Source organism: Pinus tabuliformis, chromosome 6 (genome assembly GCF_031772625.1).
Source record: "Pinus tabuliformis cultivar Carrire ecotype Pingquan chromosome 6, CPIR1, whole genome shotgun sequence".
Lineage (NCBI taxonomy): Eukaryota > Viridiplantae > Streptophyta > Pinopsida > Pinales > Pinaceae > Pinus > Pinus tabuliformis.
Window position 1 is genome coordinate 973,030,390 of NC_142292.1, and position 72,089 is coordinate 973,102,478.

The window sequence follows — 72,089 nt, forward strand, 5'->3', positions numbered from 1 at the left end:
TTATGGTGTATTTATTTCTATGCAGCTGCTCTAATGTGTACTGTATATGAGGAGCACAAGGATGAAGATGGGTTTCTCCACTTTACATATAGTGATGAAAAGACTTTTGGCCATAACATTGAGGCTTATTTATAGCCTTAAGAAACTCTTATTTCTCTCCATTTAAATATAATGCAAATGAAATTTAAAGGGAACTTTTGTATGTATATGGATACCAGAATTAACATTCTAGTTACTATGTATAAAATGCTTTAAAAACATTTATTGTGTGCATATTGCCAAAATATGTAATCTACTTTACCATTTTACATATTTTGAGACTGTTATGAAACCAGCTCACAAAAAGATAGAAAAGAGAGATCCACGCCTTAGAATTCAGCCTCTTCGAGGGGGCAACCTCCTTTACATTACATAAATGAACAATTCTTGGATGATACAAATGAAAATACCTCCTTTCTATATATAGGAGTCTAAGTGGTCCCAATACAATCAAAGCCTACATAACAACAATATTGTAGGGCACAACAGTAACAATGGTGGGCTTCTATGTGGCATAATAGTAACAATATGGGCACTACATGGGTACATCAATATAATAAGTGGGTTATACTAATAACAATAAGGGGTTACACTAGTAGTATAGGGGCCTAACATGCCCCTCTCCTTCAAAAAGCGTTGTCCTCAACGCTTGAGTAGTTCTTGATGCTTCTATATAAAATTCTTGTCCTCCCATGTGGAATATTCAGCGGGTAAGTTCTTCCACTTGATGAGATACTCTGAAATTGATCGATTTCGTAGCTGTCGGGTTCTTGTTTCTGTGACTGCTCCAGGTTCCAATATGATTTTTCCTTCCTCTTCAATTTCTGGCAATATTGCTTGAATTGGGATCTTTTGCAACTTTTGAATAAGTGGCCATACTTCTTCGTTCTTCTTCCATTCATCCGTTGCTTCGTTTATCCAATTTGGTTGGATAATATAAATAGCACAAAACAATGCTTCCACATCCTCATCCTTGAAGCGTCTTCCCATTCGGTAAGGTCGCCATTTTTTAAGTGCATGTAGTATTGCCAACATTTCCTTCTCATAAATAGCTTGCTTGAGATGTAGCAGTAAAAATACCCAATCACTCACATCAAAACATTTTTCACTACGATGTTGATCTACCTGTTGTTTCATTTGATTTTGCACCGAAGTGGCATTATCCTTTAAAAGTTGGAGAACTTGCTGTTGATGCTCGATATGATCTTTCTCTACCTGAACCTTTTTCTTCTTGATATGTCCTTCTATCTTTTGCGGAGTGGTAATTTCTTCCAGTCCTTTACAAGATATGGTCGGATTCATTTCTTGATGCTCGATGTGATCTTTCACTTCTTGAACATTTTTCTTCTTGATGTGTCCTTCTATCTTGATAGTTTGAGGAGTGGTAATTTCATCCATTGAATTACAAGATATGGTTGGATTCATTTCTTCTTTCTCGATGTGATCTTTCACATCTTGCACCTTTTTCTTCTTGATATGTCCTTCTATCTTGAGAGTTTGAGGAGTGGTAATTCTTGCCAATGCTTTACAAGATATGGTCTGATTCATTTCTTCTTTCTCTGGGGTGGTGTCCTGACATATATCCTCTTCTTTTGATGTTTCTTGATCCTTTTCTTCCTCCTTTTCATATTCTATGTAAAATAATTTCTTCTCGGCACACCTATGACCTTTAGTGCATTTTCTATCACAAAAAGATAGAAAAGAAATCTACTTTACCATTTTACATATTTTGAGACTATTATGAAACCAGCTCACAAAAAGATAGAAAAGAGAGATCCACGCCTTAGAATTCAGCCTCTTCGAGGGGGCAACCTCCTCTACATTACATAAATGAACAATTCTTGGATGATACAAATGAAAATACCTCCTTTCTATATATAGGAGTCTAAGTGGTCCCAATACAATCAAAGCCTACATAACAATAATATTGTAGGGCACAACAATAACAATAGTGGGCTTCTATGTGGTACAATAGTAACAATATGGGCACTACATGGGTACATCAATATAATAAGTGGGTTATACTAATAACAATAAGGGGTTACACTAGTAGTATAGGGGCCTAACATGCCCCTCTCCTTCAAAAAGCGTTGTCCTCAACGCTTGAATAGTTCTTGATGCTTCTATATAAAATTCTTGTCCTCCCATGTGGAATATTCAGCGGGTAAGTTCTTCCACTTGATGAGATACTCTGAAATTGATCGATTTCGTAGCTGTCGGGTTCTTGTTTCTATGACTGCTCCAAGTTCCAATATGATTTTTCCTTCTTCTTCAATTTCTGGCAATATTGTTTGAATTGGGATCTTTTGCAACTTATGAATAAATGGCGATACTTCTTCGTCCTTCTTCCATTCATCCCTTTCTTTGTTTATCCAATCTGGTTGGATAATATAAATAGCACAAAACAATGCTTCCACATCCTCATCCTTGAAGCGTCTTCCCATTCGGTAAGGTCGCCATTTTTTAAGTGCATGTAGTATTGCCAACATTTCCTTCTCATAAATAGATTGCTTGAGATGTAGTAGTAAAAATACCCAATCACTTACATCAAAACATTTTTCACTACGATGTTGATCTACCTGTTGTTTCATTTGATTTTGCACCGAAGTGGCATTATCCTTTAAAAGTTGGAGAACTTGTTGTTGATGCTCGATATGATCTTTCTCTGCTTGAACCTTTTTCTTCTTGATATGTCCTTCTATCTTTTGAGGAGTGGTAATTTCTTCCAGTCCTTTACAAGATATGGTCGGATTCATTTCTTGATGCTCGATGTGATCTTTCACTTCTTGAACATTTTTCTTCTTGATGTGTCCTTCTATCTTGATAGTTTGAGGAGTGGTAATTTCATCCATTGAATTACAAGATATGGTTGGATTCATTTCTTCTTTCTCGATGTGATCTTTCACTTCTTGCACCTTTTTCTTCTTGATATGTCCTTCTATCTTGAGAGTTTGAGGAGTGGTAATTCTTGCCAATGCTTTACAAGATATGGTCTGATTCATTTCTTCTTTCTCTGGGGTGGTGTCCTGACATATATCCTCTTCTTTTGATGTTTCTTGATCCTTTTCTTCCTCCTTTTCATATTCTATGTAAAATAATTTCTTCTCGGCACACCTATGACCTTTAGTGCATTTGCTATCACAATTGTAACAAAGTCCTTTTTCTCTTTTTTCTTCCAATTGTTGTGGTGTAACCCTTGTAGGTTGTGGAAGGCTGGGAGAAACAACACTTCCATCTTTATAGTTGTGAGGGGTATGCTTCCTGGTTTCCATAATTTTTCTTTCCATTATGTCACAAAGCCCTTTTACTCTTTCCAATTGTTGTGGTGTTTCTCTAAAGAAGGTGTTGCTCTTTGTATCCTCATAGTGTGCTATCATTTCCTCCGTGAAAATTGACCACGTAACAAGTTTTTTACGAGAACAAAGCCCTTTGTACCATAAAAATTGATCTAGTTCTAAATATGAATATGCAATACATACCTTTTGTAACAGTTGAACACCATGTATATCAAAATATTGCTCCATCTGAAGTATCCAATTTACCGGATCCTTGCCATCAAACTTCCTCATCTTGCTTTTTTCTTGATTTTAGGAGCTCTACCTTGAAACGACTGTAATTCTATACTTTCGGATCTTTAAGTTCTGAAATTATGACCTGTATTAGCCGTCTGTGTCCTCTTTCCAATGCCACAAGTCTGATCCAAATTGGATTCTCCAAGAAAGAGTTATGCACAATCTCCCACAGTGACCTGATTATAGACTAGTTCAGTAGAGTGAACTTGTATGAAGTTCCACATGTCACTGTTTCAACCTTTGACTCTGAAAAATATATAAAAAGAAACTACAGTCCGTCCTCTTTCTGTAACTTCTTACGAAATTTCAATCCGATGCTCAGAAAGAAAGTTATGACGATTTTCCCCAGGTCACCTGTTTTGAGTGTAATTCAGGAGTCTGCAAAAAGACCAACTTCCTCAGATCATATGTCCGCAAATATCACGTAAAAATCTCTGAAATTTGGACCCAAGGTTCAGCGTCAATTCTTCTCAAATGGGTTTTTTTTGCGACTTTTGAAACGCCACAGAAAAAAAGTTATAGCGAAAATTCCACGATGACCTGTTTGGAGCAGCGAAACCCTAGAATCCAAAGCTCTGATACCAAATGTTATGAAACCAGCTCACAAAAAGATAGAAAAGAGAGATCCACGCCTTAGAATTCAGCCTCTTCGAGGGGGCAACCTCCTTTACATTACATAAATGAACAATTCTTGGATGATACAAATGAAAATACCTCCTTTCTATATATAGGAGTCTAAGTGGTCCCAATACAATCAAAGCCTACATAACAACAATATTGTAGGGCACAACAGTAACAATGGTGGGCTTCTATGTGGCATAATAGTAACAATATGGGCACTACATGGGTACATCAATATAATAAGTGGGTTATACTAATAACAATAAGGGGTTACACTAGTAGTATAGGGGCCTAACAGAGACTTTAAATTTGGATTATTGTTAACATTGTCATTTCTGATTTATATATTTATAAGAAATATCTAGTGGGTAATATCATCTCTTTATTTCTTTTCCTCAATTTTTGGTAGAGCTTTGTTTCCCTTACATTAAAGATGTGTATGTGCTTTAGATATTTTACCTAAGATAAAGTCGGTGGTGAAGTTTTTTATACAAGTTTAATAGATAAAGTTAGTGTGAAGCCTTACCATACTGTTTTAATAGATAATTTACAATGCATGGATGTAAAATAGTTTGGAAGTGGTATTCAGAGTGGCAATGAGATTGTATTAGGTGATATCAAGTATTCAATGTACTCGTGCTTTTTAATTAATACAAAAATATGGTTTTTTTCATCTTGTTACTTTGTCAATTTAAATGAATTGAAGCTACTAATATAAAATAAATATTTAAAGACCAATCCATTTTAACTCCAGAGGGATCAAATCTCTTTTTACTCTGAAAATGGTTTGCATCTCAACAGATTTGATCCCTCTCTCCCTTGGTAGATCTAGAGTTAATATGGATCTAGAATGATTTAGTTCCCCCATTTAAATAGGTTATATTCTATGAATACCATGGGTGAATATCACGAAGTTATTTTTATTTTAATGTAAATTTTTTTGACCAAGTTTTTTTTCACATTGTTTTTATTATTTTCACCAAGTTAAAATGTTTACATTACATTTAAGTAATGCAAACCTATTTCTGAGTGCAAAGCTTGAGAAGAGGAACATTAGACACTAGAAAATAGTCTCTCTCTATGTGTGTGTGTGTTATTAATATTTTTTATATATCAATCTATATGCCTGTATATGAGTATATTGAAATATTTTTATTATTAATATTTTTTAAAATGTTCAAAAATTACAAATCTTTATCATATCTTGAAATAGAAAGCACCTATTAATGAAATAAGAATTCTTATTGTGTCATCCATATGGTAGTTATTTTTTTGTGACTTTATTGTTTCCTTAGGCTTAAAGAATTATGTTGTATTTTCTTCGTAATTATAAAGTGGTTTTGCTTGTTCTTAATGTGTCGTCCATATGGTAATTATTTTACAAGAGATAAAAGTGTGGAATCCTCATAGGGTAAGGCCAAGAGATGACGAAAAATAGGAAATAAGGCTTGGATTCTAATGAAAAGGAGGAAATAGGCTTAGATTCTAAGTCATGGCAGGTCAAAATGAGGGATTCCAAGAGGGGAAATAACATTGCATGAACCCCAACACATAATAGAGGTGCTAACCTATGGTATCTATGTATATGAAAACACTCGTACCAAGTTATGACGTGAAAAAAGAGGTAGATTAATATTGCAACTTGATGGGGTTGGACCTAAGGCACAATGAATATGGAAATGAAAATCAATGATGCAAAAAATATGGCAGTAAGATGCCTACCCCTATATGCCAGGTTCAAGAAAAATGCACCTAAGATGAGGTGGATGTTGCAATTAAAACACCACCCTATCCTTCAAAAGCCATGCAGAAATACTAGACCCATGGTTAAATCACATAATGAAAGAAATAAAACATGGATTAGGTGAAAAAAAGGACCATATATTTTGATGTTTATTTTAATATTTTTTTTCCATATTTTATGGCAAATATGATGTTTTATAAAAATTCTCACAACACACACAAATCCAAAACTAAAATTCATATATACAAGGTGTAACACAATCTAGTAGGTCACACCAAGTTGTTCCCACTATTGGGAACATGTCACAGATTCTCATACATGAACTCATGGGTTTTTGTCGTTAACATTTGGTGCACCATGATGGGGCCATGCCATAGAGTGCACTATGATGCCAAGGAAAACCTAAAACCATATCATTATCAAGAACGACTCGAGGACATAAAATGTGAGTGGTCTCGTGAGCTAGTGTAACTCCTTGACAAGGACTATAAAGACATAAATGGGGTACAAGGCACTCATTAATTAGATACAATTTAAGGCCCTTCTGTCCATCCAACACATTAAACCTCTCTTTTTACATTGGATGACATCTTTTTAGCTTTAATATGTTCATTGGGAAGGTTTAGAGATAATTGCATATTGTGTGTAATATTATTTATATTTGTAGAATATTGTGAGAATATTGGGCAGATTATGAGGCTTTGGAGGATGAGATCATTTAACAACTTGCTCCCTGCTACGAGATGGAATAACATTAGATAATCAATGAATAGGATATTGTGAAATTATTGAACAGATTCTCGAGCTCGAAAGATTGAGAAAATTTAGGAATGTGCCCCCTGTCATTTAATGAAGATTCCTAGCGTTGGGGACCATATCCACCTTTTAAGGAGGTAAAGTTGCCTCCTTTCAAGGAGGATGATTCCTGATCTATTTGTATAGGTAAAAAATCAAAATTTCCTCTAAGGGCATGATTTTATTAGTCTTATTGTGGAGAAAATTTGTTATTTAGCAGCTCCACTTTCTTTTCTAGTAGGGATGTACTTGGATTGATTCAAATAATGAAGTTTGGTGTAATTTTTAGCATCTAAAGCTTAGTTTCATTCATATTACTATGATTATCCTTGGTCTTGGCCATCCCAGGAGCCTCAAAGCCCTATTGTATAATTTCTTTATTTTCTTTAGATGTCTTTTTCACTTGAATATCTTATTTCTGCATTTGGTGTTCATGCTTTGTTTGTTGTAAGATATATTGTTTATATGATTGAAGTGAATTTTTTTTGCAGGTTATTTACAGAGTCACAAGCATCATGAATCATTCGAACAACTTAGAAAAATCATATTCATCATTGAGCTACTTGGATTGGTTTACTAGTTCACAAATCTAGAATTTTTGGAAGTCTCTTGTAGAAAAATAGTAGTAATTTTCTACTAATTTTTAGAACGTGTTAATGAGATTATTTTGATTTGATTTCACTTGGATTGAGTAATAAAAACATTCAAGTTAATAGCAAAATTCACCCCATAGCATTTTTTTATGAAACCAGCTCAAGAAAAGATAGAAAAGATATATCAACGCCTTAGAATTCAACCTCTTCGAGGGGGCAACCTCCTTTACATTACATAAATGAAAAATTCTTGGATGATACAAATGAAAAGACCTCCTTTCTATATATAGGAGTCTAAGGGGTCATAACATAATCAAAGCCGACATAACAATAATAATGTAAGGGCACAATAATAACAATAGTGGGCTTCTATGGGGCACATTCATAACAATATGGGCACTACATGGGTACATCAATATAATAAGTGGGTTGTACTAATAACAATAAGGGGTTACACTAGTAGTATAGGGGCCTAACATGCCCCTCTCCTTCAAAAAGCGTTGTCCTCAACGCTTGAGTAGTTCTTGATGCTTTTGTATAAAATTCTTGTCCTCCCATGTGGAATCTTCAGCAGGTAAGTTCTTCCACTTGATGAGATACTCTGAAATTGATTGATTTCGTAGCTGTCGGGTTCTTGTTTCTGTGACTACTCCAAGTTCCAATATGATTTTTCCTTCCTTTTCAATATCTAGCAATATTGTTTGAATTGGGATCTTTTGCAACTTTTGAATAAGTGGCCATACTTCTTTGTCCTTCTTCCATTCATCCCTTGCTTCGTTTATCCAATCTGGTTGGATAATAGAAATAGCACAAAACAATGCTTCCACATCCTCATCCTTGAAGAGTCTTCCCATTCGGTAAGGTTGCCATTTTTTAAGTGCATGTAGTATTTCCAACATGTCCTTCTCATAAATAGCTTGCTTTAGATGTAGCAGTAAAAATACCCAGTCGCCTACATTAAAACATTTTTCGCTATGATGTTGATCTACCTGTTGTTTCATTTGATTTTTCACCGAAGTGGCGTTATCCTTTAAAAGTTGGAGAACTTGTTGTTGATGCTCGATGTGATCTTTCACTGCTTTAACCTTTTTCTTCTTGATATGTACTTCTATCTTTAGAGTTTGAGGAGTGGTAATTTCTTCCAATCCTTTACAAGATATGGTTGGATTCATTTGTTGATGCTCGATATGATCTTTCACTTCTTGAACATTTTTCTTCTTGATATGTCCTTCTATCTTGATAATTTGAGGAGTGGTAATTCCGACCAATGAATTACAAGATATGGCTAGATTCATTTCTTCTTTCTTGATGTGATCTTTCACTTCTTGCACCTTTTTCTTCTTGATATGTCCTTCTATCTTGAGAGTTTGAGGAGTGGTCATTCTTGCCAATAGTTTACAAGATATGTTCTGATTCATTTCTTCTTTCTCTGGGGTCGGGTCCTGGCATATATCCTCTTCTTTTGATGTTTATTGATCCTTTTCTTCCTCCTCTTCATACTCTATGTAAAAATTTCTTCTCAGCACACTTATGACATTTAGTGCATTTGCTATCACAATTGTAACAAAGCCCTTTTTCTCTTTCTTCTTCCAATTGTTGTGGTGTAACCCTTGTAGGTTGTGGAAGGCTAGGAGAAACAACACGTCCATCTTTAAAGTTGTGAGGGGTAGACTTCCTTGTTGCCATAATTTTACTTTCAAATATGTCACAAAGCCCTTTTACTCTTTCCAATTGTTGTGGTGTTGCTCTAAAGAAGGTGTTTCTCTTTGTATCCTCATAATGTGCTATCATTTCCTCTGTGAGAATTGACCATGTAACAAGTTGTTTACGAGAACAAAGCCCTTTATACCATAAAAATTGATCTAGTTCTAAATATGAAGATGCAATACATACCTTTTGTAACATTGGTACACCATGTAGATCAAAATATTTCTCCATCTGAAGTATCCAATTTACCAGATCCTTGCCATCAAACTTCCTCATCTTGCTTTTCTTGATTTTAGGACCTCGATCTTGAAACGACTGTAACTCTTTACTTGTGGATATTTAAGTTCTAAAATTGCTACCTGTAGTAGCCCTTTGTTTCCTCTTTTTCCACCAGCCTGATCCAAATTGGATTCTCCAAAAAATAGTTATGCACAATCTCCCAAGATGACCTGATTATAGACCTTTCCAGAAGAGCTAACTTGTATGAAGTGCCACGTGTCACTGTTTTGACCTTTGACTCTGAAAAATATATACAAGAAAACTACAGTCCATCCTATTTCTGTACCTTCTTGTGAAATTTCAATCCGATGCTCAGAAAGAAAGTTATGACGATTTTCCCCAGGTCACCTGTTTGGAATGTAATTCAGGAGTCTGCAAAAAAACCAACTTCCTCAGGTCATATCTCCGCAAATATAGCGCGAAAAGCTCAGAAATTTGGACCTGAGGTTCAGCGTGATTTCTTCTCAAATGGGTTTGTTTTTCAACTTCTGAAACATCACATAAAAAAAGTTATAGCGAAAATTCCACGATGACCTGTTTGGAGCAACGAAACCCTAGAATCCAAAGCTCTGATACCAAATGTTATGAAACTAGCTCAAGAAAAGATAGAAAAGATAGATCAACGCCTTAGAATTCAGCCTCTTCGAGGGGGAAACCTCCTTTACATTACATAAATGAACAATTCTTGGATGATACAAATGAAAATACCTCATTTCTATATATATAGGAGTCTAAGGGGTCATAACATAATCAGAGCCGACATAACAATAATAATATAAGGGCACAATAATAACAATAGTGGGCTTCTATGGGGCACATTCATAACAATATGGGCACTACATGGGTACATCAATATAATAAGTGGGTTGTACTAATAACAATAAGGGGTTACACTAGTAGTATAGGGGCCTAACACATTTTCACTTGATCAAGTTAAACATTTGATAGGTTAACTAGTTCACTAATTCTTAATTTCTGATTTTTTGAGTAGTAATTTTTTGCTATTTTTTAGCACATGTTAATAGAGGTATTTTTGGATGATTCCACTGGAATGGAGTCCTAATACATCCAAATTGATTAAAAAAAAAAAAATCCTGACTCATTTTCATTTGATTTTCTTATTCGTAAAGTTACCTTAAGAACTAACAATCTTGTAGCAATCCTGTAGCATCTTGTAGCAATTTTTTTTCAAGATCTTCCTTGCCCAAATTCATTCCAAATTCATGGTAGAAGTAGATTTATAGCCTATGAATGATCTGTGGCCACTTTGGTTGAGCTTAGGCTTGGTTAGGCTTCCATTTAGCTCTTACATTGCTTGCTTCTTGAACATTGAGTTTTGTAATGAGTTTAGATTTCCTTTCCGCAATTTACTTTATGCAAATATGATTTCATTGCAAGAGTAATGTATGACTTTCCTTTCCTCTAAAATAGAATATATTTCATTTAATTCCATTTAATTTCCAACAAGATAGATTATATTTTCTTAGTTCTCATTATGATTTACATTTTTGCAAATAGAATAGATTTCCTTTCTATCATTTACTTTCTAACAAAAGTAGAATAGGTTTTCTTATTATTATTTACCTATTGCAACTTAGGATTGGCAGCTTACCTAGATCATTGCTCATTTGAATTTGTTACATTGTATTCTTTCAATTTCATCAAAGGGAATCAGATTAGGAAGAGGAAGGTGATTGATGTGCATACATTGTCAACCCCTCTTAATATGAGCCCCGAGTTGATAATTTAAGCTGATAGCCTAAGGAGTTGCAACATTCTTGTTGCAATATAGGGGTTCATCACTTTCTGGTGTTGTTTTCAGGGAGGGCTTCAAAGAATGCACTCTCTTGTTCTTGGGATGATTCATTCTTTCTTTTCTGCATTCATATTTTTTGCAAAATAAAATAAAAAAATACATTAGGCATCTTTCATTGTATTGCATTAGCATTTTCATTAAAAAAAAGTTGTAAAAAGAAAAAAATCGTTCAACACCACAAACCCCCCCACTTGTGCATGTGTAGGTAGAAGAAGAAGATGTGGCAATGAAGATGGAAGGAGGCATGGAGAAACTCTATTTTTTCAGCCCATATCAACAAGAGTCTTATCCTCCTGAACCTTTTCAACCACATCAGGGGTCTTATTGGTGGGTGTAGTTTTTGAGCATATCTTAGACACCACATTCCTTATTTTTGATCATTTTCTCTTTAAACCTATGAAATTTATGTCACAAATACCACTTTCCCTAGTTATAAGAGCAATCCTCTCTCCAACATATTACTTTTCTATTTTCCATTAAATATCGGATGAAGTGATGTCTTTTTGGGATGACTAACTAGGGTAACTGTGGAAGAGGTATTTTGGTGATTTTGCTTTCAAGTGTTTCCCATATACTAAGGACTTAGGGATGAATATTTTTTGTTGTTACTTGTTGTTACACTTTGAATATTTGTTGTTACATTGCGAAGTTTTTTTTTTACACTTCGAGGGTGTTGTTACACTGCAACTGTCAAAGACCATGGTTGTTGTCTTAAAGGACAGTTGTTGACAATCATGAAATTATCTAGGGGCGATTAAAGGATCTGAGTTGTTATGATTGTCAAAGATGGTGTTATTTTGATAGGTATTTTATTTGGAAACTGTTTGTAACGATTTCTATTTTACTCTCAATATTGATCATCATGAGAATCATGAGATTCTCATGACTGATCTATTCCCTAATTTATGGGTCTTGTAAAACTTTATAAAAAAGGGTTTGGTTCCATGAAAAGGAACGAAAACACAGGAACAATATCGACATTTTTATCTTGTAACTTTCAGTCATTTTCTAATACATAGCACATCTAGTGATGTTTACATAGATCTCGTGTTGAGTTTTCAACTAGTTTTCATTCTATCTCTGCACCCTACTAGGGAGGAAGGACCCTCCTCTTTAGCGGGGATCGCAACAATAGTAGATTAATTGTTTTTATTTCTTTAAGTTTGGATTTATTACTGTCGCTGTATAAATTGTAGCATAGATGCACTTCCATTTTCAAATTTGATTATATGTTGTTACACAGGATTGGCTAGAACTACAGTATTTAATCAGCTGATGCATTTCCATTAATAATGTGTGGTGCACCTATTCCTTGAGAAAAACATGAAGTGTGATGAGTGGATTTCACTCCTGTAGAATGTCTTTTTAATTTCTACATGAGTGCTTTAAGTTCTGCAATTGTGTTCAATGAAATTTCTTTCATTTCTTTCCTTGGCTATTATGTATTGACACAGATAGTGCATACACCTTTGAAATAAAAAGACTTACCCTGGTTGACAATTAAATGATTATGGTTCAGTCAAATTAAAAAGTGATTAAATTGTCTCAAAATTTTGGTGATGTTGCTGGGGAAGGAAGTTGATGATACAATCAACTAGTGTGTTTTTGTTAGTATAATGTTTCTAGTGCATAGGTGTTGGGTGGTAAGACGAGAGGTAAGAACCTGTGTATCACTCTAACACACATGAGAGGGCTCACCACTGTGATAATTAGAACACTTAGGGTGTGTAAAAACTTTTGAATTTTCCTTTTAGAAGTGTCCTTAGTTTTACAGACGTTGGGCAATAAGAAGAGAGGTAAGAACCTGTGCATCGCTTTAACATACCTGAAAGGGTTCACCACTATAAAAACTAAGGCACTTGGAGTGTGAAATAATTACACATAGGGTCCATGTGTAGGGTGTATGAATAAACGAGACATGAAACATACTAACTCTAATAAATCTGCAGGAAAAATAGGTCATAAAAGGAACAAGAAAAGAACATATTTAGGGAGGAAAACATTCATTCATGAATTAATATCAAAAGCAGGGAGAGAAAATTCAAATTCATAGAGGGATACAAGAAAAATTGGACCATAGAAAGTTTTTACTCCCATATTAAGGTCAAAAATATTTGATTTCTTTGTCTTAGGACCTCGTCACCCTCAAACTAGTATACATACTCCCAAAGCTATAGATTCAATTCGAGAACAACAGGGAGAAACTAGTGGCCAAGACTTTGGATTTGAAGGCCAAGGGGAAAATAGTGGGAAGCACCAAGAGCTAGAACTGGAAGAATATTCTTTTACTTATCAATACCAAGATTCAGGCGGTGCAATAAAACAACCAACTCCAGAGCAACCTGAACAATCATCACAAGAATCTTCATCCCTAGGACATGCACCTAAACAGTATTTGGGAGGAGACTCATCAAAATAGAGATTAGGAGAATCTATAATGGGATACAACAATAATAATAACAATGATAGAACAGATTCCACCGTTATCACCTTTAAATTTCCAATAGGTAATATAAGGGGTGAAGCTCCCATGAAAAACATTCCTTTATCAACCCTTCCATCTTTTCAAGGATTGATTATAGAAGATCCTGATACTTTTTTGTTTGAATTTGATGTTCTATGTGGGAGCTATGATTATACTTTGGATGCTCAGAAGCTGAAATTGTTCCCTACTACTCTAAAAGGAGTAGCATTGAGATGGTTCACGGGACTAGGCTCTGTTACTATTCAGACATGGGGAGACATGAAAACCACATTTCTGTGAAAATATCAAGACTATTGTTAGACAAGGGACTTGAGGGAAGAAATATTTAGGATGACACAGAAAGGAGAAGAAATCCTGGAGGATTATGTGGAACGATTCCGCTATAATCTACATAGATCTAAACATAGTGATCTGGATTTGAAAATCTTGAAAAATATATTCATACAGGGAATGAGAGATGACTTCCTTGATACGTTGAATTTACTGGGGAAACGAGATATATCTCAGGAATCATTTGAAGAGATAATAAAATTATGCTTAAGATGTTTGAGAGGATCATCACCAAGAAGAGGTATGGTAAGGGATGCCTCCGTTAGAATGCAAAAATTTGCAAATGGAGGTGTGACCAGAGCCGAGATCGGAAATCTGTTTGAAAATATTAAGACTGATCTCCTTAGTACCTTATCTGCCCAACTAACCACAGTGCAAGTGAAAAAGGCACAAGATGAAGCTGATAAATCTTTGGCTATGTTATGCCTGAAATTTGAAGAGAAACATGCCTTGAGGGAATGTAGAGTCAACAACATCAACTTCTGCAGTATTTGTGATGTGGAGCATTCTATAGGCTATTGTCCAGAGCTTCATAGACTAAAACTAGTGCTTAATGAATCAAATAACGAAGTTCAGTCCTCCTACTTCATTGGGGCTAGAAAGCCTTGGCAGCCACGACCACCAGGTATGTCTCAATATTTTTGTTTTAATCCATGGAATAATGTATATAATGCTCAACATTTTCCATGGCAGTACTCCTCTCCCCCTCTAGGTAAATTTCCTTCACCATGGAACCAATGTTCTCCCTCTCCACCTTTCCAATACCCTCCATCTCAGCCATATCCTTGGCCCCAAAATTGGAGAAGAAATTCCTTAGGTCCAACCCCTCCTGCATTATCAATGCAACAACAACTAAAACTGTCACCTCTCTCGACGCCTGCTACTACACCTCCCATAAAACCCCAATTACTTGTACAACCTAATACTAACCCAAATAACAAACATCTCAGGGTTTGGAAGCTCCCACTTCCTTCCAAACCTACTATATTACTCCCGTTGAATGCAACAAAATCCATCTACGATCAGGAAAAGTAGTAAAACCCTCTCCTGTTATTACTGAAGAAGAATGTGAATCTCCTAAGGATGGTGCTGTGGATTCTAATGGAACCACTACAATAGGTTAAGTGTAGGAATTTACAGGGTAAGTTCCTCAGAAAGAATACCAAAAGGACACCGCTCACAACCAGATCACAGATCAATACACCAGTATTTTTGACGTGGTTAAAACCCTCAAAGAGGGAAACAGTCCACGGCCTATCCCAACGTGGGTACTACAGGCAATTTATTAATCAAAGAATGAAAATTTACATAAGCTTCTCTCGTGCACGGATTACCTGAACAATGACCCTCCATGCGCTTTAAATAGAACTTATGGACCAATCGGGTGTCAAGCCACGGATCAAGTGTCGGTAATACCGAGGAGAGAATGAACCGTCAGATCACTACACATCGTGACCGTCGGATTGTAAGTTACAAAATGTACAACGGTAAAGAAACACACTTTACCTAACTCTATACTAGACCAAGTTGAACTTAACTATTTCCTATGTGTCGGAATATCCTAACATCCCCCCTTAAGAACAACTTGGGATAGGATTGAAGGATTTACAAATATGACACAATAGGAGAAGGAAGGAGGCACTAGAGCCTATCCCCCCTTAGTGACAACTTCCTGAACTCCAAGCATATATCGAAGTTTAGTGAACTTCGCCTCTGTGAGAGCCTTTGTGAAGATGTCTGCAACCTGATCATCTGTTGAACAATATTGCACTTCAAGAACATGGTCATGAATGAGCTTTCTGATGAAGTGCATGTGTAGTTCAATGTGTTTGCTGCGCTGATGCTGGACTGGATCTTTGCATAGCTGAATGGCACTTTGATTATCACACCAAAGTGTGGTTGGATGCTGCTGCTCAAAGCCAAACTCTGATAGGATCTGACGAAGCCACAAGGCTTCCTTACTAGATTCCACGGAACCACGATACTCTGCTTCTGCTGACGAAAGAGAAATGGCAGCCTGTTTCTTACAAGCCCATGTAATAGGTCCTGAACCAAGAGTGAAGACATAACCGGCAGTAGACTTCCGATCATCAGGGTCACCAGCCCAATCAGAATCAGTGAAACCAACTAACAGAGGAGCTGCTTTGGCACTGTAATGAATCCCAAACTGTACTGTACCTTGAACATAACGAAGTATTCTTTTAGCTGCTTTCCAATGACTTTCACGGGGGTTTTGCATAAAACGAGCAACAAGGCCAACAGCAAAGGAAAGATCAGGACGAGTATGGGTTAAATACAAGAGTTTTCCTACAAGTTGACGGTATAAGGTAGCATCAACTTCAGGAGAAGTACAAGAGACTGAAAGTTTGACTCCAGACTGAAAGGGAGAAGGGGCTGGCTTACAGTCTTCCATGTGAAAATGACGAAGAATATCACAAGCATACTTGGACTGGGAAAGGAAAATACCCTCCTTGGATTGCAAGACTTGAAGACCGAGAAAATAGTGTAAGTGTCCTAAGTCTGTCATTTCAAATTTCTTTTTAAGGCTGGACTTCACATGGTTTATAAGGTTGGGATCACTACCAGTAAGAATAAGATCATCAACATAAAGAACAAGGATGATAAGAGAGTTGCCCACTTTCTTGGTGTAGACAGTATTGTCAGAATGACACCTAGAAAAGCCAGATTCTAAAAGAAAGCTATCCATTTTGGCATACCAAGCCCGAGGAGCTTGCTTGAGGCCATAAAGGGATTTCTTAAGTCAATAAACAAGGCTGGAGTCTGTTTGTATGAAGCCAATGGGTTGTTCCATATAGATTTCTTCCTGCAAGTCCCCATGCAAGAAGGCAGATTTAACATCCATCTGATGGGCTTCCCATTTTAAAGAGGCAGCAAGGGAAAGAACAAGGCAGATAGAGTTCATTTTGGCAACAGGGGAGAAGGTTTCAGTGTATTCAATGCCTTCAACCTGGGAAAAGCCCTTAGCAATGAGACGAGCTTTATGTTTATCAACTTTCCCATCTGGTCCATACTTGGTTCTGTAAACCCATTTACATCTAACAAGTTTGCGTCCCTTTGGTAGAGGAACAAGATCCCATGTATCATTTGTCATCAATGAATGATATTCTTCATTCATAGCTGCTTCCCAATGTGGATGGCCTGAAGCTTCTGCAAAAGTGTCAGGATCATGATTTACTGGAGCTTGAGCCAGTAAAGAAGAGGCTCTTTCAAACTGAGAACGTGTACGTCGCTGATCTGTAGGATCACCGGCAAGATCACCTGCTGCATCCCGAGTAGCACGGACCCATCTTGGAAGTTGAGAGATCCTGAGAAGGTGGGGGAGGATTATCATCCTCGCTTTCATCATCTGAAGAAGAAATGTTTCAAAAGTAGAAGAGATAGGAAGAGGTGGCACATCCGCCTGACTAGGTTCGCAGGCCGATTTATTTTCATCAAATTTTACATATCTTCTAATGATAACATTTTTGGACTTAAATGGAATAAGTCTATAACCTTTTACATCTTCAGTATCCAACAAAAGTACATTTCTCACTCTTAGGTTCTAAAGCTTTATGCTTTTCATCTGGAATATGGGCCCATGCTTCACTTCCAAACACACGAAAGTGACTTACATCTGGTTTAATGGAACTCCAAGCTTCTTCTGGAGTGATATTCTCTAGAACCTTAGTAGGAGTGCGATTGATTATATAATTTGCACAATTAATTGCTTCGGCCCAAAAACTAAGACTGAGTCCTTTAGATTGCAGCATACAATTGGCCATTTCCTTTAAGGTGCGATTTTTCCTTTCAGCTACACCATTTTGTTGTGGAGTGTATGGAACAGTATGTTGCATTGAATTCCATTTTCGGTGCAAAAGTTGATGAATATGTTTTTAACATATTCTCCACCATTATCAATTCTTAGCTTAAGAATTTGATGTCCAGATTGTTTTTTCAACAAAGGCTTTGAAGGCCAAAAATGTGTTAAATACTTCGCTCTTGAGTTTTAAGAAGTATACCCAAGTGCATCTGGAGAAATCATCAATGAAAGTTAAGAAGTACTTGCAGCCAGAGAATGAAGCAACAGGAAGAGGACCACATAAATCACTGTGCACAAGCTGTAAAGGGGCTGAGGCGTGCCAAGAGGCACGTTTGTCAAAACTGTCCCGATGATGTTTTCCGAGTACACATCCGGAACAAACACCATCTCTGCAAGATACCATAGGAAGACCTGTCACCATATTTTCTTTACATAGATGCTGAAGGGAGCGATAGTTTAAGTGACCAAATCGCTCATGCCAAAGTTTGCTCACTTCATCATTATGAACAACAAATACTGAGGGAAGATTTGATGACCCAAAGTTGTGAAACTTATACAACCTTGTGGAATCATTAGCAAGACCAGTAGCTAGAATCTGTTTAGGATCTTTTAGATCCTTGATTACAACATCATGAGGTGAAAATTCAACAATTTTACCTTCACCTGAATGAGTTATCTGATAGACAGATAGAAGGTTGCAGGATAAGGTTGGAACACATAATACATCATTAAACTGACCATTGTCTAGATGAACAGTTCCAGTCCCTACAACATTAAGAGATCTATCATCACCAACATATATATTTTTGGTGTTACAATCATTTAAAGAAGAAAACATGGCTTGGTTTTGGCCATGTGATAAGAGGCTCCAGAATCAATGAGCCACTCATGAGAATGAGAAGAAGAAGAAGATACATTTAATGCATAACCAGACTGAGATGATTGACAACGACATGCAGAAAGTGCCATTCCAGAAGTTGAAGTTGAAGTAGGCTCCACATGGATGTTATGTTTCTTCATTGCGGCTTCCAAGGCTTCCATCTTCTTAAAGCATTTAGATTCTAAGTGGCCATCTCGATTACAAAAGTTACAATGTCTATCAGTTGTTGGTCTAGTATAGAGTTAGGTTAGAGTTAGGTAAAGTGTGTTTCTTTACCGTTGTACATTTTGTAACTTACAATCCGACGGTCACGATATGTAGTGATCCGACGGTTCACTCTCACCTCGGTATTACCGACACTTGATCCGTGGCTTGACACCCGATTGGTCCATGAGTTCTATTTAAAGCGCATGGAGGGTCATTGTTCGGGTAATCCGTGCATGAGAGAAGCTTATGTAAATTTTCATTCTTTGATTAATAAATTGTCTGTACCCACGTTGGGACAGGCCGTGGACTGTTTCCCTCCTTGCACTCTGAGGGTTTTAACCACGTCAAAAATACTGGTGTATTGATTTGAGATCTGGTTGTGAGCGGTGTCCTCTTGGTATTCTTTCTGAGGAACTTACCCTGTAAATTCCTACATGGTATCAGAGCTATTTGAGGGCCGCGTCCGTTGGTGATCCAAATCTGAAGCCGGTAGAACTGCATGCGGCTGTCGTTTCCTAGATCTGTTGTTTCTGACTGCTTTCGGGCCGAGAGGACTGCTCTGTTGCGTTCGGAGCATCTGTTTTAGTGAGGAACCCCTTTCGTTTCACGCGAAAAGGTTTCCGGTAGCCCTAGCTGCGTCATTTTTCAGATCGGGAGGTATACAGTGTTTTTTTTTGCAGTTTACTGTCATTTTCTCTCTGCTTATTTCGGTTTCGGTTTATTTAGCCTTTTTTTTCCAGATCTATACCTTTCATTTCTGCGTATGCTCTTTGCCCTGCGACTCTGTGCGATCTGGGCAAATCAGAAACAGAAAGAAAGGATTTTTCTCATGCGTATGCTCTTTTCCCTGCACCTTAGTGTGATCTCGGAAAATCAGAAACATTGAGAAAAATATTTAGTTTTTCGGCTAAAAGCTAACTTTGAGATTTTTTTTTAAAATTTCTAGTTTTTTGGCTAAAGCTAACTTCGAGCCGTAAGGTTCGTTTTTCTTTGATATTCGTGTTGGGTTTTGTGTTTTGTGTTTTGTAGGGGAAAAGAGTCTTCCCAAGGCAAGCACGCAAATCGAGGCCCCCCCCCCCCTCTCTCTCTCTCTCTCTCTCTCTCTCTCTCTCTCAAATTTTTGTATAGATCAATTGGTTCAAAGACCTTTTAAGAGAGTAGAGGTCTTGGGTTCAAGTCTCCATTTTGTGGGGGCGGATTTTTTTTATTCCCGCACATTCGCGCACTTTGCCGGCAACGTCAACAATTTTTTTTCAAAAAGCCATAACTTCTTCATCCGGAAGCCTTTTTCAGAGCCGTTTTTTTTAAAAACCGCCTATTTTTTCGAGATCTATCCATTGGACCACTTACTTTCAGCATCTTCAGCTTCAGTTGTTTTTCAAAAAATGGAAAGTCCATGCCAAGTCATTCTTGACAGCACTAACTACTTCCAATGGGTAGCCTACATGGAGATTTACTTAGAAGTAAAGGTCTCTTCAGAATAGCCACAGACCAAGAGAAGAAACCCAAAGATGAAGACAAGGCCGAAAAATGGGAAAATCGACAAGATCAAGCACGTGGTTTGATAGGAATGTCTGTTTCTCCTGATCTTAGATTCCACATTGCAGAAATTGAAACTCCTCATGAAGCATTAGAAAAACTTGCTAAAGTTTTTGGGATTAAAAATGAAATTAGAGCCCATCAACTTGAGAATGAGTTGCTTACTTTGGATCCTAATAATTTTTCTTGCATTGAAGATTTCTTGTCCAAATTCAAGACCCTTAGATATCTCTTGGAAGGTGTTAAAGTTAAGAAAGAAGATGGTAACCTTATTTATTCCATCCTTACTAGGTTGGGACCAGCCTACTCTGTATTTGTTTCCACTTTCCATTCTACCAGGGAAGCTTTCATTTGTCAAGGCAAAGACTACAAGCCCCCTTCCTTTGACTCCTTTTGTGATTCCTTAATAAGAGAACAAGAAAAACTCTTACACCTTGGTCTTCTTAATCTTGGAAACTCTTCCTCGAAAGCATTAGCCGCCCAGCAGCAACCAAATTCAAAGAATCCTAAGAAGTCTTATCCTCAAAGGAATGGTCCTAAACCAACTCAGCCTCAAGATGAAAGATCATTTCAGCAAAATGACAAGACCAATAAAAACAAATGGAAGAAGACTGACAGACATTGTAACTTTTGTAATCGAGATGGCCACTTAGAATCTAAATGCTTTAAGAAGATGGAAGCCTTGGAAGCCGCAATGAAGAAACATAACATCCATCTGGAGCCTACTTCAACTTCAACTTCCGGAACGGCATTTTCTGCATGTCATCGTCAATCATCTCAGTCTGGTTATGCATTAAATGTATCTTCTTCTTCTTCTCATTCTCATGAGTGGCTCATTGATTCTGGAGCCTCTTGTCACATGGCCAAAAACCAAGCCATGTTTTCTTCTTTAAATGATTGTAACACCAAAAATATATATGTTGGTGATGATAGATCTCTTAATGTTGTAGGGACTGGAACTGTTCATCTAGACAATGGTCAGTTCAATGATGTATTATGTGTTCCAAACTTATCCTGCAACCTTCTATCTGTCTATCAGATAACTCATTCAGGTGAAGGTAAAATTGTTGAATTTTCACCTCATGATGTTGTAATCAAGGATCTAAAAGATCCTAAACAGATTCTAGCTACTGGTCTTGCTGATGATTCCAAAAGGTTGTATAAGTTTCACAACTTTGGGTCATCCCATCTTCCCTCAGTATTTGTTGCTCATAATGATGAAGTGAGAAAACTTTGGCATGAGCGGTATGGTCACTTAAACTATCGCTCCCTTCAGCATCTATGTAAAGAAAACATGGTGACAGGTCTTCCTATGGTATCTTGCAAAGATGGTGTTTGTTCCGGATGTGTACTCGGAAAACATCATCGGGACAGTTTTGACAAACGTGCCTCTTGGCACGCCTCAGCCCCTTTACAGCTTGTGCACAGTGATTTATGTGGTCCTCTTCCTGTTGCTTCATTCTCTGGCTGCAAGTACTTCTTAACTTTCATTGATGATTTCTCCAGACGCACTTGGGTATACTTCTTAAAACTCAAGAGCGAAGTATTTACCACCTTTTTGGCCTTCAAAGCATTCGTTGAAAAACAATCTGGACATCAAATTCTTAAGCTAAGAACTGATAATGGTGGAGAATATGTTAAAAATGCATTCATCAACTTTTGCACCGAAAATGGAATTCAAATGCAACATACTGTTCCATACACTCCACAACAAAATGGTGTAGCTGAAAGGAAAAATCGCACCTTAAAGGAAATGGCTAATTGTATGCTGCAATCTAAAGGACTCAGTCTTAGTTTTTGGGCCGAAGCAATTAATTGTGCAAATTATATAATCAATCGCACTCCTACTAAGGTTCTAGAGAATATCACTCCAGAAGAAGCCTGGAGTTCCATTAAACCAGATGTAAGTCACTTTCGTGTGTTTGGAAGTGAAGCATGGGCCCATATTCCAGATGAAAAGCATAAAGCCTTAGAACCTAAGAGTGAGAAATGTACTTTTGTTGGATATTCTGAAGATGTAAAAGGCTATAGACTTATTCCATTTAAGTCCAAAAATGTTATCATTAGAAGAGATGTAAAATTTGATGAAAATAAATCGGCCTGCGAGCCTAGTCCGGCGGATGTGCCACCTCTTCCTATCTCTTCTATCTTTGAAAACATTTCTTCTTCTGATGATGAAAGCGAGGATGATAATCCTTCCCCACCTTCTCAGGATCCTCAACTTCCAAGATGGGTCCGTGCTACTCGGGATGCAGCAGGTGATCTTGCCGGTGATCCTACAGATCAGCGACGTACACGTTCTCAGTTTGAAAGAGCCTCTTCTTTACTGGCTCAAGCTCCAGTAAATCATGATCCTGACACTTTTGCAGAAGCTTCAGGCCATCCACATTGGGAAACAGCTATGAATGAAGAATATCATTCATTGATGACAAATGATACATGGGATCTTGTTCCTCTACCAAAGGGACGCAAACTTGTTAGATGCAAATGGGTTTACAGAACCAAGTATGGACCAGATGGGAAAGTTGATAAACATAAAGCTCGTCTAGTTGCTAAGGGCTTTTCACAGGTTGAAGGCATTGACTACACTGAAACCTTCTCTCCAGTTGCCAAAATGAACTCTATCCACCTTGTTCTTTCCCTTGCTGCCTCTTTAAAATGGGAAGTCCATCAAATGGATGTTAAATCTGCCTTCTTGCATGGTGACTTGCAGGAAGAAATCTATATGGAACAACCCATTGGCTTCATACAAACAGACTCCAGCCTCGTTTGTCGACTTAAGAAATCCCTTTATGGCCTCAAGCAAGCTCCTCGAGCTTGGTATGCCAAAATGGATAGCTTTCTTTTAGAATCTGGCTTTTCTAGGTGTCATTCTGACAATACTGTCTACACCAAGAAAGTGGGCAACTCTCTCATCATCCTTGTTCTTTATGTTGATGATCTTATTCTTACTGGTAGTGATCCCAACCTTATAAACCATGTGAAGTCCAGCCTTAAAAAGAAATTTGAAATGACAGACTTAGGACACTTACACTATTTTCTCGGTCTTCAAGTCTTGCAATCCCAAGAGGGTATTTTCCTTTCCCAGTCCAAGTATGCTTGTGATATTCTTCGTCATTTTCACATGGAAGACTGTAAGCCAGCCACTTCTCCCTTTCAGTCTGGAGTCAAACTTTCAGTCTCTTGTACTTCTCCTGAAGTTGATGCTACCTTATACCGTCAACTTGTCGGAAAACTCTTGTATTTAACCCATACTCGTCCTGATCTTTCCTTTGCTGTTGGCCTTGTTGCTCGTTTTATGCAAAACCCCCGTGAAAGTCATTGGAAAGCAGCTAAAAGAATACTTCGTTATGTTCGAGGTACAGTACAGTTTGGGATTCATTACAGTGCCAAAGCAGCTCCTCTGTTAGTTGGTTTCACTGATTCTGATTGGGCTGGTGACCTTGATGATCGGAAGTCTACTGCCGGTTATGTCTTCACTCTTGGTTCAGGACCTATTACATGGGCTTGTAAGAAACAGGCTGCCATTTCTCTTTCATCAGCAGAAGCAGAGTATCATGGTGCCGTGGAAGCTAGTAAGGAAGCCTTGTGGCTTCGTCAGATCCTATCAGAGTTTGGCTTTGAGTAGCAGCATCCAACCACACTTTGGTGTGATAATCAAAGTGCCATTCAGCTATGCAAAGATCCAGTCCAGCATCAGCGCAGCAAACACATTGAACTACACATGCACTTCATCAGAAAGCTCATTCATGACCATGTTCTTGAAGTGCAATATTGTCCAACAGATGATCAGGTTGCAGACATCTTCACAAAGGCTCTCACAGAGGCGAAGTTCACTAAACTTCGATATATGCTTGGAGTTCAGGAAGTTGTCACTAAGGGGGGATAGGCTCTAGTGCCTCCTTCCTTCTCCTATTGTGTCATATTTGTAAATCCTTCAATCCTATCCCAAGTTGTTCTTAAGGGGGGATGTTAGGATATTCCGACACATAGGATATAGTTAAGTTCAACTTGGTCTAGTATAGAGTTAGGTTAGAGTTAGGTAAAGTGTGTTTCTTTACCGTTGTACATTTTGTAACTTACAATCCGACGGTCACGATATGTAGTGATCCGACGGTTCACTCTCACCTCGGTATTACCGACACTTGATCCGTGGCTTGACACCCGATTGGTCCATGAGTTCTATTTAAAGCGCATGGAGGGTCATTGTTCGGGTAATCCGTGCATGAGAGAAGCTTATGTAAATTTTCATTCTTTGATTAATAAATTGTCTGTACCCACATTGGGACAGGCCGTGGACTGTTTCCCTCCTTGCACTCTGAGGGTTTTAACCACGTCAAAAATACTGGTGTATTGATTTGAGATCTGGTTGTGAGCGGTGTCCTCTTGGTATTCTTTCTGAGGAACTTACCCTGTAAATTCCTACATCAGTCTTCTTCCATTTGTTTTTATTGGTCTTATCATTTTGCTGAAATGATCTTTCATTTTGAGGCTGAGTTGGTTTAGGACCATTCTTTTGAGGATATGACTTCTTAGGATTCTTTGAATTTGGTTGCTGCTGGGCAGCTAACGCTTTCGTGGAAGAGTTTCCAAGATTAAGAAGACCAAGGTGTAAGAGTTTTTCTTGTTCTCTTATTAAGGAATCACAAAAGGAGTCAAAGGAAGGGGCCTTGTAGTCTTTTCCTTGACAAATGAAAGCTTCCCTTGTAGAATGGAAAGTGGAAACAAATACAGAGTAGGCTGGTCCCAACTTAGTAATGATGGAATAAATAAGGTTACCATCTTCTTTCTTAACTTTAACACCTTCTAAGAGATATCTAAGGGTCTTGAATTTGGACAAGAAATATTCAATACAAGAAAAATTATTAGGATCCAAAGTAAGCAACTCATTTTCAAGTTGATGGGCTCTAATTTCATTTTTAATCCTAAAAACTTTAGCGAGTTTTTCTAATGCTTCATGAGGAGTCTCAAGTTCTGCAATGTGGAATCTAAGATCAGGAGAAATAGACATCCCTATCAAACCACGTGCTTGATCTTGTCTATTTTCCCATTTTGCAACCTTGTCTTCATCTTTTGGTTTCTTCTCTTGGTCTGTGGCTATTCTGAAGATACCTTTACTTCTAAGTAAATCTTCCATGTAGGCTACCCATTGGAAGTAGTTAGTGCTGTCAAGAATGACTTGGCATGGAATTTCCATTTTTTTTTTTAAAACTGAAGCTGAAGATGCTGAAAGTAAGTGTTCCAATGGATAGATCTCGAAAAAATAGGCGGTTTTAAAAAAAACGGCTCTGAAAAAGGCTTCCGGATGAAGAAGTTATGGCTTTTTGAAAAACAAATTGTTGACGTTGCCAGCAAAGTGCGCGAATGTGCGGGAATGAAAAAATCCGCCCCCACAAAATGGAGACTTGAACCCAAGACCTCTATTCTCTTAAAATAGCTTTGAACCAATTGATCTATACAAAAAATTTGAGAGAGATAAAGAGAGAGAGAGAGAGAGAGAGAGAGGGGGGGCCTTGGTTTGCGTGCTTGCCTTGAGAAAGATCTTTTTCCCTACAAAACACAAAACACAAAACCCAACACGAATATGCAAAGAAAAACGAACCTTGCGGCTCGAAGTTAGCTTTAGCCAAAAAACTAGAAATTTTTAAAAAAATCTCAAAGTTAGCTTTAGCCGAAAAACTAAATATTTTTCTCAATGTTTCTGATTTTCCGAGATCACACTAAGGTGCAGGGAAAAGAGCATACGCATGAGAAAAATCCTTCCTTTCTGTTTCTGATTTGCCCAGATCGCATAGAGTCGCAGGGCAAAGAGCATACGCAGAAATGAAAGGTATAGATCCAGTTAAAAAAAAGGCTAAATAAACTGAAACCGAAATAAGCAGAGAGAAAATAACAGTAAACTGCAAAAAAACATTGTATACCTCCCGATCTGAAAAATGACGCAGCTAGGGCTACCGGAAACCTTTTCGCGTGAAACGAAAGGGGTTCCTCACTGGAACAGATGCTCCGAATGCAACAGAGCAGTCCTCTCGGCCCGAAAGCAGTTAGAAACAGCAGATCTAGGAAACGACAGCCGCATGAAGTTCTACCGGCTTCAGATTTGGATCACCAACGGACGCGGCCCTCAAATAGCTCCGATACCATGTAGGAATTTACAGGGTAAGTTCCTCAGAAAGAATACCAAAAGGACACCGCTCACAACCAGATCACAGATCAATACACCAGTATTTTTGACGTGGTTAAAACCCTCAAAGAGGGAAACAGTCCACGGCCTATCCCAACGTGGGTACTACAGGCAATTTATTAATCAAAGAATGAAAATTTACATAAGCTTCTCTCATGCACGGATTACTCGAACAATGACCCTCCATGCACTTTAAATAGAACTCATGGACCAATCGGGTGTCAAGCCACGGATCAAGTGTCGGTAATACCGAGGAGAGAATGAACCGTCGGATCACTACACATCATGACCGTCGGATTGTAAGTTACAAAATGTGCAACGGTAAAGAAACACACTTTACCTAACTCTATACCTAACTCTATACTAGACCAAGTTGAACTTAACTATTTCCTATGTGTCGGAATATCCTAACATTAAGGTGATGTTGCTACACCTGTAACAACTAACCCAAATAATGTTGGTAAATATGTATCACTTGATCTAGCTATTATAGTAATTAAGGACCCCATATCTACAAAGATGGTCAAAAAATAGAACAATTTCATAACCTAAATCTGATTTTCTCAGAGAGTTGAAAAATCTACACATAAGGATTCCCCTGCTACAAGCTATCAAGGATGTTCCCATTTATGCATGGACAGTAAGGGACTTGTGTGTTAGAAAACCTAGAAGAAAGCTTAAGGATGTTGTCACTATCCATGTGATGGGGAAATTATCAAATTTAATGATTGGTCAATCTCCGTTGACTAAATATAATGATCTAGGGAATCCTAGAGTTATTGTTTATATTGATGAGACACCCATCCCAAATAAATTAATTGATTTAGGGGCAACAATCAACATAATGACTAAAGAAGTCTTTACCACCCTATGATTGCATGGGCTAAGAAAAACACCTACAATACTAGAATTAGCAGACATGTCTCATGTTAAACCTGAAGGGGTGTTGGCAGACGTAGTTATTACGGTGGATTCTTGGAAGTGTCCAACATAATTTATTATTTTACAGACCAAATCAAACCTAGGGGGGCATCCCTTGATTTTAGGAAGGCCTTGGTTGGCTATTTCAAATGCATTTATATGTTGTAGGTTGGGCTTTTTGACAATTTCAGATGGCCAAGCTATGAAGAACCTCAACCTTTATCCCCCTGCAAAACCAAGTAATGATTTGGGAAATACCTCATGGGATGAATTCGAACCCAAATAAGAAAAATCCCAACCACTTCTTACCCTCGGTGAATCCTAATACTTTAAGGATGAGACAAAAGATGATATTATAAATGGTTTTATCAGTAATCCTCTTTCTGTTGCTTCTATTGAGGACTCGGGGGAGGAATATGTTGTGGAATAATTGAGATTTGAACATATGAAGACCACTCTAAACATCAAGAGAAACCTGGTCGAAATAGAACCAGGTAAAAAATTGAAAGTTAATCTAAACCTGACTTTCGAACAAAACAAAATTTTGTTACAGTTGTTACAGAAGTGTAAAAATGCATTTGCATGGGATTACACAAACATGAAAGGAATCCATCCTAGCTTGTGCACTCACCATATCTATTAAAATAGGGTTGCAATCTAGTTAGGAAACCACAATGACGTATGAACCCAACACTTAAGGAGGTAGTAAAAGAAGAATTGCAAAAACTCCTAAATGCTAATTTCATCTATCCAATTTTTTTTCATAGTTAGTGGGTATCACCACTTGTCATTGTTCCTAAAAAGAATGGAAAGTGGAGAGTTTATGTAGAATATAGAGAACTTAACAAGGCCACCCAAAAGGACCATTTCCCTTTTCCATTCATATATCGGGTCCTTGATAACTTGTCTAGAAAGAAATTCTTTTCATTTCTAGACAGGTTTAGTGGTTACAATCAGATTCAAGAGAAATGCACCTAAGATGAGGTGGATGTCACAATTAAAATGCCACCCTATCCTTCAAAAACCATGCATAAATACTAGACCCATGGTTAAATCACATAATGAAAGAAATAAAACATGGATTAGGTAAAAAAAGGACCATATATATATATATATATATATATATATATATATATATATATATATATATATATATATATATATATATATATATATATATATATATATATATATATATATATATATATTATTTATTTATTTATTTTATTTTTTTTCTAGATTTTATGGCATATATGATGTATTAGAAAAATTCTCACAACACACACAAATCCAAAACTAAAATGCATATATACAAGGTGTAACGCAATCTAGTAGGTCATGCCAAGTTGTTCCCACTATTGGGAACATGTCACGGATTCTTGTACATGAACTCATGGGTTTTTGTGGGTAACATTTTGTTGGGTAACACAAGCCTCGCGAAACGAGTATGGGGTTTGAAGCCTAGAATTTTGGGTAATAATAGGGTAAAAGACTCCACGGAAAGCACAGAGTGTGAACTATAGTAGGTTGAGTCAAAGGGTAGTCCACCCAAAAATAATGTAAAGAGATGGTAATATAGTTGGCCCGTGGAGGGATCACGAGCCAAGGGAAAATATAAATAGAGTAGGGCTCTATGAGGGAAAGTAGTTCTTTTAAAAAGATGGAATGTAATGGGTTCTGAAAGGAAATAGCTTGAAAGCATCTGTAAATCTGATTCGAGGGAGTAGGGTAGAAGGTAGAGGCTCTGCAGCTATGTGCACAAAGGCCTAGTAAGTCCGCAGCTATGTGCTCGGATCCCTGCAGCTGAGTGTGCAAGGTGGATCTGGATGTATTGTTGAAGATTGATAATAAAGATAAGTTTCTTCTGAATTCTGTGTTGGTTGCGACTTTACTCTTTTATGATAAATTGAACTATTATGATTTCTGCATTTGCTACGGTTGAATACATGTGAACTAGATTAACCTTGATGTGCGAAGTAACCAAAAGTAATAAATGTTTTCTTAAAGATCATTTTACTTAGATCAAACCAGTAATAAGTGATTCAATCTGTAATAAGCGCGATCAGGGTATTCTGATCTGCGCAGATCTAGCATAGCACGAGGTTGCAGAACAGTGCACGAACCCTAAACCACATCCAAGACATCCCGAGGGTGCAGAAACCTGGTTCCAGCACCCTCCCCTGCTACCTCGGGTGAGACCTCAGTCCGTGCTTCGCGAGATGTTGTCGAAAGGGCCAGTAGCTGTGGGATTTGTTTAGCTAAATAATTTTTCCGAACCTGGGTCAAGCCCATATAAGCCAACAAATGGTTCCATTGCTGGGACCGAGATCTACCTAAGGGGTGTTTGGTGTGAAAGGCGTGGATGGTAGAGGAAAGAGTGACGAAGGATCAGGACGGTAGTAATGGCAAGCATCATCCAATTACCAATATTCAAGGGAGTAGGAAGTCAAGATCTGGAAAAGTTTTGGTTTGTATTGAATTCAGTATGGAACGCGCAACAGATCATGAATGATGATATCAAGAAATTCGTCTTAGTCAGCACACTACAGGACTGAGTGCTAACATGGTATATGAAGTATTTAGGCATCAACCCAATGGCAGGGATAGCGGACATATACATGGAGTTAAAAAAGGAGTTCAACCGACCAAAATCAAAGTCACAGTCGGTCGTAGGATTCAAATAAATCATGATGATGCCGGGTGAGACCCCATGCGATTTGGATCAGAGGTTAAAAATCACTATTCGTGAAGCCAACATGACCTTAACGGATGCACAACACTGTGCTTGGTTCATCGCATCACTAATTCCATATCTAAAATTGGATTCTTCACAGCAAAAGATCTCAACCCAAGCAGAAGCGATGGAGGTAGCAATGCGGCTGCACGAAACCCTGGTATAGGACCCAAGGTTGGGAGTTCAGCAAATCCAAGTGCATGTCCAAAATTTGTGTTTGGAAATACAAAAGTTAAAACAAGACCAGGCACTAGAAGTTCGAGAAAAAGTCTGGTGCATCAAGTGTAGGGGCTAGGGACATGATAAAGACCATTGTCTAGTCGTGGTGCATTTTGCAGTAACAAGGGGACCAACGACCTTGTGACCAGAGGTACAGACAGGACCAAGTTTGATTTCCCCACTTTGGTGCGCGATTTTCTAGGTAAGGGGAAAGCATGCGACGGACAACTGCTACCTATTGCTGAACATACAACAACCTCCTCAACACTTATTTTGTAACTTTTGCAGAACAATGAGTCACGAGGAAAGAGATTGCCACATGTTGATGGATTGACCCCCTACGTATAGGATGTGAATAGAGACGCGTGGACAGGATCTGGTTGCACCATTCGTGCACGGGGGATTATCGATACGGTGACGAGGGTGTGGAGGATGGGGACCCGGATGGGGCCATGGACAGTTTATATGTTATAATTGTGGTGGACAGGGACATTATGCATGGGATTGTATGAATCCTACTAGAACCTATTTTCCGTTATGCTACCAATTTGATCATGATGTAGTTAATTGCCCCACGCTACTCACGTAATTAAGGGAGAAAGGAGTGCTCCCAGCTAGTCCCGCCTAGAACATCTAGATGATGAAGGATAAACCCCGCACTGAAGGCCCCAACATAAACATGATGCTCAGGAGCGGTGCAGCTACCAGGGAAGACAAGGGGAAGAAGTTGGAAGTGGATACGTGGGTTTGTAAGGCTCCTGCAAAACAACCAGAATTTGATTTGGCACAAGCAAAGGAAACCTTTTTGGAGGGTAAGAAAATTTTTGCAAAAGCGTCGACTTCGGGTAGTAAGGAGCAACCAGACCTACAATAGGATAATGCCTTGCTAACCGCCTTTTTAGAAACCTGTATGAAGCTCCTGCGGGATGCCAACATGGTGAAAGGGTTACAAGAATTAATAGATAGATGTGTGGGGGCAAACAAACCACTCGTAATATGGAAATTGGGCAAACATGACTTATGCACCGGACGGGAGATGTGGCTGACTTCTCAGATTGGCGATTATGAGATGGACCATGTCATCTTAGATCTGGGTTCCAATGGGAATGTCCTAACAAAACAGACCTGCGAATGCATGGGTAGACCTACACTGCAATGGTCCCCGATCCAATTGTGATTGGAAAACCAACAAAAGATCCTGTCGATGGGAAGATTGCAAGGGGTTGTCATAGATATCAACAGTGCCCACACGCACGTTGATTTTGAAGTCATAAAAATCATGGACGACGATAACCTCTATCTAGCACTACTAGGAATAGACTGGGAAATAGACATGAATGGAATCATCAACCTCAAAAAGCGGAAAATAATCTTCAAAAGGAATGCACTCCGAGTAGTCATTCCTTTGGATCCAGCTGAAGGTTCCTGCTATACTGAACCAGTGTGCGATGAAGATAGTGACAGGGAACTAGACAGCATCTACTAGCTCACTGTGCAAAATGGGGATCGATGAACCCAAATACGGATGGAGGACTCTCATGGGACTGCAATAGCTCTTGCACATCAGATTCAGATGAAGAGGTTGAAAGATGTCAAAATCAACTGCATGAAATAACCACATTGAATTGTAACAGAATGGTGGCAATAGGAGTTATAGCATTGTTCACAAAAGTTGCCAGAGAACCAGTGGTCTCGATGAAATCAAAACCCAGTGTACCGAAGGTATTCACATCCCGAAAAGCTAGGACATCAACAAAAGAGGTAGACGTGGCTAAGCATAAACTAAGTGTGGAGGTCGCGGACACACGGTAATACCGGTAGCTAGACAAACAAAGAAGAGCAACCTACAGTAACACGAATCACCAGAAGCTACCCATAGGATCCAAGAAAACCCAAGGGATGGCATACATTGCAGCACTACACTAACACAACTTGAATGCAAGACGCGAGTACTGCGACCTAGATGGCTCTACATTAGGCAATGGAAGAAAAACTGGAAGAAGCCAGGTAGCTACCGGCCCCGCACTGGCAACACCCTTAAGGTATGATACAAAGATCGAAGCCTGATAGAAAGGACTAAATTCAGGAGGATATCACGCCGCAATGCTTACAGAAGCTCAGCCCTGTTTCACCTAAGATTACTCTGACCCTCACAGAATATTGCTAGAACTAACCCAGAGGGGACCAGGCTATAAGGACAGCACACATATCCATGGCACAAAACCTTGGTTGACCAAGCACTTGAATGATGCTCGCAGCACAAGGAGGTAGGGATATGGATCTGTACCGACAGTGCGAACACCTAACTAGTCGTTAAGGTCACAGTCTCAGCATCCCAAGTAGCTAAAAGAGGGTGCGAGACTATAAACAATTCTGCAGCGAGTTGATTTGGTGTACCAAGTTCTGCCTACACTACCCTATCTCAACTGCAACCGCAAGTGATGCGCTGTGCTACCGCATAGCCCAGCCGAAAGATAACCATTAGCACTCCTTTCCATAACAGAGATGTTAGGGTACGACAGGAAGGAGCAAGCGACGAATCATTAAGACGAAAGTTCCGAGGTGGATTCATTAAGATCACTCGAGGGAACGTTGGTATGATACTGAAACGCAAAGGAACAATGCTGTTCAAAGTGACGGTCTTAATTTATGACTGTCGGAGTATATAGGCACATTGGACCTATATAACAGGATCAATTAGTATACATCTGGCCACAAATCAACCCATGTGTCCTATGGCCAGAACCCAAGTATGATTCGTTGAAGAAATTTAGTTGAATTAGGAAGAGTTAGTAGGCGTGAGTCGAGAATAGCAGGTTCCAAAATCTTCACAAACACCACGAAGGCAGAAGATGAAGTAGAAGACCCACACAGTCCAAGTCTCACCATAGCTCACCAAGTAAGCTACAGCTGATAAGGGCAAAGCTGCTTCGACAGACAATGAGGAAGAGGACGAGGCTCTTCAGGAGCTCCTTGACCAGATTGACGAGGACAAAGTAGATGCATTCTAAATTCCATCATTTCCCCCATATCTGTCTCCATGGATAGGGTCAACAAAGATACCGAAGGAATTTTACGGAGTAAAAGCCGAACTTCAGACCCCACTTCTTCCAGATGATATAAATATTGAAGGCTTGTCGTGGGGATGCATTCCAACCCTCAAATTTTAAGATTTGGATTTGACTGACAGTGAGAAGTTCCCTGAATTGGCTGCAGAGAAATTGTTGCCATAAGGTGTGGCTGCTAGGTATAGAGAGGGCCAGGATCCTCAACATCCGATGGCTACCTCACTACCACCAAGCGACTATTACGACCTTTGTGATACGACAACTTCTATGTCTTATACATGATGGATTCTTATGGTTGGAAGAGCCAATTCCAAACACAACTCACTTAATCCACTGCATAACACACCTACCACTGCAAGGAGATGACCCCAATAATGCCGTAGGAACTAGTAGTGAGGTTGGCCTCATCAAATCAATCAAGACGCGATACAAGCTGGTGAAAGGAAAGTGTGGATATGTCATAGCTAGCATCAACGACCGCGCCGTCTGAGTGGCTACATAGCTCCTCAGAGGAAAAATCATGCGGAAATCTCGTGCAGACGAGGTACCAACCTCTGACATTGTGCTAGTCAGGTAGTGCACCAAAGGGGTGCAGTTTAATTCAGCACAGTTCTTTGCACGGAGTTCTTGACCAACTGCCGAGAATCATAGGACAAAGGTAAGACATTTCATTATGCTTGGTTTCTTCTGTCAATATTTTTGGTAACAAGTGTGCTGCCAATGGATAACTAGTTCCCTAGCATTACAAATGACCTACTTGAGGCCATATGGTTTATGGCGCTATGCTCAACAAGGGACGTGACAATGGTTTCTACAATTCGAGCATTTTGGATTTCCATGGCAGAACAAATACAGCTCCAGATTGCTCGCCGACAGCGCATGTCTCCCACAATCTACAATAATATCCAAAGCATGGACGATTTTAAAGCTGACATGCATCATGTGTACATCCAAGTGAGAAAGAGCCTGAACCAATCTTGAACCACACTTCCATTCATCGCAACAGATGAAGCAATCTATGGGGTTTTGTGAAAATGGCCTCTCGAATGGCGCGCTCTAAACAAGGCCATCCTAGACCAACTCGCTGCTAGACAGCAGGAGAAGGAACAATAGTAGCAGTTCCAGCATCTGATAGAAAAAGCATGACAGGAACAACATCTCACTTCGCAACAAGCGGTTTCCTAGAACCCGCTAGTTGAAGAGACTTTGGTAGCGCAGGAATTGGAACCAGCACAGGAGACAGACACTCAGGCTCCTGGAGAACAGGTCAAACGGTCACGGTGGGAGGACCCACCAAGTATCAGGAAAAAGTCCAAAGTAATAACAGGGGTGGAGAAAGAATTCACAGCAAGCCCTGCATTGCCTGCTCTACTTACATAACATACAACTATGTTGGGGGAAATCTAGAAGCAGTTGGAAACATTGCAAGCACAATCTCGAGGGAAGGTTCACCTTGCCAACAATACAGGTATGACTGAGCCACTGATGAGTGCACCCGCACCGAACACTGTAACATTGCTAGTCACTCCTATTACAGGACTCGGTGATGAGGGTAGTTGGGATTTAGATCTGGCCACCCTACCTAGTAGCATACTTTTTCAATTACAAGAGGGGCTCACTAGTGAACTCCGCACTAGGGAAGGTAGCGCCCTCCACACTTTACAGAAGCAGAAGGTTGAGATCAAATAGGTCAATCTTCAACACACTGGCTGGGTCAAGTGTTACAGGAATGTCGAACAAGCTGTCAGAGAAGCATGCTGCACAGTTCTGAGGGTAGCTATCCCTAAGGATCTTCCAACTCTCACCAAGGTTCAACACATGGCTGCAGAAGTCCACACAGTCCAGGAAGAGGTTGCAAAAGCACAAGGAGAGCTTGCCCTACATATTTCAGAGCTTCGGCTCCAGGAACAAAAACCCCGGCCTGATGATGAACACCATCGTGTGGAAATTCAAGAAGGCACGGAAACCATGTGAAGCACAGTCTGAGAATATTCAAGGCTTTTGGATTAGTATATTGACCTCCTTACATCTCCACAAGAGGACCCCACCATTCAGCGCGTCGACACTTAGGTATGCATGTTGCAACACGCCTATGATATAGCTCACGGAGAGGCACAAATGATCACTATCACACAACGACTAGCTAAGATGAGGGAAGCTCAAGCTCTTAAGGCCCAAATGGACGTTGCAAGTCAAAAGGAGGCAGAACTTAAAGACTGCATTCAGCCATGGATCAATGAAGTGTTTACTGTTTCTACAATGATGGAGGGTAAGATAGCATAAATGCAAGAATTTTGTGATTATGAGCAAGCGAATCCATTAGACAAGATACATCAGCGACCCGAGTGGCACTGGTACAATGGACCACCATAGAATTTGTTGAAGAGACACGCATAGCACAAAACTTGTTAAACGACCTTCGTGCAAAGATGGACACACCAGCTAAGTGACTCGGTAAGAGTCACGATGACTATGTTGGGGGATTGTTGGGTAGTGTAAGCCCTACGGAACGAGTATGGGGTGCAAAGCCCAGAATTTTGGATAATAATAGGGTAAAAGACTCCGCGGAAAGCGCAGAGTGCGAACTATAGTAGGTAGAGTCAAAGGGTATTCCACCCAAAAATGATGTAAAGAGATAGTAATAGAGTCGGCCCGCGGAGGGATCGCGGGCCAAGGGAAAATATAAATAGAGCAGGGCTCTATGAAGGAAAGCAGTTCTTTTAAAAAGATGGAATGTAATGGGTTCTGAAAGGAAATAGCTTCAAAGCGTCTGTAAGTCCAAGTCAAGGGAGTAGGGTAGAAGGTAGAGGATTTGTAGTTGTGTGCGTAGAGGCCTGGTAAGTCTACAGCTATGTGTGCGGACCCCTGCAACTAAGTGCGTAGGGTGGATCTGGATGTATTGTTGAAGATTGATAATAAAGAAAAGTTTCTTCTGAATTCTGTGTTGGTTGCAACTTTACTCTTTTATGATAAATGAACTATTATGATTTCTGCATTTTTTATGGTTGAATACATGTGAACTAGATTAATCTTGATGCGCAAAGTAACCAAAAGTAATAAATGTTTGCTTAAAGACCATTTTAATTAAATCAAACTGGTAATAAGTGATTCAATCTGTAATAAGCGCAATAAGGGTATTCTGATCTGTGCAGATCTGGTGTAACGCGAGGTTGCAAAATAGTGCACGAACCCCAAACCACATCCAAGACATCCCCAGGGTGCAGAAACCTGGTTCCAGCACCCTCCCCTACTACCTTGGGTGAGACCTCAGTTCGCGCTTCACAGGTTGTTGCCGAAAGGGCCAGTAGCTGCAGGATTTGTTTGGTTAAATAATTCTTCCGAACCTGGGTCAAGCCCATATAAGCCAACACATTTGGTGCACCATGATGGGGCCATGCCATATAGAGTTGAACTATGAAATTCCTAAAGGTTGATGATGCCAAGGAAAACCTAAAACCATATCATTATCAGGAACGACTCAAGGACATAAAATGTGAGTGGTCTCGTGAGCTAGTGTAACTCATTGACAAGGACTATAAAGACATAAATGGGGTACAAGACACTCATCAATGGGAGGATGTGAGTTCAAAATTTTATTGGAAATTTCAGTATCAACGTTGGGCCTCCAAATTAGATACAATTTAAGGTCCATCTGACCATCCAACACATTAAACCTCCCTTTCAATTACATCAAAGGGAGTCAGACTAGGAAAAGGAAGATGACTAATGCACATACACTTTCAACCCCTCTTAAGTTTGTATGAGCCCTGAGTTGATAATTTAATCTGATAGCCTAAGGAGTTGCAACATTCTTGTTGCAATATAGGGGTTCATCACTTTTTTGTGTTGTTTTCGGGGAGGGCTTCAAAGAAATCACTCTCTTCTTCTTGCGATGATTCCTTCTTTCTTTTATGCATTCATATTTTTTGCAAAAGCAAAAAAAAATACATTAGTTATCCTTCATTGCATTGCATTAGCATTTTCATTCAAAAATATTTATAAAAAGAAAAAAATTGTTCAACACCACAAACCCCCCCACTTGATTATGTGTAGGTAGAAGAAGAATATGTGGCAATGAAGATAGAAGAAGGCATGGAGAAACTCTACTTTTTCAACCCATATCAACAAGAGTCTTATCCTCCCCAACCTTTTCAACCACATTAGGGGTCATGTTGTTGGGTGCAGTTTTTTAGCATATCTTATACATCTCTTTCCTTATTTTTGATCATTTTCTATTTAAACCTATGAACATTGTGTCACAAATACCCCTTCCCCTAGTTATAATAGCAATCCTCTATCCAACATATTATTTTTCCATTTTCCATTAAATATTGAATGAAGTGACGTCTTTTTGGGATGACTAACTAGGGTAATTGTGGAAGAGGTATTCTGGTGATTTTGCTTTTAGGTGTTTCCCATATATTAAGGACTAAGAGATGAATAGTTTTTGTTGTTACTTGTTGTTACACTAAATATTTGTTGTTACATTACGAAGTTTTGTTGTTACACCTCAAGGGTGTTGTTACACTGCAACTGCCAAAGACTGTAGTTGTTGTCTTAAAAGACATTTGTTGACAATCATGGAATTATCTACAGGTGGTTAAAGGATATGAGTTGTTATGATTGTAGAAGATGGTGTTATTTTGATAGGTATTTTATTTTGAAACTGTTTGTAACGATTTCTATTTTACTCTTAATGTTGATCATCATGAGAATCATGAGATTCTCATGACTGATATGTTGCCTAATTTATAGGTCTTGTAAAACTTTATAAAATGGGTTCGGTTCCATGAAAAGGAACGACAACACAAGAACATTATCGACATTTTCATCTTGTTATTTTTAGTCATTTTATAATACATAGCACATATGGTGATGTCTACACAAATCTCATGTTGAGTTTTTAACTAGTTTTCATTCTATCCCTGCACCCTGCTAGGGAGGAAGGGCCCTCCTCTATAGCATGGATCACAATAGTAGTAGATTAATTATTTTTCTTTCTTTAAGTCTGGATTTATTACTATCATTGTATAAATTGTAGCATAGATGCACTTCTATTTTGGAATTTGATTATCTGTTGTTACACAAGATTGGATAGAACTACAAGTTTAATCAGCTGATTCATTTCCATTAATAACATGTGGCACACCTGTTCCTTGAGAAAAACATGAAGTGTGATGAGTGGATTTCATTCCTGTAAAATGTGTTTTTAGTTTCTGCATGAGAGCTTTAAGTTCTGCAATTGTGTTCAACGACATTTCTTTCCTTGGATGTTATGTATCGGCAAATATAGTGCATACACCTTTGAAATAAAAATACTTACCCTAGTTGACAATTAAATGATTTTGGTTTAGTAAAATTAAAAAGTGCTTAAATTATCTCAACATTTTGGTGATGTTTCTGGGGAAGGCAGTTGATGATACAGTTAGCCAGTGTATTTTTGTTAGTATCATGTTTCTAGTGCATAGGTGTTGGGTGGTAAGATGAGAGGTAAGAACCTGTGTATCGCTCTAACACACCTGAGCGGGCTCAGCACTATGATCATTAGAACACTTAGGGCGTGTAAAAACTTTTTAATTTTCCTTTTAGAAGTGTCCTCAGTTTTATAGATGTTGGGCAATAAGACGAGAGGTAAGAACCTGTGCATCACTCTTACATACCTGAGTGGGCTCACCACTGTAAAAACTAATGCACTTGGAGTTTGAAATAATTACACATAGGGTCCATGTGTAGGGTGTATGAATAAAATATACATGAAACATAGTAACTCTAATAAATATACAGGAAAAATGGGTCATAAAAGGAACAAAAAAAGCGCATATTTAGGGAGGAAAACATTCATTCAGGAATTAATCTCAAAAGAAGATAGAGAATAGTCAAATTCGAAGAGGGATACAAGAAAAATAGGACCATAGAAATTTTTTACCCCCATGTTAAGGTCAGAAGTATCTGGTTACAGGAATTTGATATAAAAATTCTAGTTAAACATGAGAAAGATAATGAAGTGACTGATTTTCTTTCTAGGCTGACTATTGATAATGAATGCATGTCTATCAAAGATTCTTTTCTCGATGAATATCTCTTTGCTATTTCAACTCACTCACTATGGTATGTAGACATAAATAAATATCTTACTGCAGGAAGATTCCCACAACACCTATCCTCAAAAGAAAAGAAAATAATTGTTCAAAAAAGTGCAAGATATTATTGGATCAAAGGATATCTCTATCGCACTAGACCAGATCATCAGATAAAAGGACAGGTATAAGGTGCTTTCAAAAGGTTACTATTGGCCTACTATATTTCAGGACGCAAAGAAATTTGTGAAGGGATTTGATAGTTGTCAGAGAATGGGTCAACTGCTCGAATCAAATGAAATGCCATTACACCCCCAGATAGTTTTAGAGCCATTTGAGAAGTGGGCCTTGGACTTTATAGGGCCAATTAATCCTTCATCTTCACAAAATTCCTATATCCTGGTCTGCACAGATTACGTCACAAAGTAGGTGGAAGCAAAGGAACTAACCAGAGCCACAGAACAAGTTGTTTAGAATTTTTGTTTGAAGACATTTTTGTTCACTTTGGGATACCTTAGGAAATAGTGGCAGATGGGTGACCACAATTCACATCTCATTTGATCCAAAAGCTAGTTGAGAAATACAAAATCTGTCATAGGATCACTTCACCTTATCATCCATAGGCAAATGGTCAAGTGGAAAGCACCAATAAGGTCATTGAGGGAATTCTTACCAAGATTATGGCCAGCCACTGAAGGAACTAGGTTGATAAAATTCTAGAGGTGATGATCTGGACTAGTGTGATAGAGATATCCTTTGAGTCCAAGAAAATGCATCTTTCTTCAGTAATGTTGTTAGAGGTGTTGCTATTCTCCCATAATTGTTAACAAAATTGCGATAATACCCTGTCAACTCAAGAAATCCTCGCAGATGCTTTATGGATGTGGAGATTTTTCATTCCTTAATGGCTCTAATTTTTATAGGGTCTACCTTAACACCTTCATGAGATAAATATGACCAAAATATTCCACCTCTTGTACTCCAAAGGAACATTTGGAGGTTTTTGTATATAATTGTTTATCCTCCAATAGTTTTAGCACTCTATCAACATGTTGAACATGATCCTTACAAGACTTGTTGTAGATTAGTATATCATCAAAAAATACTAACACAAATTTTCTAAGGAAGGGTTTGAAAATGGAATTCATCAAACCTTAAAATGTAGAAGGTGCATCGGTAAGGCCAAAAGGCATGACCAAAAATTCATAATGACCCTCATGAGTTCTAAATGTTTTTTTCAAAATTTCTTTTGTCTTCATTATGATTTGCTGATATCTTGAATGAAGGTCCAACTTGGTGAAGTAAATTGCTCCATGCAATTCATCAATGACAAGAACGGGAAATTTATCTTTAATAGTGAGCTTGTTGAGCTCCCTATAATCTGGACACATGTGCCATGATCCATCCTTCTTGTGCACCAATACTACTGGAGTAGAGAAATAACTTTGACTAGGTTGAATTATACCAGCCTCTAGCATTTCTGCAACCATACGTTCAATTTCACTCTTTTGGGCATAGGGATATGTGTAAGGCCTGATGTTTGGAGGAACACTTACTGGAATCAAATGAATAGGATGATCATGATCACAAATAGGTGAGAGGCCTTTGGGAGTCTCAAATACATTGGAATGATTGTCCAAGACTTTTTGGAGATTTGGAGAAATAGATGATTTCGATGTGGGAACCTCTAGTGAACATAATTGTGCAATTACGCCACATTGTTCCTTCTTTAGAAGCTTTGTCATGCCATTAGATCTTATTATATTTCCTGGTTTTCCCACGATACCTCTTAATTCAACTTCCTTTCCTTCTGAAAATAAATAAATAAATAAAATAAAATAAAAAATAAATAAAAACAAAAAAAAAAAAAATTAAATAAAAATTAAATTAAATTAAAAATAAATAAATAAATAAATAAAAAATAAATAAAATAAAAATAAATTAATTAATTAATAAAAAATAAAATAAAATAAAAAAATATAAAAAATAAAAAATCAAGAGAAGTTCTTGAAAATTAAAAGCTATCGTACCCAAAGATTGTAGCCATTGGACTCCTAGTAAAACATCAGCACCACCCATTTGAATGGAAAGCATTGGAATATTCAACACCTATTCTCCCATGGATAACTTGATATTATGGCACTTTCCAAAGAAATTTATGGTTCCTCCATTTGCAACCATCACTTGACACTCTGATGTTGGCTATAGGAAGCAATTCATTTCTTTTGTTGTCTTACAATGAATAAAATTATGGGTACTCCCCGAATCAATCAACACTATTACCTTTTTATTCTTGATATGTCCTTTTATCTTGATAGATTGAGGAGTGGTAATTTTGGTCAATGCAATACAAGATATGGTCGGATTCATTTCTTCTTTCTCTAGGGTCTGTTCTTGGTGTGTATCCTCTTCTTTTGATGTTTCTTGTTCCTTTTCTTCTTCCTCTTCCCAATCTATGTAAAATAGTTTCTTCACAGCACACTTATGACCTTTAGTGTATTTTCTATCACAACTGTAAAAGTCCATTTTTCTCTTTTTTCTTCCAATTGTTGTGGTGTCAACCTTGTAGGCAGTGGAAGGATAGGGGCAACACCACTTCCATCTTTATATTTGTGATTGGTAGGCTTCCTTGTTTCCATAATTTTGCTATCAATTTTTGTTGCCAACCTGAATGCCTTCTCCAATGAATCAAATTCCCAAAGGTGAACCTCATGTTGGATGCTATCCTTTAAAGTCCCTATGAGAACATCAATCATATGCTCCTCTGGAATATATTTTACCCTTATATTCAATTTTGGAAGTCCTCAATGTGATCCACCATTGAACCCTTTTGTTTGATATTTATCAATTGGCTAAAACTGTGTTTCTTTTTGTATCCTCATAACGTGCTATAATTTCTTATGTAAAAATTTCCCAAGTGACAATTTGTTTATGAGAGAAAAGCCATCAATACCATACAAATTGATTGGGTTCCAAATATAAAGTTGAAATGTGTACCTTTTGTGTGTTTTGCACATTATGGAGGTCGAAATATTGCTCTATCTATAGTATCCATGTTACAGGATCCTTGCCATCAAACTTCCTCATATCGATCTTTGGAACATGGTGGGCCTTCAATCCAACATTAGAGTCTATGAAATCATGACTAACATTTCTTTTTTTCTCATTATGAGTTTCCTCTACTACCTTTTCGTCATTAGGAAGAAATTCTTGTAGCAACTTTGCCAAACCTCCTTTCAAACCTTCCATGTCTTTCTTCAAATCTTCAATGTTTACTTCTAAACCATCCATCTTAGCTTCCATGCCATCCATATTAGCTTCCAATCCATTCATCTTAGCTTCCACACCTTTCTTTAAACCATCCATCTTAGCTTTTGTTACTTTTTGTGAGAGTGGAATTTGTTGCACTTGGTCTCGTAATTTTGATATATCATGTTGCATTTCTTCCTCTTCTTCACGAGTCATGCTAGAGCTTTCAGGTTGCTTACTAGGTGTTTCCATTTTCTTTCTTCAGGGCATCAATTAATGATAATTATGGTTCACTATGCCCTTTTAATTTCTTCAAAATAATTTTTCAAACCAAACTTATGCAAAATTTTAAAAAGACTACACACCTTCTTTCGCTTTGTAGGATCTCGATATAAAATTTGTTGTATGTTTGTAATTTAGGATCTCTAAGGTCTTAAATTTCATCCCATGGTATCCCTCTAAGTCCTCTTTCTAACCTCACAAACTTTATCAAGATTTGATTCTCCATGAAATCGTCATCCCAAATCTCCCACGACGACTTGATTATAGTCTGGTTTAGTAGAGCGAACTTGTACGAAGTTCCATGTGTCATTGTTTTGACCTTTGGACCTAGAAACAATACATAGAACACTACAATCCATTTTGTTTTTGTATGATTTTACCAAATTTCAATCTGATTCTCAAAGTGACAGCTATTACGAGTTTCCCCAGGTCAACTGTTTGAGATATAATTCGGGAGCCTGGAAAAACCGTAAATTCCTTGGATCATATATCTGAAAATATAGAGGGAGATAATATGAAATTTGTATCGAGGTTCACCAAGATTTCATATGAAATGGGTTTTAATTTTAGCTTCTGAAACTTGGTATAAAAAACGTTATAGTGAAAATGTTGAAAAGTGTGCAACAAGAAATGCTTGTTGAGAATGAAACAAGATGATGGAGCTTAGTGAAAAGAGTCGCCTTCACTAAGTGGGTCCGCAGGAAAATTATGGCGCAAGTTCTATTTTTGGATCCCAGCAGGGATGTTCACAGCAGGAGTGACCACAGCAGGGATGATCACAGTAGTAGTGACCACAACAGGAGTGATCACAGTAGGAGTGATCACAACAGGAGTGATCACAGCAGGAGTGATCAGAGTCTATTTTTAGACTGGTTGTCAAAAATAGAAAAGTCAAATATTATTGTCTCATAATAATATTTGGACTATAAACTTGATCTTATTCTCTTGGAGCACTTCAATTTGAGCTACAAATGTGGCACATGCAACTGTCAGAAGGAAGTACGCTTTCTTTGTGGGTCAGTTGAGTTGTTGCATGCATGACTTCAGTTAGAACTCAATCAGTTGAGTTTGGTGGAGTTGATTGTAGAGTTAATGAAGTTGTGTTCAATTTGACTTGGTTAAACTAGTTGTAACTAGTCTAACTGCAAATAGACTAATGATGAGTTGTCAATCTAATTACTAACTCATAATGCAATTATAGAATACATCAGTTAACTTAGTTGCATGTCAGTGCATGTTCAGTTCAGCATGGATAGGTGTTAGAGGATCAGAATGCTTATCAGTTGTGACTATAGTTGTGCATGATGATTTGCACAATAAAAGGGATTGAGTATGCCAATGAATTGGCCAATACCAAGTATTATAGCCTCTGCTCACGTCTTTCCCAGTGTGAGTGATTCTTTGGAGGTTAAATACGAGTTTGGTAAACCATTCTCATTCATTCTTGAGCAGGTATTGAGCTGTGGAGGCAGGCAAGCAGCAAGGGAGATTTGGAGATCAGATCTGAGCTTTATTGTGTGTAGCATGTGGAGATAGTACTAAGTACTTGTGAGGAGTATTGTACTATGTATTGTTACATGATTCAATCACTATAATATACAGATAGTTGGGGTTTTTAGCGAGATGCTTTCCCCAGGAAAATACTGTGTTGATATGTGTGATTGATGCTTCTATGTACGCCTGTGAATGTTTCTGCTTCTGCAAATTGATGATCAATGTAAAGGAGGTTATTTATTATGCATGTTCCACTTATAAGTGTATAATCAGGATAATCTCTGTTGAATATGTGTTTATTATTCAAAATTTCTACATGGTATCAGAGCTGCTTGATTTGTAGAAGAAATTTTTACAGGATATCAAGCGAGGATTGATCGTAGGATCTATTATTCAGAAAGTGTTTACATTTTATTTCTTCAGGCAGAGTCTATAATTGGGCCAGGTAGCCTCTGGATTCATCCTTATTTTGGAAGGTGAGATATCCGATGAATGCCTAGACATTCAATCTCTGGACAAGAAATACTTTGTTCTCACGAATTCTAGATCGGAAGTGGTTGAGTTTTTGAGCTGGTGGAATTCGAATTTAATTCCAAAGCAAGAGATAAAACTCAGAAACATTAAGTGTGACAATGGAGACAGTATGCCCCCGTATCTCATGAAGTTCACCCAATGCCGGGATGAGCTGGGAACTGTGGGGGTGACTGTCGGATGAGGATGGTGAATCTAGCACTCCTTGACCTTCCTAAGAGTTGGCATAGTTACCCGAACTCGGTGAATGGAAGGGAGAAACTGCCAGGATGGGAGAGACTTTGGTCGGATCTTGTGTAGGAGGAGATTAGACAGAGCACCAGAGACGGTTCTTCATCCATGCAGGGTGAGGAGAACTATGCCTTAGTGAGTAAGGTGAAGAAGGGGAAGGAGAAGGGTTCTCTTTCCGAATCCAGTTCTTCCAGTGGTGGGAAGAAGGTTGACAAATCGAAAGTGCAACGCTTTCGTTGTCATGAGGAGGGTTCACGGGTCAAGAACCTGTATGCTCTTGATGTTCAAGATGCATGTAAAGCCTTGAGCAGCGAGGCAATTGATGGAGACTTGGTGGTTGAGAGGGAAGGTATGTTACCTTTCAACATGCAGAGCCAGAATAAGTCTCAGACGATTGTGGAGGAGCCACGATTGGTGCAGCATCTTCAAGAGGTTGTGGAGGAGCCACAATAAGGGAAGCTAAGAGGATATCGAGTAGAGACATCTACTCATGCAGAGACCTCCAGTAGGGGGAAACTTTGAGCTAGGTGGGCTGAGGGATCACATGCAGCCACACCTCCAGGTAGGAGGTGGGGTGATGTGGATTGATCGTCCCAAGGAGGAGGGGAAAGATCCTTGAGGTACCCAACCTCTTGGATGAGACCTTGTTACGGGAGCCCCAATGTGTAGTAGCAGGAACTGACTGATTGGGTAGAGACAGATGCAGATGGAGCAGCAGAGAGAGCGATAGTGCAGGGAATCCCATGACAGAGCATAGCTAGCAGGCTGCAGCAATGCGAGAGGCACAAGTGTTTTGCACAGTGCTAGGTGGCACAGTGAGGTGTGCAATGGTGTGAGATGCATGTGGATGTTGTAGTAGTGCAGATGTTAGAGAGGGAGCACTTGTCAGCAGCAGGTAGAGCTTCAGCATTAGAGGGTGTTTCTAGCCCAACAGAGAGGTCAGTTGGGAGGTGCAGTGCGGATGCAATGCTGGGAGATAGAACTAGCAGCAACACGGATGCAGTCAGAGATCAAAGTGACAGAGGCTAGAGCAGTTAGATACTGAAGAGCAAAGAGATGCAGAGTCTTCAGTTGACAGAGGCAATAGCAGTCAGAGACTTTGATGACAGAGCAAGTGGACCGGCCAGATGTGTTGCATGGAGAACATTCCAGAGTTACAGGATCGGGTTTGAGAGGAAGCCTTTCTTGTTGAGAGGGAGTGTTGAAAAGTGTGCAACAATAAATGCTTGTTGAGAATGCAACAAGATGATGGAGCTTAGTGAAAAGAGTCGCCTTCACTAAGTGGGCCCGCAGGAAAATTATGGCACAAGTTCGATTTTTGGATCCCAGCAGGGATGATCACAGCAGGAGTGACCACAGCAGGGATGATCACAGCAGGAGTGACCACAGTAGGAGTGATCACAGCAGGAGTGATCATAGCAGGAGTGATCACAGCAGGAGTGATCAAAGTCTATTTTTAGACTGGCTGTCAAAAATAGAAAAGTCAAATATTATTGTCTCATAATAATATTTGGACTATAAACTTAATCTTATTCTCTTGGAGCACTTCAGTTTGAGCTACAGATGTGGCACATGCAGCTGTCAGAAGGAAGTACACTTTCTTTGTGGGTCATTTGAGTTGTTTCATGCATGACTTCAGTTAGAACTCAATTATTTGAGTTTGGTGGAGTTGATTGTAGAGTTAATGAAGTTGTGTTCAGTTTGACTTGGTTAAACTAGTTGTAATTAGTCTAACTGCAAATAGACTAATGATGAGTTGTTAAACTAATTATTAACTCATAATGCAACTATATAATACATCAGTTAACTCAGTTGCATGTCAGTGTATGTTCAGTTCAGCATGGACAGGTGTTAGAGGATCAGATTGCTATCAGTTGTGACTATAGTTGTGCATGATGATTTGCACAATCAAAGGGATTGAGTATGCCAATGAATTGGCCAATACCAAGTATTATAGCCTCTGCTCATGTCTTTTCCAGTGTGAGTGATTCTTTGGAGGTTAAATACGAGTTTGGTAAACCATTCTCATTCATTCTTGAGCAGGTATTGAGCTGTGGAGTCAGGCAAGCAGCGGGGGAGATTTGGAGATCAGATCTGAGCTGTATTGTGTGTAGCATGTGGAGATAGTACTGAGTACTTGTGAGGAGTATTGTACAATGTATTTTTACATGATTCAATCACTATAATATACAGATAGTTGGGGTTTTTAGCGAGATGCTTTCCCCGGTAAAATATTGTGTTGATATGTGCGATTGATGCTTCTATGTACGCCTGTGAATGTTTCTGCTTCTGTAAATTGATGATCAACGTAGAGGAGGTTATCTATTATGCATGTTCCACTTATAAGTGTATAATTAGGATAATCTCTGTTGAATATGTGTTTATTATTCAAAATTTCTACAAAAAATTTCACGATGTCCTGTTTGAAGCAGCGAAGCCCTAGAATCCAAACCTCTGATACCAAATGTTATGCAACCAACTCACAAAATAGAAGAAAATATAGATCAACGACTTCAAAATCAGTGTCTTCGAGGGTGAAGCCTCCTCTAAATTACATAAAATGAAAAATTATTGGATGATACAAATGAAAAAACCTCCTTTCTATATATTGGAGTCTAAGGGGTCACAATATAATTAGAAACGACATAACAATAATAATGTAAGGGCACAATAATAGAAGTAGTGGGCTTCTATGGCGCACAATAATAACAATATGGGTACAACATGGGCACAATAATAATAATAAAGGGTTACAATGATAATAATAATAAGGGAATACACTAATATTATAGGGACCTAATAGACACCATTACTTTCTAATCAGCATCATCTTCAGTTATATCATAAACCAAATTCAAGGGATTCATTTGTCAACATTGTCTCATAATCTAACCTTCAAATTACAGGGACATTGGAAAATTCTCTTGCGTTGCCAAATTTTTAATCTTCAATAAGTATAATAGCTGAAAAATAACTTTTGTTGGCGGCTGATACACCAAAATACACAAAAAAAGAGAAAAAAAATGAAAAAATTAATAGAGAAAAAATAAATAATAAAAAATATATAAATAAAAAATATGCCTGTGAAAACCTCTTATGGGAGAGCAGACGTATAATGGTAACAATTTAAAACCACTATGTGGTGTTCGTTACATGCTTTTTCCCTGTAACAACATAATCTATTTTATATATTTTATCCTATGTTGTTACAAGCTTAAGTTTTTTCTTCTTTTAAAATTTTTTAAAGTATTTTCAACAGTATTGTAAATAAGAGCTATGTTGTAAAGAGTAGTATTAGCAATTTCATTTTTTGTTATACATGTAACAACTAACAATTTGCAGTAGAAAATTGGGCACAACTGTTTGCTTCAATAAATGATATCACCAATATGTTGCTACTAGAATCAATCACATTACCAATACTTTTCTGCCACATCACCGTGAGTAATTCATCTCAAAAGGTATGTTTATTTTTCATTATTTAACGAATATGGCAATTAATATGATGTTTCGTTTAACGATCATTGCATTAAAACCCAGGGGAGGGTGAATCATTTTGTATCTATAATTTAACTAATGAGAGACCTTGTAATCATTAGCAAATCCTATTATCATTATCATCTTTTTATGCCAATTGTGCCATTGGTTTAAATTACAATTAAGATAGATTTCCACGACCCTAGATTAACAAATAGACAATAACACATATCGCACAAACCCTTGATCTAACATCATTTCCTTTAATTCCCCGATATATATCCCAACAAAGCACTGCATCTTCATTTCATAGAATTCAAAGAGAGAAAGTAGAGAGAGCACAAAGGGTATTGTTTGAAGCAGAGATGGGGGGAGTAGCAATAAGGAACGAGGCTAATTCCACAGAAGCATTGGATAATTTCCCAGAGGCATGTCATATTTTCAGAAAGGCAGGTGTTTCGAATTCTTCGAACAACGCAAAGGGTTGGAAGAAATGGTTGCCTTGGAGTTTGCTCAGAATTTGAGTAGGAATCATACGAAAGTCAAAGGGTTGAAGCTAGAAGTCACCGAGGAGGCAATTTCCAAAGATTGAACATTATAACCTAAAGGAAGTAGATGGTTTAACTGCAAAATCAACGACCCTTCCCTCAAAGATGAATTTCTACAAGGGGAGGAGAAATTGGTTAAGGAGGGCAGGGGAACTAACCGATTGTCACTTCCTTGGCCATGGGGAGATATTTCTTTATTCATAATTAAGTATATTACATGTGAAGGATGGGCAAAGATAGTGATTAACTATCATTTTCCACTGTTAAATCATCTCCAACACACACAATCGATTAACCTTCCTTACTTCCTATTGGAGAATTTGAAGCATATGTCTATTGTTGTGAAGGTTTCTTCACATCCAGAAAGTTATGTCACAATTCACGGCCTTATAAAATTAATCATAATGGAGACCTTGGAGTGCCAAGGCTGAAGATAGGAAGATTTCATGAGAAAAATGACAAGGACTTTGTTGGTATCATCCCAAGACCCCTTTTTCCTCCTCAAAAACATATCATTTGTCCATTCCTTTTCATCATATATCCCTTAGAATCCTTGAAAATTGATTATTAATAGTCTTATAGTTATTAAATTGCATAGAAATTGATTTAGGGATTTTATGTTGAAGAATTAGAAGTTTTTGATGAAATGGTTAGAGGAAGTTCCAACATCCTGTAATAAGCTTATCGTTTGACATGTGGCGCAACAGTTGGGCTAGAACGAAAGGCATGGATGAAAAGCAGAATGTCCAAGCATGGACAAACACCTATCTCCCAGCCAAATCGATCCTCTTATATGCGCGGTCAACTCAGGTCAAAGCATGGCACACTGGCAGACAAAAGCAGCAACATCAGCTCGTTCTATTTTTATTTAGTTTTTGTTCTTTTTTTGAAAACACTTAGGATAGAAACATTTTGAAAAAGCTTGATGTAATAAAAGCGGCAACAGCCGAATGTACATTCATTGTCGAAATGACATGGTTGTGGATATACATATGTAAATACAGTCTGGTTAATGGTTAATGTTTAATCGTTGAATCGTTCCAGAACAGAGTTTTTAAGTTTAATACTAAGACCTATTCACAGTTACGACTTGTGTGTCTCGTGCATTGATTTGGTAGCCGGTCGATTATAAGCCAGTGTACCCCTGGAACGCGGACGGGCCCTGCGTTCAATCGGTATAATGTCCATTTATTTCATTTGCATTTTGGTTATCGTATGGTTGCACAGTGGTATTGATTCAATTTCGATTTCAATAGGTTTTGTATGTTTTGCATAACAGTTACAATTACTTGGGTTTCGATTTCCATAGCTTTTGATTTCCATTGAATGTATATGGTTTGCGCTTATGGTTGGTTTGCGTTTATGGTTATGTTGAACAGTCATCACTGAGATCTGGAAGTGCGTCCTGTAAGGGATTCGATCCCTGTGTGTCTTTTAAAAGCACCATCATAAACTCTGTTTTTGTTTCACAATTCATTTATGATCTCTATATAGTTTGATATAGTGTAAATATCATTGAATGTTGTGTGTTTACTGAACAAGGGTTTTCTGGGTAATATCTTTGTAAGGAGATTAAGATCGTTGTTACAGTCATACACAGTGCTTAGGTTCAATGTTTAATTTGGTAAATACATCTAATGACAAGCATTGTAATCAGGTATATTAGTAGGATAATCTGAGTGTTTGAATGATAGGTGACATATCCCAGCCTTCCGTAAAGAAGCCTTGTGACCTACATCATAATCACTTAGCCAACAATCCTTTATGTCTATATACTTTAGACGCATGCCTCTAAGCTTATGCACCCTGGTCGATATTAAATATAGTCTAGCCTAGTACCCTAGCTAGAACGCTACATTTTGGCGCCGTTGCCGGGGAGGCGTACTTAAAGGATTCAAACAAAAAGAAAAAAAAAGTTCAATACACAAAAATAAACAAAAACATAGTTAGAAATCATGTTCATTTATGCCTAGACTTAGAGACAATCAAGGGAGATTTGTAAAAACCCCCCACCATCTAAAATCTAACCCATCATCATCAGGAGCAGACTCTCTAGGGAATACAACACCAGCTGAGGAGGATATCCAAACATTGAAAGAAAGATTTTATTCAGGACAGCAACTTACTCTTGCTGAAAGGGAAACTCTATTTGCACATAAATCACAGCAGAAGCCCTTTCCTAGATCTTCCACACAAGGAAAAAGTAGTACAGTTACCGAACAATCTTCTTTTCTCCTTTTTCCAATTAGAATGGCTGAGGAAGGATCTGGATCAGTGCCCCACCAAGAGGAGGAGGAGTCAACTTTTAAATTCCCTATACAAGAACCACAGGAGGATGAGGAGATCAAAATGAAAAATATACCCCCATCCGTGCTACCCAATTTCTATGGTATGGCTTCAGAGGATCCGGACTCGTTCTTGTTCGAGTTTGACATTGTATGTCGAACTTATGGCTATACAGATGATGCTCATAGACTTAGATTGTTCCCAGCCACATTAAAGGCATCAGCCTTAAAATGGTTTATGGGGCTAGGTGAGCATGCCATAGCTGATTGGGATGGCATGAGGAGGATATTTCTAAGGAAATATCAGCCTTATTGCAGATCCAAAGACTCTAAAGATGATATCTTTAGAATGAGTCAGCAGGAGGATGAAACCTTAGAAGAATATTTAGAATGGTTTGTCTACAACTTGCAGAAATCTAAACACCGAACAATGCCTCCTGATCTAGTCCGCACAATATTCTTGAAAGGTATCCGGGAAGAATACATGGATGATCTCAACTTAATGGGCAAAGGTGACATTTCTACCTTACCCTTTGAAGAAATAGCTGAACTGTGTGAAAAATATTCAAGGAGTAAAGCTAAAATGGGAAAGAGAACCTTGTCATCAAGGGTCACAAAAACTGCCTCTGCAAGTGTCACCCGGGCTGAAATTGGTAATCTTTTAGAAGAGTTTAAAACAGATTTGTTGAGCACTCTAGGGAACCAAATTGATACCTTAAAGCCAAAAAGAAACAGGAAGAAGAAGATAATATCATGGCTATTTTCTGCCCCAAATGCCGCAAGAAACATGCATTAAAAGACTGCCCTCTAGAAAATATCCAAGTTTGTGCTTTCTGTACTGAGCATCATGATATGTTTAACTGTCCTAAAGTTAAAATTTTGCAGAACTGTAATATGGCAGCCAGTACAGAGATGGAAAACGTGTATTACATGGGTGCAAAGCGACCATGGCAGCCAAGGCAAGCACCCCAAGGTATGTTTCCTAATCAAAATCTGCAATTTCCTATGAATGATCAGATGTATGCACAAAACTCATGGAATGTACCCATGCCATGGCAGCATCAAAACCAACCACAAAATCAATGGAGACCGTCTCAACAGTATTCCCAATCCTATCATCCATATCCTCAATCATACCCACCTTACTCACAGCCATATCAACAGTACCAACAGCCATATCCATCACATTCTCAAACATATCAGCAGCACCCTCAGCAAGTTGTTTATCAGCCCCAACCTTCTCAACAAGCATTGCCTGCTCCTCCACCAATAAATGCACCACAACTGCAATTTCCAACTAACCTACAACCTCCTAGACCCACTCAAATACCTGCTCAAACTGTCCCAAATCCGAATAATAGAGCAGAGAGGCCAGCCTATAATGTAGAGGAAGGAACTTCATACTCCACACTGCCTTTGCAAAACATTAATCTAAGGTCTGGTAGGGTGCTCCAAAAGGATTCTCCAATAACAGATCAGCAAGAAGAAAACTCAGAAAAAGACAATGAAATGACAAATAAAACAAAACCAAGCAGTGATACCAAAGATAAACAGATGCAATCACTGCATCCACCTTTTCCAGACCGATTGGTCCAAGTAAAACCACCACTGCCTCCACCACAATTTGATGTCTTGGATGAACTTAAAAATGTCTACATAAAAATCCCACTGCTGCAAGCTATAAAGGACATTCCTATCTATACAAAAGCCATCAAAGACATGTGTCTCAAGAAGCCTGCTAGGAAAAGGATTGATCCTCAGACCATTCATGTTTTAGGAAATTTAGCAGGCCTTATGACCAATACCATCTCCATGGAGAAGTATGTTGATCCTGGCATTCCCAAAGTGACCACCATCATTAACAACATACGGATTCCAAACACTTTGATAGATCTTGGAGCCGCAATCAATGTCATGACCCTTGAAACCATGAGAACACTCCAGCTCATGAATTTGCAACATACCACAATTGTTCTTGAATTAGCTGATAGGTCCAAAGTCATTCCTGAAGGGATTTTGGAAGACATCATTGTCTCACTGGACTCTTGGGAGTATCCTGTGGATTTCCTAGTCCTTCAACCCAAATCCAATTTAGGAGGACACCCTATCATCCTAGGTAGACCATGGTTAGCGACTGTTGATGCATTCATCGGATGCCGATCAGGCAACATGATCATTTCCAGAGGGAACGAAAGAAAACAACTCACCCTCTATCCATCGGCACAATCACCAGCAGTAACACATAACTTGTGGCTTGATGATAAATTTAATGATAAAGAAGAAGTAAAATCTGTTTTTAGCATTGACCAGATCTATGATTTCCACGAAGACAATAATGATTTGGTAGAATTATTTCTTTCTCAACCTGATGTGTCTGAAAATTTGAGAAATGAACAATATAATGCTGCAGATGTACTTTTGGCTCAAAACTTTCAAGAAACATGCACTATCCACTCTTTGCAATCTACATTTCACGACATCTTTCCAGTTCAATCCATCACCAATACACAAAGTCAGGTCATAGAGATCAGTCCAGGGAAAACTTTGAACATAGGCAACCACCTAGACTCATCTCAGCAAGAGAAATTGATTAGACTCTTGAAGAAGTACCAAAAAGCCTTTGCTTGGGATTACACTGACATGCATGGGATTCACCCCGACACATGCACTCACCATATCTACACAGATAGCACCATTAAACCAGTGAGGCAACCCCAGAGAAGAATGAACCCCATGCTCCAAGACATTGTCAGAGAGGAATTGCAAAAACTTTTGAGAGTCAACTTTATATATCCTATTTTTGACAGTTAGTGGGTATCCCCAATGGTTATCGTGCCCAAGAAAAATGGTAAGTGGCGCATTTGTGTTGATTACAGACAGCTGAATAAAGCAACGCTCAAAGATTACTTCCCACTGCCATTTATTGACCAAGTGTTAGACACCTTAGCTGGCAAATCATCATTTTCTTTTCTTGATGGTTTCAGTGGCTATAACCAGATCCGGATAGCCTCTGAAGACCAGGACAAAACCACATTCACCTGTCCCTGGGGACCTATGCCTACAATGTTTTGCCATTTGGACTTTGTAACACTCCAGCTACATTTCAACGAGTTGTGTTAGCTATTTTCGCTGATTTAATTCATGATTGTGTTGAAGTGTATATGGATGATTTTTCAGTATATGGCAATTCATTTGAACATGCATTAGAAAATCTTGAGAGAGTTTTGAAAAGATGTATTGAAGCTAACCTGTCCCTCAATAATGAAAAGTTCTTTATGATGTTAAACGAAGGGATAGTGCTAGGCCACTATATTTCTTTTCAAGGCATCCAGGTTGACCCAGCCAAGATCCAGATCATAGCTGATTTGCCAATCCCACAGAATCAAAGAGAGGTAAGAATTTTTCTTGGGTATGCAAGCTATTACCACAGATTTATTGAAAATTTTAGCAAGATAGCTTTACCTTTGTTTAAACTTCTAACCAAAGATGTACTTTTCAACTGGACTGAGAACTGTCAACATGCATTCGAACAACTTAAAAAGAAACTATCTACCGCACCAGTCTTGAGAGGGCCTAATTGGAGTCTACCATTTCATATCTTTACAGATGCATCCGACACTGCAGTAGGTGCATCTTTAGGCCAAAAAGAGGAATCTTGTACTTATGACATTTATTTCATTAGTAAAAATCTAACACCTGCAGAGCTCAACTACACAGTTACAGAAAAGGAAACACTTGCCATCATTTATGCTATGAATAAATTCCGACATTACATAACTGGTTATGAAGTCTTTGTACATACTGATCATTTGGCCATTAGACATTTAATGAACAAACCAATAACTAGTGGCAGAGTTACCAGATGGTTACTATTGTTACAGGAATTTAACATCACAGTGTTAGATAGACCAGGCAAAGAGAACCAGGTGGCAGATTTTCTCTCTAGACTGCAAAATCCAGGTGAGGTTGTTCCAATTGAAGATTCTTTTCCAGATGAAAACTTATTTACAATTTCCATAGTAACTCCTTGGTATGCTGATTTGGCAAATTATTTTTCTACAGGAAGGACACCTCCACACTTCACTGCAAAGGAAAGGAAAAGACTAATCAAACAAAGTGCTAGATATTCATGGCTTAATGGCGATTTATTTTACACCGGTTTTGATATGATCATTAGGAGATGTGTAAGAAATGATGAGGTAATTGACATTTTAAAATCTTGCCATGATGAACCGTGTGGTGGGCATTTTGCAGCGAAGCGGACAGCCTTCAAAGTTCTTACTCTTGGATACTACTGGCCATCCATTTTCAAGGATGCCAAGAAGTATGTAAAGAGTTGTGACAGCTGCCAAAGAATGGGCAGACCAACAGCTACCGATGAGATTCCCCTTCAGCCCCAAGTTCACTTAGAGCCATTTGATAAGTGGGCTCTGGACTTCATAGGACCCATTAACCCAACCTCCAATGGTAAGAAGTACATCTTAGTATGTACTAATTACGTCACAAAGTGGGCTGAAGCAAAAGCACTGGTGAGAGCAACCGAACACACAGTAGTCAATTTCCCTTTTGAGGAGATTTTTGTGAGGTACGGAGTACCAAGGGAAATTGTAACTGATCAAGGTACTCAATTCACCTCAAAGCTCATGAAGGACATCACAGACAAGTACCAAATAAAGCATAGGAAAAGTACCCCTTACCATCCACAGGCCAATGGGCAGGTGGAATCAACAAACAAAACTTTGGAGGGGATCATTACCAAAACTGTTGCAATGAACCGGAAAAATTGGGAAGAAAAGCTCAAAGATGCACTCTGGGCTTACCGGATTACATGGAAAGATACCACAGGATTTACACCATACCAATTGGTGTACGGTAAAGAGGTCATGCTTCCTATTGAATTCCAAATACACACTTTTAAACTGGCTGCAGATTTACAAATTGATTTGGACCAAGCACAAAAAGAAAGAATCCAGCAGTTGAACCAGCTAGATGAGATGAGGCAACAAGCAGAAGAAACCACCATCCTCATGCAAAAACATAGGAAGCAGTGGCATGATGCACATATTAAGAAGAAGCAGTTTAAGGAAGGTGACTAGGCTTTACCTTTTGATTCAAAATTCAAGGATCATAAAGCCAAGTTCACCACCCATTGGATGGGCCCCTATGAAATTGTTTAGGCTTATGACAATGGTTCAGTCAAGCTCAAAACTATTGATGGCGAAGATCACTCCTTCACAGTCAATGGTCATCGCCTGAAACTCTACACCAAGCCCATCAGCAAGCAAGATTTTCTCCATACACTATCTCAGCAAAGAGAGGTTGAGGTACTGCAGCCCTCAGCTGCAGTATCACTGCCTTAGTTTCATTTCCTTTCAATTTCAAAGTCAAAAAGAAAAAAAAATAATAAAAAAAAATAAAATTATAAAACAAAAACTAAAAAAAAAAATAATAAAATCATGGGTTAGATGTGAAAACCAGCATCTGGCACATCTAACCCCGAATTCCTACTTGAAAACCAATTCGTTGGCGGGTATGAATTCTCTTTCTTTTGTTCACTGTTTGATTTCTCAGCTGAATCATGACTTGAGGACAAGTCAAACTTTTAGTCGAGGAGAGAGGCATCAACATTTTGTTACTTTTATCTCTCCCTTGTAAATTCTTCAAGATTTCTTATTCTATATCTTTACTGTAAATTTCCAAAGCAGCTTGTTCCAGCATTCCAGACTTCAATAAATAAGCTGTTTTGTCATTGTTTTATCTCAGAGGGACCTGGTTATAAAAATTATGCAGGGGGACCTGTTTTGTCCAGACAACTATGCTACCAACACCAGCAGTAATGGGACCTGTTTAAGACATTCAGAAGGGACCTGTTAAAAAAATTGACACCGAGGGCTACTTCAACAGAATTTCATCAAGTTTCTACAAGGATTTGGGCACCAACACTCCATCAAATGCCCAAGCTCAGTGAACCTGTAACAGTATAAGGAGCTGCATGAACATTTTCAAAAATTTTCTAAGGGACCTGTTACATTCAAATTTTCTCAAAGGGACCTGTTACATCTTCAATTTTTCTCAAAACACCTGTGCACTTAATCTTCCTCGGAGGACCTGTTACAACAAGAAAAAGAGCAGTCAAAAAAAGGGATTAGCAACTCAGCATGTCAATACAATAGCGACCAACAAAAGAATAATGTGTTTCTGTTCTTAAACATTTAATTTCCTAGATTGATTTTTAATGTAACTTTAATGACTGTGAACTGTTATGATTAATTTCAAGGACACCTACATCAATCTCCTATCATCCCTTATCCCACCGATTCTCATCATTCCCATACATCAACTTATTCATATCTCTAAAACCCATTATCGACACATCAATCTTGTCATACATCCTATAGCCATACCAACATCCTCTATACGACCGAATACCAACTGAAAAAGGGCACGTGGTGAGTTATGTTTTAAATACAAAGGGAGAGACAGATGTAAAGCGGCCTATCTATTTCACTCCACACAGCCAAATCATAACTTCACCACCCAACGTACCCAATGATCCAAGGGGCTCCCCGAAATCATACCCAGCATTATAGATACGCTACCAGCGCTCTTGTAGTGACATCCATGTAAGCATACAGCACTCCTCTGTTTTTTAAATGAATGGATACGTTGTGAAGTGAGTACAAGGTTATCTCACCATCATTTCCACCTTCGATTCCCATAACTTTCAAAGTGGAATCAGAAGCAAGGAGCGCCGAAGGGAGTATTACCATTTGGGTCGATTTACATAGTGAAGATTGCAAGCAGTGAGCGCCGGAAGAGGGAAGTATCACCACTCTATTTTGACTACCATCACAGTCATATCGACCGGCCGAGCATCATATTGAAGACTAAGGAAGCGATACACCAGGTAACCAACTCGAAATTTCTTTGTTAAAATTGTAAGAGTATAGACAGAGAAGGGTTAGAGGCACGACCCTCTGCTGCCACCATGACTAATAGGGTCGAGCCGAGTGTGTTCGACAATTCACAATACCATGAGGATTGCATTGAAATTCTCAGAGAAATACAGTGGTTACCATTTCTAGAAAAATTTCATGGAAGTAATGAGGAAGTTACTAAGCAATTTGCTTTCACCTTCAATGGAGAAAAAGCCCTGATAGGTAACTTCTCCTTCAGGGTTTCAGAGGACACTATAGCTCAGGAAATAGGGATTAGTCCGGAAGGGGAGAAGTATTTTAAAACCAAGCAATTTAAAGAGAAATCATGGACACAGTTCATGTCTAGATCTAGAGTCTCCTCAGTAAACTGGAAGAAGGGTGTTCCAAGAAGTTGGTTGATGCATCCTTGGGATGAGATGGTTTACATCCTTCAAAAATTCATAACCTGTGAAGGTCGGTACAGTATTGTTTATCTATACCACATCAAACTACTCCTCCACTTGAAGAAACAATGTGTCATCAGTATACCATATTTTCTGCTACAAAGCTTAACCAAGATGTCCAAGACTATCTAGAAGCAGAAGGGGAATGAAGACAAGAGCCTGTATCATTTTGGCTTAATTAAAATCCTCACTGAACATGAATTGCAAAGAAGAGGGAAACCATGGAAAGAATTCCTAGCTGTCAATCAAATCAGAGATGAGGAAGAAAAAGAAGAAGTGCAAGAGGACTCAGGGTTTATGAAGGACATTGATGAAGAAATTCCAGTATCCAAAGCCAGCAAAGCACCTTTACCTGTGGGCAGCATAAGGACCAGGAACATGAAAAAGGAAGATGCTAAGAGGGCCGAGAAAGATAAAATTTTTACCACTTACTCACGAAGAACAAGGAGGACACCAAGAGCCCAGTTACAAGAAGACCAGTTTGAATCTAATGCACCTGCACAAATGGATGTTGAGAGTGGTGACCATTCATTACCAGCACCAGAAGTTGATATGGAGGTAGAGAGCAATAACAAACAGGAAAAATGTTCACCACCTCCCATTAAAAGACAGAAGAAATTAGAAAAACAAATTGAAGAATTGAAGGAAGAGCTCATGGAGGCTAACATGTTGTAAAAAGTTATTAAGAGAGAAAATGAAATGCTCCGGGCGCAAAGCAAAGAAATTCAGAAGAAGAATGAAAAGTTAAAGGAAAGAATCAGTGAATTGGAGGCTGAGCAAACTGAGATTTCTAACTGGGCCACTAAGTGGTACAATCAGAAGAAGACCCTCAAAGAAAAATACAAAAAGTTAAAGTAGGAGCTCAAGGGACAGAAAGATAACCAGGTGAAAAAGAATGTGGACACCTTGCTCAAGGCAGCAGAGATCCATGCAGGGACAGAGTTCAAGGGAAGCACTTCGGGGATAGCATGAGGATATGCTAAATCCTTAAGTCGGGGAGAGATGTTGGTATCATCCCAAGACCCCTTTTTCCTCCTCAAAAACATATCATTTGTCCATTCCTTTTCATCATATATCCCTTAGAATCCTTGAAAATTGATTATTAATAGTCTTATAGTTATTAAATTGCATAGAAATTGATTTAGGGATTTTATGTTGAAGAATTAGAAGTTTTTGATGAAATGGTTACAGGAAGTTCCAACATCCTGTAATAAGCTTATCGTTTGACATGTGGCGCAACAGTTGGGCTAGAACGAAAGGCATGGATGAAAAGCAGAATGTCCAAGCATGGACAAACACCTATCTCCCAGCCGAATCGATCCTCCTATATGCACGGTCAACTCAGGTCAAAGCATGGCACATTGGCAGACAAAAGCAGCAACAGCAGCTCGTTCTATTTTTATTTAGTTTTTGTTCTTTTTTTGAAAACACTTAGGATAGAAACATTTTGAAAAAGCTTGATGTAATAAAAGCGGCAACAGCCGAATGTACATTCATTGTCAAAATGACATGGCTGTGGATATACATATGTAAATACAGTCCAGTTAATTGTTAATGTTTAATCGTTGAATCGTTCCAGAACAGAGTTTTTAAGTTTAATACTAAGACCTATTCACAGTTACGACTTGTGTGTCTCATGCATTGATTTGGTAGCCGTTCGATTATAAGCCAGTGTACCCCTGGAACGCGGACGGGCCCTGCGTTCAATCGGTATATTGTCCATTTATTTCATTTGCATTTCGGTTATCGTATGGTTGCACAGTGGTATTGATTCAATTTCGATTTCAATAGGTTTTGTATGGTTTGCATAACAGTTACAATTACTTGGGTTTCTATTTCCATAGCTTTTTATTTCCATTGAATGTATATGGTTTGCGCTTATGGTTGGTTTGCGTTTATGGTTATGCTGAACAGTCATCACTGAGATCTGGAAGTGCGTCCTGTAAGGGATTCGATCCCTGTGTGTCTTTTAAAAGCACCATCATAAACTCTGTTTTTGTTTCACAATTCATTTATGATATCTATATAGTTTGATATAGTGTAAATATCATTGAATGTTGTGTGTTTACTGAACAAGGGTTTTCTGGGTAATATCTTTGTAAGGAGATTAAGATCGTTGTTACAGTCATACACAGTGCTTAGGTTCAGTGTTTAATTTGGTAAATACATCTAATGACAAGCATTGTAATCAGGTATATTAGTAGGATAATCTGAGTGTTTGAATGATAGGTGACATATCCCAGCCTTCCGTAAAGAAGCCTTGTGACCTACATCATAATCACTTAGCCAACAATCCTTTATTTCTATATACTTTAGACGCATGCCTCTAAGCTTACGCACCCTGGTCGATATTAAATATAGTCTAGCCTAGTACCCTAGCTAGAACACTACAGACTTCATGCTGGAAACAAGTTAAAACCCCCACTGATTCTCTGAAAGAAGGTGGGGTAGTTGAGGAGCAAGGGCAACCCTCTAGAATAAAAAATCAAGAAAAGGTCGCTAGAAAATCCAATAGGTTTCAAAACACAAAAATGGAGGGTCAATGTTAGCACGCAACCAGAACCCCTGTCTCCATCCAAAAAGATGTCAACCAAGAATGAGGATGCAAGGAAGCAAAAGAAAAAGGAATAGGTCAAGCAAGAAGAGGTTCCTTCACTAGGTAAGAACGAGACCCAAACCCTACTACGTAAAATTAAAGATTTAGAAAAATAAAATAAAGAATTAAGGCATAAAATAGAGGATAATAAAGTGGAAACAATGGTTCTAGGTGTTGATACTCTGGCGGATGCTATTGACAATATGAGCACAAAAAATACACCAAGCTTTGTATGTACAACATGTGTTAAGAATTTAGCAACAATAGGGTATAAAGTTTGTGCAGCAAGTACCATCTTGGAAGAAACCCAAACATAATCTTGCGAGGTTGTTACACAAGAACTTGTTAGCCCGGAAGTTCAGTGCTGACCTTTGGAGGGTCAGAAGGAGGCTTGGTCTGGTCTGTTGTTCTCAAAGGGGCCCCACCTAGGTCAATTTTCCCCTTCTCCTCTTATCCTGATCACATTTCACCCTTCCCATTTCCCAAACTAACCATCTAACTTGACAGAAGCACCCTCCCCCCCTTGTTTGGCTTTATCCCCAAACTAAAAAGCTTAAAACGCCCATAAAAGCCAAACATATACCTTTACACGCTCATAATTCATCACACAACATTTCCGCCGTCGATCTTCTCCCACCAATCCAACGGCCCATATTGCACCCGATAAAAGCAAACATGCCCAATCTCTCCCCACCATCAGATCACCTTCACCAGATTTGAAGGTCCTCGCTCGTATCGCATGGGCAACTAGCACAGAAAATACCTGCACGATATGGGTGGTCTCTCTCTCTCTCTCCTCCGCCGCTACATGTCATTCATTGAATGGAATCGCGTGGCTTCTGACAGTTACCATTTACCACCCGAGACCCACGCAATGAAAACCATTACTGCTCAAGTTAAACCACCCCACTTGTTATCGTTCACACACCTCCGCTGCCTGATAACTGTCTGATATACCTGCCTGAGGATCTAACAACCCAAACATATCTCACTCTCACCATGACCGTTAGCCTCTGCCCAGCGATCTCTACCACTCATCTCCCTTGATTCGATGGCCATCATCTGCGATCATCCCAGTCATTCATCTACCCATGCTCTTCATACCCACGTCCAGTCTAACCCCAACAACTGCATTTAACAGGAACCGTGGCCAAATGGAGAAAAGGACACAACACGACTCAACAAACTAATTAAACAGTCGTGGAACTCCACTGCCACGATCAGTCCAACCGCCTGAAGGACAACACAGTACCAGACTGATGGAGTTTTCGTAATAGAGAAAGCAACTGCATCTGAAGATGCTATCAGACAGTTAAATGCAGTTGGTGATCAATTAAGACACCTCCATCCCCAAACGGCCAAGACCATTGTAATGTTAACTTATAAATAGCCACCAGAAAGATGGAATCAAGGTTGGATTTTGATGTAAGGTTCAACTTCTGGAGACTGTAGACACTCTGTAACTTGCAACGTCTCATCTTCATTTTCAGAAATGCAAGCTTCTTTTGTTGTTACATGCTCACTATCCATTTCCTCTGTTCTAAGCTTGTGCCTGTGGCACTGTATTCATGATTACTCCCATGATTAATACTAGATAACTGTCATCTTATCTCTATATTGAAATGTTGAATGTATCAGTGAGTAGGCCACTCAAGTTTCTTCTGTGTCTGTTGCAAAGAAACTGTCATCTTATATTTGCATTGATAGATTAGATTTACAAGTTTCATTACTCATTGCAGCCAACCATCACATGGTTGTGTGTATCTGCTGGTGTGGTCAGTATTCTCCATATTCACCCAATTCCTAAACTATTGAGCATTGGTGGTCTAAAGCCTTGTAGTCTGAGGGTGTTTATGCATGTCTGGAGTGAAAACATAGTAGAAGTGGTTATCTAGGTTGAACCAAACCATCATACCTTCCAATAAAATTCTACAAAAAATAATTTAATTTATATGTTACCAGGCATCTCCAAGCTACAACCTAGGAGAGTTTCTTGGAGCTCTAACATAATTGGCGCTATTGCCGGGGAGAGGAGATTGAAGCTCAGCTTCCCTGGGAGAATGACACAGATCCAACTTAGATGATAGATATGGTCTGGACACATTTTTGGTTGTAATCATCTATTTGGATACTCTATTGGAGGCTGAAACTCTTGGTGAATCCACATCACAGTCCTAGCTCAGTTTGTGAGGCATACTCAGAGAAATCCTCAGAAGTCATCAACTGACCCAGTACCTGACCCTGAGAAGGTTATCAAGCAAAGAAAGACATCACAAAACAGAGCATTAGGATCAATTAAGCCTAAACAATCTTATGCATCTCTACAAGAAAGGATTGTAACAGAGAAAATACATGTTGAGAATATAGCCTCTAGCATTATCCGTGAAGACAAATTTTCAGAGATTCATAAACCTCCTTATTCTTCAGGTCCTCCTTTGGATTTTAGCCCAAAGGAAACCTCCCCTCCTGTCAATCATATTCCTTTAACCCTGTCAGTCATTTCTCAACTCCCTATCTTTTAGACTACCAGCATCCTTTCATCTACCCCAGTCATGGCAGGCCCACAAGCGCCCACCAAAATGGAAAGAATTATAGCTACTAGGTATGGACCCTTGGTCTTGCCTACTCCTTCGAATGCTATCCCTGTAGGAGAATATCAGAAATGCATGCCTAAGTTCATTGGGATAGAGGGAATTACAGCTGAAGAACATCTTGAGTCCTTTTATAGCTATGCTGATAATCTAGACATTAGTGAAGATGATGTGTGGATGAGAGTATTTGTCCAATGTCTAGATGGAGAGGCTAGAAAATGGTTCAGAGAATTAACCCCTAGGTCTATAGCAGACGTTGAGGCCTTAGATGATGTGTTCCTAAAGCATTGGGGTGATAAGAAAGATCTTCTCTATTATCATTCTAAGTTTGGTAACCTCAAAAGGGAAAATGGGGAGTCATTGTCTGATTTCAGTAAAAGGTTCAACTGCATGTACAGCAAGATACCAGTTGAAGTGAAACCTAACCCCACATCTGCCAAGCTCACCTATGCTAATTCCTTTGACTCTGACTTCTGCCTACTATTGAGAGAAAGAAGATGTGCTTCTCTGGATGAGATGAAGGATGTAGCCTTGGAATAGAGTCCAACATCATGGCTGCAGAGAAACTCAATGGACATGTTGACCGAGGGAGACAAAGGGGTGAATCTTCTTCATCTTCAGACCACAAAATAGACAAAATGGCCAAGATGATAGAGTCACTGGCCTCTGAAATCTCCAAGATGAAGGTTGAGAATCATTCAGGGAAAGTACGGATTCCTAATACATTTGCTCCTAGAAATCCAAATCCATACAGAAGAGCAAATGAGCAATTGCAGATCATGTAGAAGGGGAGAGAGGCCAGTGAAGACTCCTTTCTAGAACGTAGTCATGAAGGAGGATCATTTTGATGAGTAAGATGAGATCCACTGCATGGAAGACAAAGGCAATGCTTCCTTTTTGACATTAGCTACCTATGAGGAGTCACTACTCAAGGACTAGACCAGCCAAGAGTGGGATAGAGAGGTTGTTCTGCAATTGAAGATCAGCAAAGATATAACCTGAGGTCAAGGATGAGCAATGTCAAAGAAGGCCCTATCCAAAGAGCTGTTGTTCCTGCAGAGCAGCAAGTTAACAAGAAAAAGTGACCAACAACCGATCCCAACATCCTCAAAGCACCAGCTCATGAGGTAAGAGGCCCTGATAAGTCCCCTGCTGATCCGGACTTAAACAGGAACACAACAAATTACAGACATAACCATAAACACAGATATGCAGCGGAAATAATACTTCATTTCATTAATGTAAAATACTGAAATATGCTTACAAATGGTAATGGAAATAAACTAGCTAGGGCAATGGTAGCTTATCTCTGAGGAGAGATGTGGTGGCTACATGCCTCTGAATTGTGTTACAATGAGGCTCGAAGACCTATTTATTGTTGAGAAACAATGGAAAACCCTTAACATTCCAAAACCTAACCCTAGAAGATGAAACGCCAAACTGTGGGCCCCGTTTGGGTAAATTGGTACACCAACTTCACAGGGTCATAACTTTGGCATACGATCTCCGTTTGACGCGTACAATAGCTCGTTAGAAAGATCTATCCGAGCACTGCCACTTTGGGAGGCAACATCGGTCCATGGACCCATGTTGCCCCAGATTTCCAAAAAAAACGTCGTTTAGGGCCTCAAAACGGATCCGGAAGTTCAGGACCCGAAAAACTGCTAAAAATAGTAAGTTGTGCTACAATTAAGGAAACTGGAAATGCTGAGAGAAACAATGGTGGGGGTCCAGGTGGACTTGGCAGGTGGCCACCAATATCCACCTGGATCATTCCTCCCCCCTTAGGAAGCAATGGTCCCCATTGCGTTGAGTTCCTCCATGAGATGAGGAAACTTTTGCTGAACTTGTTCCTTTGTGAGCCACTTGCCCTGGTGAAGGAGTTGGCCTGCTTTGACAACTCGATACAGTTGGATATTCTGTTGGCGAGTGTTCTTGATCTGTGTATCCATGATATGATCAGTTGTAGCTTGTTCCATGCAATCTGGATTTAATTCTATGGATGTGAGCTGTTCTGCAATGTCGGATGTGTCTAGCAATGGTGGAAAGTATGGCCGAAGGCGGTCCACATTGAACACTGGGTGCAGGCCAAGCAATGGGGGAATGCTGAGCTCAAATGCATTGTCTCCCATAGCCTTAGTAATGGTGTAAGGACCATATCGGAGTGGTCTCAGTTTCTGATAGGCTCCAGTAAGGCGTTCCTTTTGCAAATGCAACCAGACTTTGTCGCCCACCTGAAACTTGTGTTGCACCCGATGTTGATCATGTCTCTGCTTGTACTTGGCATTTGATTTCTCCAGAATTTCATGGACCTGCTGGCGAATATGTTGGATGCGCTCAATGAAGCTGGTGGCCTTATCTGTTTCGGACTGGAGATGAGCTGAATTTATGTGAGTAGCTGCAAGTGGCATGGCCACATCAATGGGGCATAATGGCTGGAATCCCAAACCCACCTGAAAATGGCTATGGCCAGTGGAGCTGTGAAGAGCTCGGTTGTAGCTGTGTTGAACATAGGGGAGGCTCTCGTCCCATGTGCGTGGATGCTTTGAGTTATACATGCACAAAATGTGCACAATCATCATATTGACAACCTCTGTCTGGCCATCAGTTTGAGGATGGAAGGCCGTGGACTTTGTGAGTTTGGTGTCCAGCATTGACCAGAGACTGTACCAAAATGTGCTGAGGAACCGACTGTCCCGATCTGAAATGATAGACTGTGGGATCCCAAAGTGCACCCACACTCGTTCAAAGAAGAGTTTAGCAGTGGCTTCTACTGTGATATTCTTCTTGCAGGCCGCCGTAATGGCCATCTTTGAGAACCTGTCAACGACCACAAAAACACAGTCATTTCCATGCTTAGTGGAAGGAAGGCCTGACATGTAATCCATGGAGATGGATTCCCAAGGTCGACTAGGGGTAGGCAACGGGGTATAGAGTCCTTGCTTCTTGATGGTCGGTTTGGCAATGGCACAGGCAATACATGATCTGATGTACTTCCCAACATCCTGTTGAAGATTCGGCCAATAGAAATAATTTTGCAGTACTGCCATTGTTTTCTCGACCCTGAGATGCCCAGCAGCCCGACTGTAGTGTGCTTCCCAAATAATCTTGCCATGCTCGCTTGAAGGAACACAAAGGTGACCCAGGTGGCATAACAGGGCATCCTGGAGGTGAAAATCTGGAACATGCCGACCCTCCAAGAGTGTCTGGTATGTGTGGCCGAATTCTGGGTTGCTTTTGTAGAGAAGTGGCCAATCAGAAGTCTCGTGCCCACAAGAGTCGAGCACGGTGGTTAACGCCATGATTGGTGGTCGACTGAGGCAATCTGCAACATTATTAGTGCTACCCTTCTTATACTTGATATTCAAGTGGAACTGTTGCAGGTATGTAGACCACTTCTGATGGCGATCAGTCTGCAATTTCCCTTGGGTCTGTATGAACTGCAGGGGTCGGTGGTCTGTGTGGATGACCGTTTCCTTCCCCAAAATGTAATGCTTCCATTGTCGGCAGGCCTGTACAATGGAATACATCTCTTTATCATAAGTGGGGTACTTCCGGACTGTGTCTGAAAGTGTTTCACTGTGATATGCCACTGGATGTCCATTTTGAGTAAGGACTGCCCCAATAGCATAGTCAGAGGCATCTGTCTCGACCTCAAATGGTTGTTGTAAATCTGGTAACGCGAGCACTGGTGCCGTGTAGAGGCGATCCTTCAACTCTATGAATGCCTTCTGTTGAGATTCAGACCAAAAGAATTTTGCTTTCGCCCCTCCCTTGGTGACTTGACTCAAGGGCCAAGTAATATGAGAAAACCCCAACACAAACCTGCGGTAGAAGTTGGCAAGACCTAGAAAGCTGAGGAGCTCTGTTAGAGTGGTTGGAGATGGCCAATCCCGAATGACTTGGATCTTGGCTGGATCGACATGCACCCCCTGTTCATCAATGATGTATCCCAGATACTGAACCTGGGTCATGCCAAAGGTGCATTTCTCCAAATTGGCACATAGCTTGTGTTGCCGCAGTGTTTGGAGAACTTGTCAGATGTGGTGGACGTGCTCTTCCCAACTCTGGCTGAAGATCAGAATGCCATCCAAGTATATTACTACAAAGGAGTTGGCGAATGGCCACAAGATGTCATCCATTAGCCTCATGAAGGTTGCAGGAGCATTCGTCAATCCGAAAGGCATAACCAACCATTCGAAAAGGCCCTCCTTGGATTTGAAGGCAGTCTTCCACACATCAGAGGGTTCGATTGGTACCTGGTGGTATCCTGACTTCAGATCGATCTTGCTGAAATATTTTTCCCCCTTTAGTTGGTCCACGAGGTCATCAATCCGTGGGATCGGGTACCTATTACGGACAGTGATCTTGTTCAGCGCCCGATAGTCAATACAGAGTCTCCACGTCCCATCCTTCTTCTGTACCAACACGATTGGGCTCCCACAAGGCGATGAACTTGGATGGATGTGACCTTTCTGTAGGAGCTCCTGAATCTACCTCTTGATTTCATTATTCTCCAGAACGGAGCGCCGATAAATTGGTCCATTGGGCAGCGGCGCACCTGGGGTCAGATCGATGGAGTGCTTGACCTGACAGTGTAGAGGAACCCCTGCAGGGGAGGTGAAGATGTCCTCGTACTCCTCCACAACCTTGTCCATCTGTAGTTGTCGTGCAGAGGACCCCGTCTGGAGGCCACGACCACCGTCTTCTTCTTTCCTTCAGGGCGTATCATCAGGAAAACAAATTTCCTAGTTTTGGAAATGATCTTACTGCATTGTTTTGCAGTAATCAAAGAGATGGCAGTAGGTGGTGCTACCTCTGGTATCCTGTACAACTTATTTCCCAATGTAATAATAACAGCACGGGGCCTTGATTCATACACAGCATGTCGCTTCCACAAGTATGGCTGTCCTAATAATACATCACCAACTTCAAGGGGAGCAATGTCACACAATACCTCATCCGTGAAGGGCTTGATGTTGTATGGAAGGCGACACTGCTGGCTCACGCGAAGATCTTGTCCTTGGTGAAGCCACCCAATGGTGTATGGTTGTGGATGTTCTGTGGTCGGTAAGCCCAACCGCTTCATGACCTCTGCCGAAATGACGTTCTTTTGACTCCCGCTATCAACAATGAACTGTATCGGGGAGCCCTTTACCCACATCTGGGAGTGGAAGAGACACTCCTCCTCCTCTGGATCTTCGGGTTCATTTTTCTGGATCTAGGCGGTAGCAACAGTGGCGTTGGGATCCACATCAATGATCTGCTTCCCTTTGTCATTCCCGTTATCGGGTTCTGACTCAGAGTCAGAACATGCATCTGATTCTGAAACCTTTAGCTCAGCCACCAGTGACTGCTTGGCCCGACACTCACTTGTGTTGTGAGAGGAGCTCTTGTGGAACTCACACCATTTTCCCGTGTCCTTTTTCGGCTTCACGACACTGTTCTTTGCTTGCGGCTTCGATGGGTTGTCTTGGGTTGTCCCGCCTTGGCTTTGTCCTTTCTTCTGTGGTTTAGGGGCACCTTTTCCCTGCTTTGGATTCGCAGATCCAAAGTCTCGCTTCTTTTGCTTAAACTTCTGCTCGACCTTGACGGCATATCGGTATGCTGCGCCAAGAGAGGAGATGTTCAGGAATTGTATTTCTTCCTGGATGTACTTGTGCAGGCAGCCACGGTATTTGAGTATCAAATGTTACTCTGAATCTTTGATACCCAACTTTGTGCGAAGGGTATGGAAAAGATTGGTGAACTTCGACACGTCTTGGCCCCTTCCCTGCCGCAGTGTGGTCCACTTTATGTATTCATCCTCATAGCTTCCGACAGGGTAGTACTGCTCCTTGATGACATCCCAGAATGAATTCCAGGTGGGTGCGGCTGAAAATAGTGAGCCAGTACTTTCATCCTTCTACCCGCAGTAGGTTTCCCACCAGTCCTTGACGTGGGGGGCTGCTTTGAGAAGAGCGAAAACAATCTTTTCCCGACTCGAAAATTCATGAACAGAAAAATAACCCTCTAGTAGATTTAACCATTTATCTACGGCATCTGCGTCTATCTGACCCTCGAATATGGGGATTTCAAAATTAACTTGTACCTTAAAGGGCGTGGCATTTCCAGAGTAGCTGCTGGAAGCCGATGCGTCGCTTCTGGGTAGCCGCTGAAGGATCTGAGCAGACCGCTCTGATACCACTGATCCAGACTTAAACAGGAACACAACAAATTACAGAGATAACCATAAACACAGATATGCAGCGGAAATAATACTTCATTTCATTAATGTAAAATACTGAAATATGCTTACAAAGGGTAATGGAAATAAACTAGCTAGGGCGATGGTAGCTTATCTCTGAGGAGAGATGTGGTGGCTACATGCCTCTGAACTGTGTTACAATGAGGCTCGAAGGCCTATTTATTGTTGAGAAACAATGGAAAACCCTTAACATTCCAAAACCTAACCCTAGAAGATGAAACGCCAAACTGTGGGCCCCGTTTGGGTAAATTGGTACACCAACTTCCCGGGGTCATAACTTTGGCATACGATCTCCGTTTGACGCGTACAATAGCTCGTTAGAAATATCTATCCGAGCACTGCCACTTTGGGAGGAAACATTGGTCCATGGACCCATGTTGCCCCAAATTTCCAAAAAAACGTCGTTTAGGGACTCAAAACGGCTCCGGAAGTTCAGGACCCGAAAAACTACTAAAAATAGTAAGTTGTGCTACAATTAAGGAAACTGAAAATGCTGAGAGAAACAATGGTGGGGGTCCAGGTGGACTTGGCGGGTGGCCACCAATATCCACCTGGATCACCTGCCCTTTTCAGTTTTGAGTCAGAAGTCCAAAAGCTAAAAATATATGTACCCCTGATAGAACTAGTAAATAATGAGGCCTTTAAGAGACCCATCCTCAAGGCCCTTGAGCTCAAAGTCACACAAGCATCAAATGAATGGGTCAATTTACAAGATGACAAACCTGCATTTGTGCTTAACCCAATGATTGGACATTCTGATGATAATTCCCCATCTTTCTATGTCTCCTTGATCATTCATGTCAAAATTCTCGAAAATTGCCTACTGGACACAGGTGTCAGTCATAATCTAATGCCCAAAGCTGTAATGGATGAGTTAGGCCTAGATATCACTGGACCTTATCATGACTTGTTCTCTTTCGATTCCAGAAAAGTGAAATGCCTAGCGCTGATCAAAGACTTGGCCATCACCTTATCTCAGCTGCCCATGAAGAGAATGATGATGGATATTGTAGTAGCAGATGTGCCCCCAAATTTTGGCATGTTACTTTCCAGAGGATGGATGAAGAGTTTTGGTGGGACATTGCAAAATGACCTATCCTATGCCACTGTCCCAGTTTTTGGGGGAGAAAACAGAAGATTATACAAGGAAGCTCAGCTAGCTTTTATCATTAGTGATGAAAAGAATCCCACTAATCATCCCATATATGCTGTGGACACTGATTTTGGAGCATGTATTCTCCAAATTGAAAAATCGCAGTTGGCCTTAGTGCAACTCAAGAAACCAGTATGCCAGGTTAAGGGGAAAAGAGGTCCACAGATTTGGGATATGTTCTTTGATGGAGCTTGCTCTAGGGAAGCTGTAGGAGCAGGTGTAGTGCTAATATCCCCAACATAGGAATGCACACATATGTATTTCAAGATAACTTTTCAGGCCACCAACAATATAGCAGAGTATGAGGCTCTGATATTGGGCTTAAATGCTGCCAAAGACATGGGAATCAGAGACATAAAGGTGTTTGGAGATGCTGACCTCATCATTCAGCAAG